Here is a 72,089-nt window from a genome sequence, read left to right as displayed (position 1 = left end):
GTGGATTCAATGATTCGTTTCCGTGACCCAGTTCGCGTGATTCAGTTCGCCACGAGGAGTCGTTCGCGAATCGTTCCTTCGTTCCTTCGTTCCTTCGTTCAGTCGAGTTTCCGGTAGCACTAACTCCCCTGAGTATGACTGACTCAGCTGAGAACCGTGCAATGGGGTCCATTCCATGATGCGATTTACCGCTACCGGAAACCATTCTGAACAAACATACGATTCGTGAACGACTCCTCCACGTTCAGTCGAGTTTCCGGTGAATCGATTCACCGGAAACTCGACTGAACGTGGAGGAGTCGTTCGTGATTCAGCCTAGTTTCCGGTAACGGTGAATCGCATCATGGAATGCACGCCATTGCACGGTTCTCAGCTGAGTCAGTCAGACTCAGGGGAGTTAGTGCTACCGGAAACTCGTTTGTTCGTTCAGTCGAGTTTCCAGTGAATCGAATGGTGAACAAGACGACCGAACGAACGAGGGAGACGAACCGGTTCAGTTCGTTCGTCCTAAAGACTCGGTCATTCGAACCGGTTCGCGAACGAACGAGCCAACACTACTGTGCACGAACTCCCTTGCACTACAGGATTACGAGCGTCAGTGTCGTACGCGATGGAGGGTGGGTGACATTCCTACAGTCTGTGATGATAGGCTATATTTCTACAAATGACATGACGAAACAACACGAACTAAGCTAACATTAGACTATAGCCATACCAGATAACGCCATACCAGCTAACCCTAACTATTTATATTAAACTCTGAACCACTTTGCAACAGGCAACTCTGTGTTGGTGTGTCTTATTGCTTCCCAAGTCTGCGTCTGCATCTTTCCCACTCCTGGCTAATAGTTTCAGCTTATGTACTGTATATCAGAAATGATCACCCTGTACCACACTGCTGACATGTTGATGTTTTATGAGCACTCAAGCATTTCTCTAGGTATCTTAAGTTTCCTACTGGAGTCATCAAAACTTTGAACTTTGTTATTGTAAGAAATATTGTGTTGCAAAAACACTTTGTGTCTTACCCTTACCGTTACCCTAACCTTAACCCCAGTAACAATTCTTCATCATAAACTACAAGTTACGCAAAATGGCATACAAACATCCAGTCCAATATGAAAGAAAAAAGCTAGCTTCATTAAGGAATCGAACCCCTTATCCCCGCGTTAATTAGTTGTTCTCTGGCCACTAACCCATCAGGTCTTAGTACATGCGATTCAAGAGTTAACCACTTGACAATCTTTAAACTTCGGTTGCCTAGAAATTGTAAAGACAGTGATGTGTGTACATTGTGCGAGTATCCGTCACTCGCGTTGTGTGTGCAGTCCAAAATGAAAGAAAAAACCTTGCATCACTAGGGAATCAAACCCCCAATCATCAGTCTTTAAACGTTGGTCGTTGGTAACTGTAAACAAAGAGATCGCATTTTGTTTAACTGCTAACTAACAAACGGGTTTATGCGTTCACTGAACAAAGATTATGGAAATAAAAAAACACTTTTCCATCAGAAAAATCATCAGAACCGTTATTACCAACCCATAGACACTAAAAGCCAAAACCTTTCTCACATGCACACCCATCGCGAGTGACGGCTACGCGCACACATGCACACCCATAGCGAGTGACATAGGACGTAAAGTCCCGCCCAGGTTGAAGTGGCGTCGATTTAGAGAGTCCCGTTCGACTCCATTGGCCAGCAGTGCGGACGAGGCATCTAGTTAATATATATGGTCTGGTAAGTGCAAAACAATATTACAAAACCGGATGCACTTTTACAAATTCTCAAACAAATGTACATTTTTGAAAACAAATTCACAAAATTTACAAAGACAAAATCCTAACTGAAAGGGAAAGCACCAAAAGCCGGATCTGACCCATAAGTGATTGAGTGAGTATTTGTTTTTTCAAGTACTGCACGGACGAGTAGTGTTGTGTGGTTTGTATAGAGGTTAATGATGTTTTGCCCATTTTGTGGAAACAATAGGCTACTTGCACAAGCACTTCCTGATTCGCCTTAATACAGCTTCACAGCTTCCGGTTCCAAGATGGCAACGTTCTATTACAAGAGCTGCCGACAATAAATATCACTGATGTACATTATTTATGTAGGGAAACAAAAGCTCCGACAAGCAAATTGGAGAAGGGGTTTAGGCTGTATGCTGCGACCTACAGTCACAGCTACGAAGGTAAGAAAACGACGTCTAACAGACGCTAGCTACTGTCAAAGTCTAATCTGTCAGTTAACTGTCACTGTCGAACGTGTATTACGATGCAGAAACAGCAAACGCCAACAAGATTTCTTAACCAGTGTTTTATATAAGCCTTGATGTTTGCCTGTTGTGTTGACTAATAATAGTTTAAGTATAGCCACGGTTTTGCGTATATAAAAGTAACATTACTTAGCTACCTAATGTTTCTTTCCATGTAGTAACATGTTATAAATGTGATGATGCGAGTAACCCAGTACAATTGAAGCTTAATTAATTTGTATGTGTTATTTCATTCAGTGTCCAATAAAGACAAGCTGACAGTGCAGGTCAGTGTGAGACCCTTGTGCTACAGGTCGATGGGGAAGAGCGAGGCACCACAGTTTGAGTCTAGGCAGGAAGCTGTGTTCATCCCTGTTCAGTGGTGTTTGTTCGGTTAAGCAGTAGCTAAGTGTAGTCCTCAAGGGCCACCAACTTGAATGTTTTTCATGTCTCCCTGTTTTTCACACACAATTTAATATAGTCAAGGTAATGAGTACAAGGCTACAACTTTTCAATATTCAAGATATTTATTGTCGTTTGCACAGCAGATGTACAGGTACATTGGAATAATAGTGATTCTTGGAGTCCGCTTTAAAAAAAAACACATCTTTATTTTAAGAGGGAGAGAATATAACAGTAAGCATTCAGGATGGTAGGCTTTTTCTAGCACAGTTGAAGTACTTACACCCATGATGCTGAGGTTATATTTCTAATGATTTACCTTTTTCTCTTAGATCAAGCTTTGTGATCATCACCCTAGTGATGAAAAACAAAAGAGTTAATCTATGGGCTGGAGCAGCTGTCTCTGAGAGGAAAGGAAAAAAGTATAGCTCAAAAACAACAAATACAAATGCAATGGCATCACGTATAATTACATCTGTAACTACTTATAAAGTACTGTTGATGCACGTGCAGGTGCGACCACTTCTTTTTTCTGGGCAGCTGATTTGGCTCTGGAAACACGGACCATCTTGTAGAGACAAGGCTCAATCAAAGACCAAAAAGCTATCAGATGGTTGTAGCTGGCAAATCTATTCACAAAAGACATTGCATAAAAATGTTCAATTAGAAGTGTACATCAAAAGTATACCTTGTTACCAAAATAACGTCAACAGTAACTACTAAGATTAAGATTTTATCGCATATATATATATATATATATATATAGCAGGTCACCCTGCTATATATATATATATATATATAGCAGGGTGACCTGTATTTCTCCCATTAATCTGTTTCAGCCTCAGTCACCTCCCTTTTACCTGTATTGTGACTTGTGCCACTACGCAACGGTTGCTCTACCGGATGGCGTCGTAACTAATCCCTGGCACTCAGCGGACAGGTTTGTTTAGTTTCCTCTTTGGGTGCAGTTCAATAACTGCCCCAACTTCCTGTAAGACAACCTGATGTGTCTCGATATCCAATGCCCTAATATGGTCTCTGTGCTCTTTCGTTTTAAAGTGGTGTTCCTGTCCGGGCCGTACCTTTGGGAGGCGCGGTTTGGTGGTTTGCCGTGTACTTGCATGTAGATAAGTAGGGTGTTACCTGCTCAATTCATACATTTTTAAAATTGTTTATTAATAGTATTTTGTTCTAGGACCAGCATTGGTGGAGTTGGAGACGGTCACATTTTGGCGCTGTCGCTTCAGTGCTCCTATTTTCATCTCATAGAATAATAACATGACTTTTTTCAACCATTTGAAAATAAACTTTTGTAGACTTGAACTGGAAACACGTCTTTGTAAGTCTTTAAACAAATCTGTATTATAAATGTTGTTAGTTTTTGTACTATTGGTGCGCTCACATTCATATATATATATGTATAAATTCTGATAAGACATGGACATCCCCAACTCCAAATACTCCATCTCTCAACATGCCACTACTTGTGTGCTATTAATCATTCACAGACCTATTAAGAAATAATTTGGTACAGTACTATAAATTAATCTGTAACGTAAAGCTATTTTCTAACCAACAATGTCCCTGACTGACACATATCCCCGTCACGTAGGGACTAGGCTAATAACAGACTAATACAAAAAAATGGGACTGTGAACAAGTGACTTCCCTCGTGTAAATTCGGATGTCTGCGTCGGAGCCAGCAAACCGCTGCAGTCCAAACTCTCGCTGGAGACGTAACTCCTGTAGCTCCTTTCTCAGCTCCTGTACTTCAGTTGAGAGGCTTTCAGCAGCGGATTCGGACATATCCATGGCAGCCGGTTCAGAGAGAGCAGTAGTCTTGATCGTTGAATAGGAGATCAACTTCATCTTCCGGAGGGGCAGTTTCGACGAACCGATCCTCTCTCCCACACGCCGCGCCTTGGGGTTTCGACTGTATACTGGTTCCACTCAAAAAGGGTCGGTACGGCACCTTTTGTAAGTCTCCTTCGACCCTGAAGAGTAGTTGGCTCAATCATCTTGTCAGAACTAAAGTGTCTGCTACAGACCTTAGAGTGAGTGGTGATGACATATTTATCCCGGCGTATGTTTACAATTCATTGACTCCTCACGTCAGTTTGGCTCGGAATGCCATGGAAACGTAATAACCCTTTGGATTTGGCTGACGCTGTACAGTGAGGGACACAGCAGTGCTCGGCGTAGGTTTCTCCTGCCTATAAAAAGGAACCGTTTTTAAATGTTTGCGGCCTGGATTCATGTCTAAAGTGTATCAACGAAAAATAATAATTATCTATCTAAGATCTAAGATGGCCGCCGATGTTGACGCAGCCGCGTGGCGTCTTATCAAACAAAGGATTAAACCTGAGATCTACACCACTATTGATGGCAAAACTATCGTGGAAGATGAACTGTTAAGTTTCCTTGCTGTCAAACTGAAGATTGTGCCTCAGGATGACATTATCCTGATGGCTGTAAATCACTTTGGATCAGAGTGGATTGAAAGCTCCAAGAAGGCCCTGTTTGAACTGTGTCCTGGCACGGGGCAGCACTGTGTAGCTTACAAAGGACTACAGAAAGATGCCAACAATGTTAAGAGTTGTCTGAAACTACTGAATGAGGTTGGCGAGGATGTTCCTCGCTTTGTGTCCTATCACTTGGATGATTTACCACCAGTGACTTTTAATAGCCTTGATGTCTCTTGCCTGGTTAGTGAGATTGAACGCCTAAGTGTAGAGATAGATAGATAGATAGATACTGCTGCAGTACAGAGCAAGACTAGTATGAACCCTCCCAGAGAGAAGAAGACCTACGGCATAGTTGATGTGGGGAACATGCATGCAGTGACATCTAAGCTGGTGAGTGTGTTCGCGACAAAGCTTGCTCCTGTTGGGGGTAACGCGTTAGAACTAACGCGTTAGAGTACTCTTATTCGTTTTTTTCAGTCACGAGTAACCTAACGCGTTAGTTTTGCGAATTCAGTAATCAGTAACTCGTTAATTTCCAAAATAACCACTTGTTACTCCGTTACTTTAAGATTTTCCCTCGATAAGGAAAGTAAAGTCCCGGATTTTCTGCATTTAGTCAGATGCTGCTGCCCTGCTCCTTGCATCTCTCTCTCTCGCTCTCTGTGTGTGTGTGCGCGCGCACCTGTGTGTGTGAGCTACGTGTGTTACCGCGGCAAGATGGACGAGAAGATAGCCTTAGATTCCTGGAGGTACGCTCATTATTTTGAGTTGCAGAGCGAAAAGGACAAGAAGAACATAGTGGTCGTTTTGAGCACCTTCTTCTCCTACGTTTCAACCATTACTTTGGTGATAAATAGGCTTAAGGTAGCCTACGTGATTGTTATGAATGTAGGGCTATAGGGTCACACGAACATTTTCAGTTCTTCAATGTTTTTTTAGTGCCATGCACTGTTCTTTTGTGCAACGCATACGGTTAAATTTAGTTAAATTTCCAATTGTAAAAGGTTGCGTGCCTACCTGTTAAGCACTTTGTTAGGCGCCTGCACTTGTAAAGTGGATAAGCTATGTGTGACGCACTGTTCTTTTGTGCGCAGCCAATACGGTAAGCTACATTCTGTTAAAATAACTGCCTGTTACCGGAGTATGTTATTCATGGAAGCTGTTCAAATGATCAAAGGATGAATGCCTGTTAAATAAAACGTGCAATATGATGACTGTCTTTCCTGTCATTATGCTATAGGTTCATGATTGATTCATAAACAGTCAGCACTGTTGGTGCATCTAAAGGAGGATGTGTTTTGTTGTTGCGCTAGGCGGACACGCACGCACCCCAAACGCATTTTAATTGTTGGTAACGCACGAGTACTCTAACGCGTTTCTTTTATTTATAGGTAACGTAGTAACGTAACGGATTACTTTTAATTGATAGTAACAAAGTAACCTAACGGATTACTTTCAAAAGTAACGATACCCAACACTGCTCCTGACCTAGAGTCAGAGACTCTGGCTAGTTATCTAAAAGAACAACTCTCCAGAGATGTTGTCACTCGCACACTTGTCAGAAGATTGACACTCAGTATACTCGGTATAGCTCTTTCAAAGTTACAGCTGAGTGCAAGGAAGTAGGTGTGATGTATGCACCGCAGCTGTGGCCAGAAGGGACCTATGTAAGGCGCTTCTATGAGAATCGCAAGCTTAGGGCTGCGGTAGGGGCAGGTGTTATAGCAGCACATAGCACAGGGATGAGTGCGCCTGAGCCTAGGGCTTCCTGTGCATGATAAACAATGATGAACTGCTATGAGAGTTGTGTCTTATAACTCCCGTGGTCTGCGACTTGGACAGGGCGCTGGAGCGAGAGCCCAACGCATTGTTATTGACAAACTCTTTGAGCATGCGGATGTGGTTTGTTTGCAAGAGACTTTTTTATCTATTCAAGATCTGGATCAACTGAACACTGTGCATAATGATTTCCATGGAGCAGGGGAATCTACGACAGACCTTAACACCAGAATTATGCGTGGCAGGATCCCAGGTGGTGAGGCTATATTCTGGCATAAGAAACTTGACTCATTGGTCACTGTTATCAGGTTAGATGTGGATTGGTGCATAGGAATCAAGGTGGTGCAGGATAAGAATGTTTTTATAATCTTAAATGTATACACTCCATATGAATGTCACAAAAATGAAGATGAGTACTTGAATAAGCTTGCTTTTATTGGGTCTTATATAAGGGAAAGTGAGTGTACATCCATATTTGTCTTGGGGGATCTGAATGCTGATATATCGGATACTAACTCATTGTTTGGTCAACACCTGACACAATTCTGCAAAGATAACAAGGTGATTCTGTCCAGTAAGTAACTATTGCCAGCTGATAGTTATACACATGTGAGTGAAGCTTGGCATACTACATCCTGGTTGGACCACTGTATGTCTACATTTGATGCACATGCTTGTATAGAGGAGGCTGAGATCTTATATGGTATGGCCACTGGAGATCATATTCCGGTCTCTATGTTCATTAACATCAAGGGCCTACCTGAGCTTGTCTGTAATGACAGCCATAAACCAAGTGAGACGCTGGACTGGGCTAGGCTCACAGATGTTGACCTGCAATATTACAAGTTACTGACTGATGTGAACTTAAGAAATATTGAGTTACCTGCTGATGCAATTATGTGTGGGAATATCAACTGTAAGAATGTAAGTCATAATAATGACCTGTGTGCAATGTATGATACAATTGTGAACTGTCTAGTTGTTGGAAAGTGAACCACTGAGAAGAAAAGTGGTGAAACAACATATTGTGAGACCAGGGTGGAATGACTATGTTCATGAAGTTCATATGGAGGCAAAAGATGCTTCTAGAAGATGGGTTTTAGCAGGAAAACCGAGGCATGGCCCAGTCTGTGAGCAAAAGGTACGGACTAATGCTAGATTTAAATATGCTGTGCGTTTTATAAAAATAAATGAGCAGACTATGAGGGCAAACTCTATGGCGAAAAAGTTACGAATTAATAATGTATACGAGTTCTGGAAGGAGGTGAAGGTGGTAAACAACAGCAAGATGCCACTGCCTTCTAGCATTGATGGCATTACTGAACCTGAAAACATAGCAGAGCTATGGAGGAGACACTATGAGAACATTTTTAACTGTGTGAAGAGAGATGTGTTTAACATAGGTGAAATACCTCACAGTGATGGTGTAGTCATCTGGCCAGATGAAGTATCTTATGCAATTGAGAAACTTAAAATAAACAAAGCCTGTGGGCAGGATAAAATAACAGCAGAACATCTGAAATACTCTAGCCAAAGTATTTCAGTGTAACTTGCTCTATGCTTTTCTGGGTTAATGAAGCATGGCATACTCCCAGGATCCATGTTATCTGTCTTGTTGATACCTGTAGTTAAGAATAAGACTGGTCAATTAACTAGTATTGATAACTATAGGCCTATTGCACTTGCAAGTATACTGTCCAAGGTACTAGAAGGGATCCTTATGGATAGGCTTGCAGATTATATAGCATCAACAGATAACCAGTTTGGCTTTAAAGCCCATGGTGCAGGTTAACCGGAAGTTTCGATTAATGGGTACATTAAGCACTCAAAATATGTATTTAAAGTTAGAAACGTCTCCAAAATTGTGTTAAAGTCCAGTTTTTGTCGTTTTTGGTTAGTAACGGTTATTTTTTACGCAATTCGGTGATGACGTCACGTGAGGTAGACGCATACTAGAACTAGCACTATGGCGTCTGACGGGGATGAGACAGTAATTATGTCGTTGGCTCAGATAAGTACCCTAAACTTAGTCAGAAGATCTAGAAATAGAAGGCATATTATGCCTTCTATTTCTTCTAAATATGGGCTAGCTTGACAGTCCCACCTGTGAACCCCTAGTGTTTATTTCTAAGCTTTTACCTCTTTCTCCGGTGAAAATGTTGTTTGCAAACGTAGCCGACGCCGAGTAGGCTGGTCATGTCTTCAGTGTGATTATTTTTGATAGTGCTAACTAGTTTTCCTCGTGATTGATAGTAGTAAGCGTATCTGTGTCGCTGTGTTTGGCAGGTGTCTGTGCGGGCGGTGTCGTCCCATGGAAACTGGTGGAGAGCTTGTGTTGTAGGGAGGTGAGCGCGTTGTGGTCGCTGGTCGAGGAGCTCACCCCGCGGCCAGCAGATGTAACGTGCCTAATAACGCAGCATCCTGGATTTGAGGCATGCTGCCTGAATCCGTTTGTGCTAAAAAATAGCATACTCACACTTCAGGCAGGATCATGGTCCCCTTCAAGCCAGCACGCACGAGTATGTTCATGGTTTACGTTTACTTTACAAATCTTTTTACACCGAGTCCTTTGAACCAACAGTTAAAGGTGATAGGAGATGTGTTGCATACACAATAAACATGCATAAGAAACAGGCTTAAAATGACGTTTCCAACCTACCGTACTTACAGAGTTTTAAACTTAAGAATCTTTCCTACTTATCCCTAGGCCATACCGGTGCACTGCTTACAGGCAGGCTATACGCTGGGCTTATGGCGTTTTAGGGAGGAGTATAAGGAAGCCTCTACCCTCTTGTGTGGTTTCAACCATCAGGCAGCAATTCCAGAATGGTGACCAGACCTATCAGGGCTTTCAATGGCCTTGTTTGGATGAAAATGAATAAAAATAATTGTTATGCCTATTCTGTTGTGATCATTCAATTGCCCTTAAAATGTTATAAAGTACACAGAACACATGAATTTTGGATAAAAAAAACAGTTTATTGGCATTGCTTGTAATGGTTACTGAACAAAGAAATAGGTTGGAATTAAATCTATATAAAAAAATGGTTAGGCACAAAACATACAAGGAACACTGATGAAGGGCTAGACCCGCAATGTTTAATTCTAATTCTAATTAATTCTGCAATAGTGTGGTCATACCCGAGGGTCAGTTGATGGTTCTCTTTCTCTCACACTCACACACATACTATTTCATTCATTCATACATGCAGTGATACATGCAAAAGCACATCAAGCAGACACAGTGAGCCCAGACAACACCGCACACAGAGGTTGACAAGGCACAGGTAAAATGATTGCCAAATTATTTTGAATTACATACAAAGAAATTTCATGCAAATAATAACAACTAAATCATTGGACTTGTCCGCGGAAAATAATAATGTGAAATTAGGTTTTCTTGAAGCGTGACTGCCGGGCTAGGTAGAGGCTGACGGCCTCCTCCTCAGGAATCTGTTCGAAGGATTTGGCGATGGGGGCGGGTGCATCGGAGGACGAATTGGTGCTAACCTCTCAAAGAACCGCGGGTGAACTGGCGTTTCTCTCCCGAAGGGCCTTCATTAATGATGTTGCATAACCTACAGACATAATAATAATAATATTAATTATAATAATAATAATAATAATATTACTTTACAAAGATCATTGTCACCGATGTCTCGTGCGCCATCTCAAAATATGATAGAACTGCCTGACACTGCTTACCGTATGAGGCTGCCTCTTTGATGCGACGCACCACATGGGCACCTTTTCTGAAGCGCGGATACCGCACGCAGTACTTCTCCGTCCCGTCACTTCTCCGTGCTGTCTCGCGATTGGCATTGTGATTATAATGCAGCGCCGCTAAGAGAAGCCTACAAAATAACACATTTGAGAAAACCTTTGAAACTTGGTGTATGACAAAATACTACAATAGGCATGTTAATCGGTACTATTATTACTATAAAAGGCATAATAATTGGCAGTGTTATTCCATTGGATTGCACTGACCTCATATACATCCCAAGGTATGAAAACCCTGTATGCTTGGGCGCGAAGTGCAAGATGAGGGAGTGGTAAGCCTCAAGGGAGAAGGTCTGGTGCTGTGGAGACAGCTGTCGAACATCTTTCAGTAAGGCAGCCCTCATCATTATGTTCTCCAACTTGACTGCTGCCAATGAGCCTGCAAAGACCAAGACAGGTAGGCAGGGAGGCAGACAGACACACAGACGGAAAATGTACAAATAGACGATAGATAGACAGACAGAATTCCTTTTTTAAATGGAAACACACATGGAATTGTCCTGCATATGAATTATAGCAAACAGTAAACAGAATGTTATGAGATTGCAAGGGAATGAAAAAATAATTTCATCACAAAGGTCACATGTCAAAGCATTCAGACAATTACTCAAAGACAGCAAATAAAACAAAACTATGTAGAGCGTGCATAATACCAGTACTGTACCTGGGTCCAGCCACTCTTTGTTGCGCTGATCTCCGTCTAGAGGGCCATGGGCACAACTGGAGAAGGCAGGGGTGTCATGGTCATGGATGTCCTGGATGTGGTTCACTAAACTTCTCCATTTGGCCTCCATGACCGCTGGGTTGCCATCTGGGGTTGAGGCTGCAGTCCAAAAGAGGTGATTCACTATAGCCGGCCTCCACAACTGTAGTTGGTCACACTCTTTGGATGCTGCATCCAATGCCTTCCCCAGACCTGTTTTAGAACAAATGGTATTAATTGATATGCACTAAACAAAAACTGCTTCAAGGTTCCAACAATGGATACATACTTTTGGCAATGTGCCACACGTCAAAATAATGCTGTGTCCCTTCAGGGATCAGCTCCTCTCTCACCCATTTGGCAACCTAGGAGAAAAAAAACACAAACATCCAGCTTCAGGGCAATTCAGATATTTACATTCTATCCTGCATTTTTATTGTAAATACCTGGCGATGTCGGTCCGTGATCAGCGTTGCCAAATGCAGGTCGTTTCCCCTCAGCAGGCCAACACTGCGCTTGAGCCCTTCAAGCTCACACCATGAGCTGTTGGGGACCTCTGAGCTCTGCAACATGACATAACAGTGTAAGTGTAGAATGCTGGTGGTGTTGAAGGAGGCGTTAATGAACCGAAGCGTTGCTGGTCCAGGCATTATGATACACTACTCTAGTTAGGCAATACACAATAAAGCTCTATGCATGGTTGTACTAGTGGAAAGATGTTATATTAAGTGCAATCCTTTTAACAAATTGCAGAGTTCATTTCTTTGCCTAATAACATCAGGTTTACCTGAACAAGCTGAACATCCACCACCTTGTTCACTCTGTCCTCTATCAGAGAGTATGACCCATACTTTGCGCAGTGCCCAGGAGAATCTGACCTGGAATTAATTACAATTTGTGTTTCAAGTTTTTAAAACGATGGTCTGTAAAGACAATCCACCATGTCCTCTGCAAATGCCAACTAAAGCCACCCTACATGATAGAAAATAACAAAATCAAAACGTGGAACTGGTCTAGCTCTCACACTGGTTTACCTGCAGTCACCAGCAAGAACTAGCCCTCCAACCATTGCCCGTAGGTCACTAAAATCCTTGGCTTGATCATTCTTCCAGGCCTGAACGATTACAGGGATGGTGTAGCGGCGCTGATGGCGAAAGAAACTGCTGACACTGATGCACTGCAGGCCAAACAGGGCCAACATTCTTAGTGTCCGTGTGGCCAAACATCCAGTAAAATGAATGGCCGGTTGCAGGTTGGCATGTTCCTGTGGAGCATTGGCTGGTTTTGCCAGAAACGGTGGTAGCCACATGATGCACAGACCTAGATATGTAAGAAAAGAAAAGAAAACAGAGTAATCAACAGTATATCAGGATTCAATATAGAGTAAGTACTGTACATTACTGGTCAAAGGTTTCATATTTTCAATCAAACACACATGACCAATACAGTATAACACTCAAATATGATGGCATCACAAACCAGCAGACTAAAGCCAGCCTGGTACATACATTGTAAATTAACTGGCGAGACAGTCAGAGCTATCAGATTGTAATTAGATATTCTGATTTTCTAATCAGATGGCCGCGTAAACAAAACTGCATAAACAAAACTGTACCTGCTTGATCTTAACAAAAGTTCCTTCCTGCTGCACAATGCTACTATCCGACCTCTCACAACAGGCCGGACAGATGGCAAAAAGGCCCATCAGCTCCTCTTGGCAAACAATGAATTTGTCAATGCAACCACAACAACAGAAAATGAGGGGGAGGGGGGCGGTGTCATTCAAACTAACAAAGCATTGAGCATTCAATATGGTCTATGTTGGTTTTAGATTATCTCACTTGTGGTGGGGGTCACACGTGTAAGGTGGCTCCTCATCAAACAACTCCTCCTCATCCATCGGCTCTTCGGGCACCCACGAAAAGTCACTGATGACAGTGGCATTATCATCATCATCGTCAACTGTCTGTTCAGGACTAGCGAGGGGAGTGGAGGTTTGTGGGCTGAATGAAGTCTGTGTGCCCACGCTAACCATCTTGGGCTTCAGGTTAACCTGCACAGCTGTGGCAGAGGCAGTAAACATACCCAAACATATGACAATCATGGCAAATCTAAGCGGCTATGTTTTGGTGTAGGCTATGTATTCATTTCATCAATGTGTATGGAAATGTCCTGCTTGCAATGTTTTAGACGTAATATCTACCCCTTAAAATACCAAAGATTTACCGTGAGACCATCGGGGGGGCTTCAAATAACATTGTGTCCCAGCGTCAGAAGTGGAGGAGGGCAAGGGCCGATCCCCAGTATCGACACTCTCCACAGTGTCTACACTGGCCACGGTCTCCTGCTGTGAGGCGTCTGTCAACATCTTGTGAAAACAAATATAAAAAAGTATATTAGTATAAAGTATAGTATATACAAGTATATAAAAAAGAAATGCAAGGGTGTAGTGGTGACATAAGAGGTGGGTAAACTATGAATACTTAGATCAGTGATTCGCAACCAAGGGTAGTGCATTTACTGTATTGGGAGGTAGCTAAACTCTGAAGTGAGAAGTGGATAAACTCTGTTTCTGAAATTTCAGAGGTGGGTAACTGCGTTTACTTGCGTTTAGCCTCCACTACAGCCCTGGCGACACGGTCACGGTCAAATATATGTGAAAGAGAACCGTAGCAGTCTAGCACTAACACAAAACGCAAACACACTGTTGTGAAAGCCGCTTGATGATGACGATCACTGATCCAAACACTAGCCATGAAGCTTTCATGACGATATGGACATTTACTTCAGGGCAATTTTGTTTTGGCTCATATTCGTGAATCACGAAACATGCTCTTCTAATGTCAGACTGATCATGCTTGTAGTGGAGGCTGTGTCAAAGGGAACACGGTATGCATAATACACACAGAGCTAGCTAACGCGCAGCTTGTAATTAGGCCTAAAAAAAAAGAAAAGTGGTTCCTGTTGGTTGTCAGTTGAGGTCATGGGTAGGTTGAGAGCGCTCAAACTCTAGTTTTAATTAAACCCATAGCTATAATGTGGAAACCCCAGTCGATAATGTAACAGCCAAAGTGTTGCATTGCAAATCCTCATGAAGGCGCTCGCCAGTACAGGGCGCTACAAATCAAATCTTGTAGCAGGATTTTTCTAGCAAAAAATCTGCCCGATTCGCGTCTCTACGTTGAATTTGTACGGAGTCATGTCGCCCCTTCGCGTTTGGTGTGGACGCACCTTCACTTGTGCGACAGGCCTGCTATTCTATAGCAGTAAGATGTTTAAAAACATAACGTCTAACCGTGTGTGTTCTTACCTGGGCGCGTGTGTTGATGACGGAGCCGTTATGTTTGAAAACATAACGTGTTACCTGGGCGAGTATCGCTGCGGTGTGTGCGCGTGCGTGTTAGTGGTGGATTTAATGATTCGTTTACGTGACCCAGTTCGCGTGATTCAGTTCGCCAAGAGGAGTCGTTCGCTAATCATTCGTCAGTTTGTTCGTTCAGTCGAGTTTCCGGTAGCACTAACTCCACTGAGTCTGACTGACTCAGCTGAGAACCGTGCAATGGTGTGCATTCCATGATGCGATTCACCGCTACCGGAAACTAAACAACGAACTGAGCTGAACGAACAAACGGTTCGCAAACGACTCCTCCCAGCTCAGTGGAGGAGGTGGAGGAGTCGTTCGCGATTCAGCCTAGTTTCCGGTAACGGTGAATCGCATCATGGAATGCACGCCATTGCACGGTTCTCAGCTGAGTCAGTCAGACTCAGTGGAGTTAGTGCTACCGGAAACTCGTTCGTTCATTCAGTCGAGTTTCCGGTGAATCGAATGGTGAACGAGGCGACCGAACAAACGAGAGAAACGAACCGGTTCGGTTCATTCGTCCTAAAGACTCGTTCATTTGAACCGGTTTGCGAACGAACAAGCCAACACTAGTGCGTGTGTGTTCTTACCTGCACGTGTGTCGATGGCGGAGCCATTGCGGTTAAAAACATAACCTCTTACCTGGGCGAGTGTGTCGCTGCCTTTGTATTGGCTAGCGGTGTGTGTGCGTGCGTGTGCGTGTGTGTGTGTGCGGTGTGTATCTGTGTACTTGCGCTGTATGTATGCGTTTGCGTGTGCTGTGTGTGTGTGAGAGCTGCAGGCTGCTTGGCACGTGCGCACTGACCAACTTGAGTGACTGGTGCGACAGGCCTGCTATTATATAGAAGTCAGACTAGAGTGTCCGTGTGTGCGTTGCCTGCGCTCAACCTCTAGTTGTTTTTAAACCCATAGCTATAATATGGAAACCCCGGTCGATATTGTATTTAATTTCTGAGCGCATAATGTAATAACATTTTGTCTATAATGTTACATCGTATAATATATTGGTTCACCTATAAAGTAATGAAGCAAGCATAATAATTTTCTCCTTACTTCATGAAGCAAGCATAATAATTTTAAGTTCGCAGCATTTGTGTATCAGAAGATTAGACCCTGAGGGTGATTCACACTTCATGCTTTATATGCGTTCAGACATCAGTAGAATCAAGGGGGGTGGGCCTGCAAGGGGCGGGATATGACGTACGGTCTAAGTTTGCAAGAGGCGGGATAAGTGCGGCCGCTGACACTGTAGTTTGTTTTGGTTTGACCGCAGACAGCACGGAGGCAGAACGGGCAGAACTCATCGGCATCAGCTAACAGCTAAGGCAGCAACCTACCTAACTATAGTGAACTAAAGCACGGGCTTGTGTGGGGGAGGGGGAGGGTGAGGGGGGGGGGGGTGTGAGGGCAAGATTACAGATTGTACATTAGCTACCTGACGTGAGAGATGTTTTTTTATTGTTAACAGAAGAATGCGTCATTGAGATTAAACATCTCTTCAAGTTATCTGGCCAAGAGAGGCAGCAGTAGCCTACAGTCACACATAGCCTACATAAAACATAAAACATAAGAAAAATAAAACAACTGATACAGTCGGCAGGGGGCAGGGGGGATTTCAATATCACAAGACATTTCGGGAGGCTCAATGTGGTGGATAATAGGGCTGTCACTTTTTCCAAAAATGAAATTCGAACGAATTTCGAATGTCCATAATTTATTAGAATACATTCTAATACATTCGACCCCCCCCCCCCATAGAACACGACAAAGTCTTGATTTTTTATGTTGCTCTCGTATACCTCACGTATACCTACTGAATTCATAACAGCTGTCAACGCGGCTACTGACACTTGACGAGGGGGTTTACTCGTTGTGCCTTATAATTATGAGCCGGAGCCCGATTTCAACCCGACATTTGTTACTTAGGAATATATTTGGAATACTTCCTTTTACAGTACAGTTTCAGCTTAATTACTGGGTAAATTGTCGTGTTTTACTTGGTAACGTCGCAGAACGTACATGGTACAAGTTTGTGTTGACTGCATGGAAAAGGGAATAATGTATTACAAATTATATGGTAAGAACCTGGTAATACCATGGAAACAAACGAGGCTTCCTTTTACAGTACAGTTTCAGCTTAATTACTGGGTAAATTGTCGTGTTTTACTTGGTAACGTCGCAGAACGTACATGGTACAAGTTTGTGTTGACTGCATGGAAAAGGGAATAATGTATTACAAATTATATGGTAAGAACCTGGTAATACCATGGAAACAAACGAGGCTTCCTTTTACAGTACAGTTTCAGCTTAATTACTGGGTAAATTGGTGTGTTTTACTTGGTAACGTCGCAGAACGTACATGGTACATGTTTGTGTTGACTGCATGGATAATGGAATCTATTATAAATTATATGGTAAGAACCTGGTAATACCATGGAAACAAACGGCTTCGTACCCAGTATTTAAGAAGATGTACCATGACACTAGAGGAAAACTGTTCCTGCAGAGGTTGTTACCAGGTAAGTAATTCCATAGTGGTAAATCGAATAAACCCTTTTTAAATGGGTGTAGCTATGAATAATAACTAAGAAAAAGTATTTTATTGGAAAGCACTATGCTAATTTCTAGATAGTACATCATTAAATTTGGGCTGTTACCAACATAAACCTTGGATAATAGGTGTTTATAAGAATTGGTTGCCTAATTTCCTAGGAAGTACACAATATCAGAGTTATTAACAACCTAAAACAGTTACAACTACACGCTACTTAGTTGAGTTGATGGGTAATAGTGGAGGTTTTACTTAGTACTTCAGCATTAATTCCTCTGTATTTACCTTCTTATTACCAGTGGTAATTACACAGTAATTTACCGGATAATTCCTCTGTATTTACCTTCTTATTACCAGTGGTAATTACCCAGTAATACACTATGATTTACCATGTATTTACCGGGTAACTACCTCTGTATTTACCTTCTTATTACCAGTGGCAATTACCCAGTAATACACTATGATTTACCATGTATGTACCTGGTAAATACCTAGTAATTAGGGGACTGTAAAAGGAAGGGTTACCAAAAAGTTTTATAAACATAAATCTTAAATGTATTTGGAGGAAAACATACTTTTTTGGATCATTGTTTTGGACTGGATTATTTCTTTTAAATTCTGTATAAAGGGGCACCTACCAAATCTTCTCTTCCTGGTCTCCTCCCGGTCCAAAGACGTGTCCTTAGGTTCCTCAGAGAGTCCAGGGTCCGGTTCAGAGATGGTGACCATTGTTACTCTGACGGCTTCCCCGTTGTCTGGACTTAGCCTTCTTCTTTGCTCTACCAGCTGGAAAAACAACGTCAACTGTGATCATTCTGACCAATTATCAGCGTGCACTCCGATACCATCAGTGTAAGGAAATGTTTTTCTTCTACTGCACACAGACTCACGAACGCACTCAAGCACACGCACACGGAGTAATGTACACACTGATATATTCATACTGCGTGGCTGTCATTCACAGTCCAGACTCCCTACGGTCTGCAGAATCCCTCCCCATCTTGAAGAAACACCTGAAGACATCTACTGAGAACACCTCAGTAAGTGATGACTGGTACTGTGGCTCTCGTGTTTAGAGCACACTTAAGCAGAGCAAGAACTGGTCTCTAGCATAAATGTTATCATTCCCTCATTATTGACATATACGCGCTCATAGTTATACAGTAATACACACAGAATCACATACGTACACACACAGTAATGGATGTGGCCTGCGTGTCACCAGGGTCTTTCACATCGGCCCACGCAGAAAATATGAGGACATGTATTGTGGAATATGTATTGAGATATGGTCATATTAATGACAAACTTTATAGAATTATGTTAAATTCATAAGTTCACCTGATATCGCTTCAGTTAAATGAGCAGCCATTATTAAAACACAAAATTTTTGATTAAATAAACCATTGTCAATCTAATGTTACGTTGCACTACCATTAATAATAAGTCATGAAAAAACTAAACTTGTGTTCTGCTCCCTAAAGTTACTCTGCACTCTGTTCCATGTATATAACGGACAATCGGACATATAACAGGAAACACACAACTACTTGAGATGCCTATCAATAGTCCGTAACTCATGGGCGTAATCTCACGTCAAGTAAGGTAAATACGAGCTTTTTGTCTCAAACACACACATGTCTTTATTTAGGAGAATAAATCTGTCTATACGGTCACTGGTTCATCAGGTCGGCCTATTTGAATTAAAACTTTTTCTAAAAGTACATTTTAAACGTATGCAGATGAAAATACATTTTTTTTAGTGGATCATTTATTTTAGATCCTCTCTAAAGGGCACCTACCAGATCTTCTCTTCCTGCGCTCCCTCCGGTCCAAAGACGTGTCCTCAGGTTCCTCAGAGAGTCCAGGGTCCGGTTCAGAGATGGTAGCCATGGTTCCTCCCTGACAGTTTCAGATAGGTCTGCTCTCAGGAGTCGGCTCTGATATATCAGCTGGAAAAAACACGTCGCATGTTTTAATTCCGAGCAGTCGTCAGCCTGCAATCTGATATCATCAGTGTCAGGAAGTGACAGTTGACACTCTTATCAGAGTGAAGACACTCTTATCAGATGTCTTCAGTTGACACACAGACTCACGGACGCATGCAAACACAAACAAGATTATTTTTCATTGAATATAAAGACACAACATACATAGGTATCAGAGACGTGTAGTGAGGCCCGTGGCTGGTGAGGCACTGACCTTTTCAGAGTCAGATTTGGAAAATATATGAACCCAACCCTGTCAGAAATGTTTTTTTAAATAAACAAACTGATGTAGTGCACTTGACTGCTTAAAAGAAGACAACTATGGAAGCATATATGTAGCAAATGGCAATGCAATTGACAATTCGTTATGCTATTTTATAATGTAATTTTTAAATACGTTATTCAAAGTGTATTTTAATATGCAAAGGGACAATGCAATCCTCAATTAAATTTGCAAAAGTTATTACAATAAAAATAGAATAACATTTTGTCAAATTCTTGAGTTCCTTTATTCAAATTGAAAAGCTATAGCGTCCCCGTGATTGCAATCCACTTCGCCACACTCCGTGTGTTCAAATCAGATCGCTGGATTCAGGCCCCCCGTTGTATAATAACATTTATACAACGGGGGGCCTAAATCCAGCGATCTGATTGGTTCCTAACTGTTGTATAATGAGCGTACACATAACTGCTATGATGCCCGATCATTTTGTGAAAGTATCACTCCGCGCCTTGAAGTGGAAACCGTTACAACCGTTCTCTCGGAGGGACGCTAAAGTGTGTTGCATAGCGAGCGTCGTGCATTTTGAAGGCAGCCAGGAGGGACTACTTTTTTGTATTCTTTAATAAAACGGCTACTTTGACTTTCTTGGTTTCTTTTTAAATGTAGTGTTTCTATGACTTTCGTTTCGCCATAACAGTAACCGTTGTATAAAAGCAATAGATCACTTCAGTCAGTTGCATGTGCTCATTATACCACTGTGAAGGGGTCGCGGGCCCTCCGCTGCGCGTCGGGGCCGGACAACGCCCCTTAACAGTGGTATAATGAGCACATACCACAGCCTGGCGTGATCTATTGCTTAAATATATCTATGGTCGGGAGACCCACCGGCGTGGAGATACCCTTGGAGGCAATAGGAAGTGACGTACTTCCCGCCCAGACGCCGATGGCTGATACGTTTGCCACTTTGCATATTTACTTTTTGGAAAACGTTTTGGATTACGTTTTGCCAAATCTTTTGCAAAGCGTTTTGTGGATTGAAATGTCAGTTGAATATCGCTCCCCACGGAGTGTGGCGAAGTGGATTGCAATCACGGGGACGCTATAGCTTTTCAATTTGAATAAAGGAACTCAAAGAATTTGACGAAATGTTATACTATTTTCATTGTTATAACTTTTGCAAATTTAATTGAGGATTGCATTGTCCCTTTGCATATTAAAATACACTTTGAATAACGTATTTACAAATTACATTATCAAAATGCATAATGAATAGTCAATTGCATAATGTAATTGCAAATTGCATTGCCATTTGAATTTTGCTACATATATGCTTCAATAAATCACAACGACCGCCTCCTTATTATAATACTGCAGCACAACGCCACCTGGTGGACAAAAGTCGCAAATCCCGGAGATGCCGTTGCCTGTGCAGGTCTTCAACTTTCAGGTAGTTGTCAAAATGTATTATTATTTTCATGTCTATCGTGAGACACAGATATTAAATCAATAGGTAATGGTGCACTGTGCATTCACACCAAATAACCCGTGCCTCATAGCCTGACTCATACATAGCAGTTTAGCTGTCGTTGAATTGCCTAGAACGCTAACGTTAGGCTACCACAGGCGTCCTAAGTTATCTAGCATTTGCAGTCCAGCTAGCAGATGTGTGTATTCATAAACGTGACAAAAAGCAATATCCTCAGGATTAAACGTGTTTAAAATCGTCTTTGTGTCTTAGTCTGACCACATGAAAGCAAGAACAACACATTTTGGTTCCTCTGAAGCTAACGTTGGCTAGCTTACTTTGTGTGTACACACTTGACACGCTAGCTAATGGAGCTTTCTAATGTTGATAGCTGTAACTTGCTTTGTTAATCGATACCTCCCCCCATTTGATTAGATCGTCTATACCACATCATTAACAAGAATCTCAAAACTCAAGATAGGAAATAGGAATGCTAATTGGCGTATAACAACACTAGGCAGAGCTTAAACTACATGACAATATGTATGTGATATATTATGTTATATCTATTACAATACAAGTGGTCTTCTAAACGTTTTTAGAAGCTAACATATAGTACATAATCATAGGCGTCGATTAAGGGGGGGACGGGGGGGACATGTCCCCCCCACTATTTGAAAAACGAATTTTGTCCCCACCACTTTTAAAAAAGGGGAAAAAAATAAAATAAATTAAAATCCCCACATACTCAACCGAAATCGTCGAGTCTAAAATCATGTGATAGGCGCGCTCGAAGACATCATTTATTAGATAGGCCTACCTAATAAACCGTTGGAACACACAAGACCGGAACCCATGGCAACGCCGGTAAACAAACCCCGACTCCCGAGAAGCCCAATCCCTATGAGCTCCCTGCACTACGGCCATCCGGAGGCACACAGAGCTTTTGGCCGTGATATTATATATACAATTATATGATATTATATACTATTATATATAGAGCTCCGAGAGTCGCAAACGGCAACAATCACTTTCTCCTCCATGCTGCAGTACACCCCGGACTGCACTGCGCTGAGTTTGACGGTTGAACGCTGATTGGCTGTTACGTTACACATGTCACTCAGTGGCCACGCTGTTGAACGCTGATTGGCTGTCATCACGCGAAATTCGTGTCAAAGTTGAAATTTTTCGCGGCACAAATCCTCGTGAACGCGCTTGCCTGTGCACGCCGAAAGTGTGGCGCGACAAATCAAAAATACTCGCCCGATACGCGTCTATACGTTCACTTTGTATGGGATCTTGTCGTCCCGTTGCATTTTGGGGTGAACGCACTGGAGAAGTTTCAAGACAGACAGCCAAAATTGATATTTTTATTCAGAAAATAGCCGGTCCTTTTGCTTCCTATAAAAAGCATGTTTGTGACACTGGATATCGATATGGATACGTCATCTAGCCTGCATGTGGAGGGCCACATAAGGTAAGAAATTGGTTTACGTAAACTTTGCTGCTGGTTCTGTTTGCTCGTGAATCGTGATGACCTGGCCAAAGGTTACCAACGGTCCCAAGCGATTTTGATCTGATTCTGGTTGGTGCTCCAGTTAGTATGCGTTGTATATGTAGATTGCAGCTAGTAGCAGCTACACACGGTGCGATTGCTATGCCAATGTGGTTATAGTTGGTTTTGTCTGATTGAGATATGTGACGACTTGGAGCCTGGTAGGCCTATCCTGACATAAATATGTTCTCGCATAACCTGTGTGATTATCCTAAACTGAAGGGGATTTTATTTGCGGACAATTTTCTTATGATGTTGTAACGAGTGAAGTCTACATTGGTCCTTCGCAAGTGTTTACTGGTGGTCAGGATTTGGCAGATGCAATTCTCCTCTGGGTGCTTGTATTTTTCTTTTTTTAATGCAGCATAACATATGCTACCAGCAGCCCTTGTGCGTCTTCAAAAGGCTGATGCTCAGTACCTCGTTTCAATTCGTACCCCCTTTACAGTCTGGCATTGTTTGTCTGGTAAACTCTGTCGATGTCAAGATAAGTGTTAAATTGCCAACACTGTTCTTTGTCCTGTGTGTATTAGTATTAGGCCTACATATCCCGAGCCAATACCCTGGTGTTTCCAACGCTGTTTTGCAAAACAAGCCAAAACACAAACTGTGGTTTTCAACTTTTATTGTTCGAATAGGATCTTCATAGGGCTGGCCCGAATGCCATTTTTCAGGCTTCGAATACTCGTTGGTTTTTCCGAGCGAATATTCGAATACTCGTTCCAGAAAAAAACACCATCAAAAACAACATTAATAATCCTTATATACTCCCTGGAACCGATTTTGACAGTATCTGCATATTTTGTTGAAGATTTAATAGCTTTTTGAACGTTAATTAGTAGGCCTAAGTAGGTTGAAGTTCCTTAGTTTTTCCCCGTGAAAGCGAACAGCTGTTGCTCCGTTCCAAATCAGCTGTTCTCTGTCATCTCAGCCCTTACGGGAGCTTTTCAATTCATCCTGGAACGTGCATCTTTTCAGGGAATTTGTACAATAAATCCATAACAAATACCGAATATTGATTGTCCTATGTGTCCATATTATATCCATTATATTGACCGGGTATTCCCAGACGCTCACGCTCTGCAACAAGCCAGTCACAGTTGATTGGCGCGGCGCTGTACAGCGAACGTAAACAAACAACTAATCTAAGGTTTTAAGTATTACTTTTCCTCCAGAGATCCCGCTAATGTTGTGTTATAAAGTAAAGGGAAACAAGATATCTATTCTTCCTCCACCTCTCTCGCTTCTCTGCTTGGTGTCGCTGACGCTTATAGTTTGCCTCCCTCCCTCGCTCTGGTAAAGTCACCTACGTAGAAAAAAAAAATAACGAAGCTCCGAATACTGATTTAAGCTTCAAATACTAATTTTCCGAACCAGTATTCGAATATTCGAATAATTTCAACACCTGACAATACACTGTAGACCATATTGTAATGCAGCGTTGAATGGATGAATAGCTTACATAAGGGTACCCAGCACTTTTCAGACCACACTCAAGCTTATGGTTATTGTCCCCACCACTTCTAAAAACAAACTGACGCCCTTGTACATAATGAATGTCTCCGTAGCAGATAACTATCTGGGTGGGATGTGATTAGTATGGTAATATGTCCGACCAGGATGGCTTTGAATATAAGGTAAGAATATGTAGTGTATGCATTAAGCCAGAGGGCAGCAACAGGACAGGCACACATCTGCTTCCATCTGGGGTCAAAACACGGTTGATATGGGCTCGGTTGTAGGAAGACTCAAACGTTTAAAGACCTACATTGAGTTTCCAACACAAAGATGGCCGTACGCGTTGTGCTTCCCTCTTACCTTTGAGCTTGAGCAGGAGCCGCCTCTGGAACACCGTGTAGCGCAGGGCCTGGAGCCAGGGCTGCACGTCATGCTGCTTACAGGAGCTCAGGGCCTCGCTCTCCAGAGGGATCACACAGTCCTGCGGAGCAACAGGAGGACAGACACAGACACAGACCGTCATCCTCCACTGGGGAGAGAGAGAGAGAGAGAGAGAGAGGGATCACACAGTCCTACGGAGCAACAGGAGGACAGACACAGACAGTCATCCTCCACTGGGGAGAGAGAGGGATCACACAGTCCTACGGAGCAACTGGAGGACAGACACAGACAGTCATCCTCCACTGGGGAGAGAGAGAGGGATCACACAGTCCTACGGAGCAACAGGAGGACAGACACAGACCGTCATCCTCCAGACACAGACACACAGTCATCCTCCACTGGGGAGAGAGAGAGAGAGAGAGAGAGAGAGAGAGAGGGATCACACAGTCCTACGGAGCAACAGGACAGGAGAGGGGCGCTCACCTCGTGTCCGGTGAGGGTGCTGTCCAGGGCGGTGATGCAGTGCAGCTGCAGGGTGGACACGCTGGGGAGGCCGCTGGCCAGCGTCAGGGTGGAGAGGCGCAGCGGGCCCAGGGTGATGCGCCCAGTCTGCTTCAGGTAGCGGACCAGCGTCCTGCGGGGCAGCGAGGGAACCCGTCAGGGACACGGTGGAGGACGCTTCGGTCCAAGGCGACACGGTCACGCTGAGAACCAAAGCGGACGCGCATCTAGACTCGGGGCGCTTCGGTACGGCGCAGAGCGGTACCGTAGCGGGAACGTAGGCTACTTAAACTCCTGGTTCCCACACGTTTGTCTTAACGATAATGCCTTTCAAGGTAACCTCTGGTTAGGATACTTCTCTACACTCGTGGGGGATAGACTGACGGAGCGGCGGGTCACGTGACGCGGCCGGGGGGGCTGTGTGACGCCGGTCCTTACTCGGTGCTCTGCGTGGCCTTGTGCTCCGGCGGGCTGCTGGCGACGCTCATGGCGCTGACGGCACTGCGGAGGAGCTGCACCTCGATGGCCTTCTGGAGCTCCGAGGGGTCCAGGCTCAGCACCGAGGGCAGCAGGCACTTCAGATCTGACCCCAGCACGGACAGACACCCCCCAGTCAGAAGGGATAGACACAGAGCAGGGGAACGCATACTAGTGAACTATGGCGACTAAAGGAAGAAGAAGAAGAAAGATGATTAGGAGGAAGGGGTGGGGGGGGGGGGCACTGAGATCACCCACATTGATGCCTCCTAGGGTTGGGGTTTGGGTCGCTAACTACATAATACACACACACGACTCAAACTGACCTATGTGTTCAAACTCGTCCTAATATCTGAAAAGAGTATACAATACAGAACAGTGACCAAGCGGAACGGCTTCTTTCAGACTAAAATGTGCCACCCCCAAAACGAAAGTGGACCCCTGCCAGCCGTGTGCAGGGCGGTGTCCAGCGGCGGATAGACGGGGGGTAGTTACCCAGCTTGTCCTTGGCGCCGGTGGCGCTCAGCAGGCTGCAGTCCTCCCCGGGCAGAAGCTCCAGCTGGGCACCGCACTGCTCAAAGTCCCCGTCCTCGAAGTGGCTGAGGGCCTGGATGTAGTTGAAGTCCATCTTGAGGTGCACCCCGGTCGGCGAGGAGTTCTTCTTGAGGGCCTGGACGCTGGCCTGCCACTCCTGCACCGAGGGCCAGTCGCACAGGGCCACGTAGCACTGGCACGCCTTGTTGGCAGTTGAGCCCCTCCGAGGAGCACTCCGTGGCCTTCAGCAGCACCGTCTTCCTGCCCTCGCCTGCACGGACGGATGAAATTAATAGGTTCAAAACACAGACCGACACGACGCAAAGAAAAGATAGCCATGTTCTTCTAGACCACACAGCATCGATAGCGTTCTGCTTTCCCGTCACCAAACAGGTAATCAGTCCATGTTTGTCCCAGGGCTTTGTTACATACTAGATTCAGAATCACCACTCACAGCGTTAGCGGTCGGTTATTTCTGTACAACATACTGCTGCTACCCATTAACCGGCCACTGCCAAGGACGCCGTTCTGATCATAGATCATCAGCACTTCTATAAATTGTCTGCACTTGATAATCGCTAACGGCTTATTGTAGTTCAGTGAATATGGTTTTGTGTAGCGACCGTTGCCCGTGTGCTTGGGGCTGGACACCGCTCCGCTGCTGCCACTGGAGGAGGACAGCTTCAGCAGGCGCTCAGAGCCCAGGATGGAGCAGTCCGTCCCCGTGACGGCCGTCAGATGCTCCTGGTACTCCACCGCCGCCCTCTCAAAGCTACGGCACAGAGAACACACAGCACAAAGAACGCTGAAGGAGGGTGGAAGGTGAGGGGCTCAACCGCCTCAGTACCCTGGGGACAACCCGTCCTCCACGACTGGGTTCTGTGCCACGCTGCCCTGTGTGGATTATGTTAAATTAAATATGAAGTCACTACAAAGCTACGTAATAACTAGTGATGCGTCAACCCTGCTGAAGTAAACCCTTGCGTTATAACCAGACTACGTTTGAACTACGCTGAGCTACTGCAACAGGCCCTTGGTACAGAAAGACGCAGATCCATAATCCATAACCCCCGTGTCTGTCCTCCAATGACGCCCGTTAAGCAGCAGGCACCCTGCAGCCCTTACCGTCCCTCGGCCTGCAGGGCCACCGACGACAGCCAGGCCAGGCTCTTGCCCGTGTTGCAGAGGTTCCAGGCGGCCAGGCCTTGGATGGCCTCGGGGCAGCGCAGCTCGCACAGAGCCTCGACCAGCATCATCAAGGGCACCTCTAGCTCTGGGCCCTGAGCGAGAGAGGGGGGGCGGGGGTCAGCCTCACTTCAACCAGGAACACTTAATGTCCATGAAAGCAACAGTTAGAAAGGGGAGGTTGGATTTAAGAGAATTGTTTGAGTGTCATTTGTTAGGAATGCCACAGCGATCCAAATGTTTTCAAGTTGACGGCCCTAGCCTCAAAATGAGACAAATTTGACAAATGTGTTTTGAAGCATATTTTCCCAAATTGATTTGGGGGAATACATTTGTCTGTCAATCACAGATTGTGTAAAATGCAACCCTTCTCATTGGCCGAGAAACAGAGAGGGAGGGAGCAGACCTGTTTGGGTTCAACTCTTACCCACCCTTAATCCTCCCTCTCTCTTTACAACTCTCATAATGGAACCTACAGGCACCTTTGAATGCGTTGGTCCCTGCTCCGTGCCCCACGTACCTGGGTGTTGCTCTTCATGATCTCCGTCATCAGGTCGAAGCCGTGGCGCACGGTGACGGCGGGCTGGCCCGAGAGCAGCCCCACCCTCATCAGCGCCAGCCGGATCCGGGTCAGCCAGTCCTGGCACGTCTGGCGGTTAGTGTAGAAGAACGTCCGTATACCCTGAGGAGGGAGGGACACAGTGAGATGATATACCACCGTTACTCAGCTCACTCCGATGTGAACGAACTAGGGCTGGGCGATATGGGCCAAAATGAATATTTCGATATTTTTTTATATATATATATATATATCTCGATCAGTGGTGGGCAGAGTAGCTAAAAAATGTACTCAAGTAAAAGTACTGTTACTTTAAGATTATAATTACTCAAGTAGAAGTAAAAGTACTCGTAAAAATAATTACTCAAGTAAGAGTAAAAAAGTATGCAGTGAAAAGACTACTCAAGTACTCAAGAGTAAAAGTACTGAGTTTCTCAGATTTATTTTTTAAATAAACAGAGCAACACAAACGGTACAAAATAGACACCAACAAAATATAAAACAGCAATGTTCAAATAAAGATAATGTAAATAACATCCTTTTAAATAAAATAAATAAGGTCTTTAAAAATAAAATGTATAACCCTTGAACTAAAACAATAACAAATTAAATCTTTGCAAAATAGTAGCCGCATAGTAGCCTGGGTGCTTTAAGCATGGAATTCCCTGTGGCCCGTTAACGTTTCGGGGGGCGCCGGGTCAACGTCGCAACCAATTCGGTTTTGTCTAGAGGGGAGTAACTGCGCCCCCTCCCGAAGTGGTACAGCCCAGGTCGGCCTTGAACTGCGATTGGTCGGAAAGACGTTACAGCTAATGACAACATTGAACTCTCATGCAGGCTCGAACAGAGTGACACACACACACACACACACACACACACACACACACACACACACACACACACACACACACACACACACACACACACACACACACACACACACACACACACACACACACACACACACACACACACTTTCACCCACTCCGTATCCAGCTTATTTTCCCAACTCTCCCGATTACCACTCTGCGTTGTGCGTGCATCCGTGCCTGTGCAGGCGTTATTCAATTGCCTCTCGGCCGCTTGTACCCGCGATCTCGTCCATTCGGCCATCAGCCAACCCTCATGACCATAGGTGAGGATAGGAACGAAGATCGACCGGTAGATCGAGAGCTTTGCCTTGCGACTCAGCTCTCTTTTCGTAACAACGGTGCGGTAAAGCGAACGCAATACCGCCCCCGCTGCTCCGATTCTCCGGCCAATCTCACGCTCCATAGTACCCTCACTCGCGAACAAGACCCCGAGGTACTTGAACTCCTTCACTTGGGCTAAGGAATATTCACGTGATAGAAATAGATCTTGCATGTAATAAAAGAAAAGATCTAAAAAAACAAAGTAACGACCGTCACGTAGCCAAATGGAACGGCGTAAAAGTACCGTTCTTTTTTCAAATATTTACTCAAGTAAAAGTAAAAGTATGTTGCAATAAAACTACTCCTAAAATTACAATTTATCCAAAAAGTTACTCAAGTATTTGTAACGGAGTAAATGTAGCGCGTTCCTATCCACCTCTGATCTCGATACACGATATATATCTCGATATATTTTGAATCTCCTCTAGAGCACATCATAAATGCTCGATTCAACCATGTCTGGCATAATGTTACGTCAGTAATAATTCTAGTATTACTGAAACATAACTCGCAATGGGCGGGGGGAGTGAGTGTGTTTAGAGAGCCACAGGAAAGAGCGAGAGAAGGGAATGGTGTGCGTCAAACAAACCCCGAGAAGCCCAATCCCTATGAGCTCCCCACGTTACGGCCATCAGGAGGCGCACAGAGCTTTTGGCCGTGATATTATATAAACAATTGTATTATATTATATATTATTATATATAGAGCCCCGGGAGTCGCAAACGGCAACAATCACTTTCTCCTCCGTGCCGCAGTTCACCCCGGACTGCACTGCACCGAGTTTGACGGTTGAACGCTGGTTGGCTGTTACGTTACACATGTTCAACACGTGGCCACGCTGTTGAACGCTGATTGGCAGATACGCGTCTCTACGTTCACTTTGTATGAGATCTTGTCGCCCCGTCGCGTGAAAGCACAACGAGTATGCCGGCGGCGGCAAAAAGAAACATTGCATGCCAATTTATATTCGATGTTCGCGATAGGGGCATTTTATACATCCCCTGGAGAACATCTCGCGATACATCGCATATATTCGATATATCGCCCAGCCCTAGAACGAACCATCTGAAGAAGAACTGTAACGTGGTATTAACCCTAACCCCATACCCTGAGGAGGGAGTGACACAGTGAGATGATATACCACCGTCACTCAGCTCACTCCAATGTTATGAACCATCTGAAGAAGGACTGTAACGTGGTGTTCTGATTGACTACGACTAACCGGCACATCTTTGTGATTTGTTTTGTGTTGGTCTAGCGCACACACACACACACACACACACACACACACACACACACACACACACACACACACACACACACACACACACACACACACACACACACACACACACACACACACACACACACACACACACACACACACACCATACACGAGGAGGAAATGGCCGTTTGTTTTTCGGACTTCATAAGCCAAACCACAGTGTGTGTGGGCGGCACTAGGCGGACGCACCTTGGCGGGGCGGTGAGTGCGTTGGCGCAGCCCTCGTAGGCGTTGTACATGAGCTTCTCCAGGTTCTCCAGGAAATGCAGCAGCAGCGTGAGCGGCAGCTGGTTGGAGTGGTGGCCCTCGCTGTCCCCGCCGGCGCCGCTCCACGCGCCCAGCTCCTGCTGCTCCGGGTTCAGGCTGTGGGCCGCCAGGCTCCGGATGATGGCTGAGACGCAGGGAACAGGACCCAGCCAGTCAGGAAGACGGTTTGGTTACTGCAAAACAGCTCTTAGGGAGACGCCTCTGTGGGTGTTTAAACGCTCTCTGTGCGTGGGCGGTGATATGTGAAACAGATCATTTTGATACCGACATCATGACCCCAGTTTGTACTTTTTTGAACAATTTTAGCATTGGGAATGAATTTTATTCTGCGGCAAATTATGGATAGACTCTATCCAACTGCTGTTGTTTTCTTAGCCAACCCTTCATACTAGTATAGAGCTTTTAGTTTTATTAGACCTGTTTATTCTTCTTAGTAGTACAAATTATCCAATATCTGAAGAGTAGCAAACTTGAAGATTTCCGTTTTGCTCTTTGGTGACAATTTTGCCGATTAACTGCAACTTTTCCCCAGAGTACAAACAGTTTGGACACCCTGTTCAGAACAATCACAAAGCTGCATGTGGGCTCAATCACCATTGCGTTACAGTAGCGAGATAATGACTTAACAGACATTTATTGGCGTGAAACGCTTCAGTTTCCCCGCTCTAACTCTTCACCACGGGGTGTAAGTCAGGGGACGTTCTGCCCCTCAGTATCTGCTCCTCCCCCCCTGCCCTCCCTCACCTTCGATGGTCTGGAAGGTGTCCTGCGCTCGGCCCAGTGGCGTGCGCAGCTTGGAGAGGACGGTGAACTGCGCCGCCTCCCACACGGCCCACTGCCACAGCACCACCTCCGTCTTCAGCAGGCCGCGGGGCACGCCCCCAGCCCCGCCCCCGCCGGCCGCCGGGCCCCCGCCCCCGCCGGCCGCCGGGCCCCCGGCCCCGCCGGCCGCCGGGCCCCCGGCCTCCCCCGCACGCTTCTCCAGCCGCTGGCAGCTGTGGTACAGACGCTCCAGCCACGGGTCCTTCCTGCGGAGACCGACACGCACACAATTATTATGCAACCACTTCATTTCGGATGCTTTTGTGTACAGTCTCATTGTACCTCGAGACAGCTTCCTCCCTCCGCCCAACTGAAAGGTGGTTCAAATCTAACCTTCTCATACCGTGGTAAACATTGGAGACCCTCTTCCCAAGTCCCCGGGGGGTACCAAGCTAACCAAGCTAGTATGCCGTCAAGAGCGCACCGCCATCCTCAACAACCTCCAAACACGTCACACTCGAGGAGGACCTCGGCCTGCAGCTCTGTGCTCACCCCCCGCGGTGCACGGCTCCGTACAGGATGAAGCTAATGATGTCGCTGAAGTCCTGCGGGTGCAGCGTGCCACTCGGGGAGCGCCCCATGTGGCGACGGATGGTCATGGAGATCTCCCCCATTTCTGGGTGGCTGTGGTTACTAAGTGAAAAAAAGAAGAAAGACACAAAACATCAGGAACATTGAACAAAGCTCCAAAATCAACCCTCTGCACCCATTGGCCAGCAACTCTACCCTTCGATGGACACTACGTATTGATTGGACTAAAACGGTTTGGTGCTTTGCTACCTCGTGGCACCCTTAAGGAGTCCTTATGTTTATTATGGGAGGTCTCACTTGTTCTTTGCGCTTTAAAGTGGAAATTAAGCAATGAGAACTGCGACCATTTTTTGGTTGCTTTTTCATTTTTGAGAATACATGGATTTTCATTAAACCTGAAATTCAAGTAGTTTCACTGGAAAATGAAATGTTGATAACGACTTTCGCAACTAGGGCGCGGCCATGTTTTAAAAATGCAGGCGCTACGTCATCAGAATGGTTAGCGCTTTCAAATAAACATGTCAAATCTTGGAAGAAGAACAGGGGGGTCATTTTGTATTGCCCCTGGATGTTCAAACAAATATTATCGGGTAAAGAGAGTGGTAAAATAGTTCATTTCCATGTCATTCCTGTCAAGAAGCCTAAACTGCTCCAAAGATGGTTAGCTGCATTAAAACGCCTCAGCCCCCGAATGGGATGAGGGCAGAGAGTATGTAGCGACCACTTTATAGAGGCTGATTACATTGAAGAGGGAGCTTTTGCTGTCCCACCAATCAGCTGTGCACACCCAAATGGCACGACAATTACATGTATCATGAAATGAACGAACTTTAAGACAGCGTGGTAGCCCAGCTGCTGCACCCGTGTACTACTTTTCATAGCTGTAAACAACATCCTGTGGACGGGCAGAGCCGGGAGATGTCAGTTATTATCACCTCCAGTAGCCGCGTTTACATGGACACATCTGTTCCGCATAGAGTTCTATGCGGAACAGAAAATTATCATGTATACGCCTCATTCGGAATACAATTATCTGTTCGGCATAGATTCTATGCCGAATAGAAGAGGTGGTGTAGTCCGTTTTAATCGCCATGTTCACTTTTAAGCACACCGAACTTCACCGCTGTCAAGGAAAGTGGATTTATTGCCTGATTCACGTCTTTGTTATTACTCCGTAAAAGTAGTCCGGTAAGCGTGTCCGGTTGCTAAGCGACGGGACATGGGTGTTTATTAATGACGTGTTTGCGTATCGTAGTGTCCGCGCGAGTCCGAGGTAACTGTAAATGAGTAGGCTACTACTTGTACTTTTGCAGGCTGAACGTTAAAATACTTCTTAACTTAGAGAGATGGCAGCTGCAGTAGTTCGCAATTGGACCTTCGAGGATTCCTGGTCACTAAATACCCGTAAGACCACTCTCTCCCACCAGTCTTGGCTGCGGACTCGCATCCAAATTCCTCTTGTTTGCGGCGGAGCTTGGGGTTAATATATAATAATAAGTTGCTGCGCTGTCCTCCTCCTTCTTAATTGAAGCAGCAGGCAGAGAAAAGCTCTCTCCTGCTGTGCTTTCATTAAAATCAAATTTAAAATCCCCGATAGTGATAAGACATCCATTATGTCGCCGCCGGTCCTGAGATGTGTCAGGTGTGCGCGAGAGACACAACGGACACTTTTGTTACTGCCATGTATACAGTACATTCGGAACACATTTTAGGAACAGATCTGATCCGCATAGAAATCTATGCGGATCAGATGTGCCATGTAAACGCGGCTAGTGAGGCTATGAGCCGCTATGTAAACAACATAGAATGTTACCAACCATTCCCGTGACGTCATCGTATTCTGAAAACAGAGATGGCAGGGCACAGGCTGAAAACATTATAATTTATGCAACTTGTTTGTGCTTTATTCTGAATAATGGTTCATATTTCCGACTTTATTTGTATTTATGGTATATTGAAATATTTAACTAGTGCTATAGACATCTGTTTATTTGATTGCTTCCTTTCCACTTTAAGACCCTGATCGAGGGCTACACACTTAAATAACACCACACTGTATACACCCATCTGATATATGCGCTGTCTTATGAAATTGGCATTGCAAAAAAAGTTAATGCGGCAGAAAAATAAAACCGACAGAAGTAAATGAGAAACGTAATTGCATCTGTGATTCTGTAGCATATAGAACACCCGTACAGAGAAATACAATAGTATGTGTTCTATGGACTCAACCAAAGCCCTAGCACACACACACAAGTTATAATAATAATAAATAATACATTTAATTTAGAGGCGCCTTTCAAGACACCCAAGGTCACGACCTTATAATTGAGGTGGGATATCAGTCTGGCAAACATATCAAATTAATGGGTGGAACGACAGGAAATGGCCACAGGTCATGGAAACGCTCCTGACTGTGTGTGTAACATATTACCCGAGGGCCACACTCAGGGGGATGGTCCTGAGCAGCTTGCCGTAGGCCTGCCTCACCCGGACCATAGGAGTGAACCAGCTGGACTCTGCACACGTCCACACACCTGGGGAACGAAGCACAGTCACACCACCTCGGCTAGGAAAACTTCCCCAATAAAGAGCTTTGTGCAACGGCCATTACAGCAGCCACACACATAGCAGGTCAATCAGACCTGAAATTAAATGAAATGATATCTTCTTTGTCAATCAGGAAGTCAGTATGTGGGTGACGGAGTGTGTGTGTGTGTGTGCGACAGTATGTGCTCGTGCGACTGAGTTTGTGTACGACAGTGAGTGCGTGTGCAACAGTGAGTGACTGAGTGTGTGAGTGTGTGACAGTGTGTGTGACAGTGAGTGACAGTGTGAGTGACAGTGTGAGTGACAGTGTGTGTGTGACAGTGTGTGTGTGTGTGTGTGTGACAGTGTGTGTGTGTGACAGTGTGTGTGACAGTGTCTGTGTGTGTGTGACAGTGTGTGTGTGTGTGTGACAGTGTGTGTGTGACAGTGCGAGTGTGACAGTGCGAGTGTGACAGTGTGTGTGACAGTGTGAGTGACAGTGTGAGTGACAGTGTGAGTGACAGCGTGTGTGTGACAGCGTGTGTGTGACAGCGTGTGTGTGACAGTGTGTGTGTGACAGTGTGAGTGACAGTGTGAGTGACAGTGGCCCTCATTTATCAAACGAGCGTACGACAGAAAACGTGCGTAAAATGGACGTACGCTCATTTCAACGTTGAGCTTGGCATTTATCAATTTGAACGTGAGCGCAGGCTGCGATGAAATCTCACGTCAGGTCTGAGCTCGTGTACGCAAGTTTTTTTGGCGCAACATACGGGTATTTCAATGATGAATAGTGCAGCACAAGTAGCCCATGTTCAACATCTGTATTAATTACTAAATAAATTGGAATTAGCCCAGCCGTTCAAACAATTACAATCAAGTCAGGCCTAATTAAAAACAGTATTGCTATGAAAATAATTAGAATGTGACAGGTGAAATGTTTATTCAGCTGTCTATATTTGCCAAATAGGTGGTCGTGTCTCAGCGATGGCAGATCTGGCTCTGTTAAGGACCTCAACGCACAGACGAGAGAGTTTTTCGAGACCGCGCCGATTTTTTTAAGGAGGGCGATGAATGGCTCTTGAGTCGTTTTCGTCTCCCAAGGCATCTCCTGATGGAGCTATGCAATGCTTTGGAGCCACAGTTAAGGCGAGAAACTAGGCGATCAAACGCAATACCTGTGCAGGTTTGCTCTACCTTGGGGTTTTTGGCCACCGGGATCTTGCAGCGGGAGATCGGGGACAGGTCTGCTATTTCCCAGCCAAGTATTAGCCGAACCATGCCAGCAGTTTTGGCAGCTATAATGTCCCTCTCCGAACGTTATATTAAATTCCCATATAATAACGATCAGCAAACTGGAATCAAACAGGGATTTTTATGCTATTGCTAGGTTTCCAAATGTGATTGGTGCGGTTGATTGTACCCATGTGCGTATGAAGGAACCATCTATTAATTATTACGCGTACATCAACCGCAAAAGCTACCATTCAGTTAATGTTCAGATTATTTGCGATGCCAGAATGTCAATCCTGAACATGGTAGCCCGATGGCCTGGGGGCACGCACGATTCTTTTATTTTCCAAAATAGCAACGTTGGGCATCGTCTACATCAGGGCGCACTACATGGTCAGAGTCATCTCGGTGAGTTACGCTGCAGTCGCACTGCACCGGCCTCCTCCCGTTTCTTGCTTGGCCGGCTTCACAGCCGCAACACGTTTTTTGGTGCTGAGCTTCATGTCGGACCATTTTTTCTTCACCTTATTCGGAATTAGATAACTTTAACGGAATGCAAACAATAGCATATATGTGAAATGTTTTAAGCTGGATAACAGAAGTTGTACATTTAATTTATTATTTAATTAATTTAATTAACAAACCTCTTCCGTAGCCCGACGAACATTGGAAACACTATTCACTGCAACAGTTATTTCCTTCCATATAGCATTCTTTTGCTGGCCTTTAATGCCAGCATTTAGGCTACCAAATAAAACCAGACGGTTCGCATCCACCAGTGACCCGAGCGTCTCCATTTGGGTCTCGGAAAAATTCCTCTATTTTACCCTACCGTTGGACGTTTCTCCATGTCGTAAAAGTTAGGGGCGAGACTTCTGAAGACGTGCTTTTATATGGGCGTGTTACGTTAATTACGATCGATCTCAGCCGCCGTATTTATCAACACCAAGATCCTTCGTACGCTGGGATTGGTGCGATACGAAGGTTTCGTAAATCTCACGTGGGTCCTATCGTAAGATGAATCATGCGTTCAGATTCGCGCTCATTTCTACGTTCGTTTGATAAATGAGGGCCAGTGTGAGTGACAGTGTGTGTGTGTGACAGTGTGTGTGACAGTGTGTGTGTGACAGTGCGAGTGTGACAGTGTGAGTGACAGTGTGTGTGTGACAGTGTGTGTGTGACAGTGTGAGTGACAGTGTGTGTGTGACAGTGCGAGTGTGACAGTGTGAGTGACAGTGAGTCTTTGTGTACCGCTGTAGTAATTCAGTGGACAGGGATGCAGAGAGAACCTGCAGACTGTTGCAGCTCTGGAGGCAGACAGTGGGTTCCTCGTTCAGAGCTGTCCAGCATGGAGAGGAGAGGAAACATTCGTAAAAAAGACCAACACTCCTAATTTCTAATACATTGAAAATACTTTGTCAAGCGCGACAACTGGCAGAGCGATGCCACTGCATCAAGACAACACAGGTCTTTGAAAGTGTAACTTCATTGTCATTTTTAAGATCTGTACGACTGCACATTTTGAGCGTCAGGGTTTATTCATCAACTCGGTATTAAGCAATGCCATCAATATCTTTATCAATTCACAAAAGCCCTCCTTTCATGTTGTGCATTGAGCTTACCGTTGGCCAGCACGCCTTTGCAGAACTTGTGGAAGGAGTTCAATGAGAACAGGGGCGCATAGGTGTCAGTTTTCTTCATCAGCAAAGAAATCTCCTGGGCCCTAGTTTGCAAGAGCTTCCTAAACACGGCAAGTGTTTAGGAAAAAAAAAAAATAAGCTTCTATGCCCGATAGCAAGGTATTGCCCAACTGATTTAGTGTGAATGTTTGTCGTAATTTCCAAATTCTTAAAGATGAGACAAACTTCTACCAGTAATCGATCATGCGCACTACATTCAAAACATTCAGAACATCACTTGACTTTTAGTGAACAGGGCAGTCAACACAGCACCGGTTGAACATGACTTGTACAATATGGACTTTAATAAGGTACAGTCAAAACGTGTTCTCAAAAGACCTCTTGCATGACTATTCTATTCTGTTAGCTGAATGAATATGACCATGCATGCACTGAACACTGCGAGTTGTGCGTATATACCTGGCCTCTGGGTAGAGATGCTCCTTGGACAACAGGGAACCCAGAAGGCTCAGGAGGGTGCTGAAGTGTTTCTTTGTCGCCGTGGTGACGGTGCTGATGACGGCCCCGTCGAACAGGGACGGTGATGAGGTGGACAGGCTGGCTGAGATGAAGTGGTCGTGCCTGCAGACAATCAGCAAGACGCACAGAGTGTTTGCAGAGCTCCACATATCGCCAGGAACCTTTGAATACCGATACTTGGCTCGTCATTAGTTTCTAAACTATTACCGTGTTGTTAATAGTTGTTCAAATATTTACCATTGCCACAAAAAATGTATGCTTTGTGACTCAAGCTATGGAAGTTTGAGACTACAATTACTCGAAATAAATAGTAGACGTGCACGTTTCCCTCTCGAGACATTTTCTAGCACAGATAAAGGAATTTTGTGTCTATTGAACGGCTGCAGTCGAAGAGGTACACAGTGCAGGTATAATGTCTCATTTGTTTTAACGAGTGTGTGTGTAATAGAGGGTTACCTTGTGCAGTGGGAATAGAGCATGTACAACACAGAGTACTGGACCGCTGGGTAGTGGACGGCCAGCTCACAGTGAACCAGGGGCAGGTTCTGACTGAGCAAAGCAAACACTGTGGGAGACAGAGCCCACATCTAAAAACCACAGAAGGTAGTAAGGTTAGGGATGACACGTTTGAACAAGTGCAATAAAAGAATAAGAACTGATCACGGATAAAATAGATAAAGGACAGCTTGAAGAGTAAAAAAAGACAGAAGGTGAAGAGTGAAAAGATATCAGTCCTATCTAGGGATGCACCGAAATGAAAATTCTTGGCCGAAACCAAATATATTAAAACATTTGGCCGAAAGCGAATACCGAATGTGGCTTTTGCTGTTTTTCATTCATTTTGTTTTTATTATTCACCATTGCATAAATCAAACAACTAAATGTCCTTTTTAAACTTTTTTATCTTGCTTTTCAATAATTAAAAAATTACACATATATATATATATATATACATACATACATACATACATACATACATACATACATACATACATACATAACATTTTTTTTTATCAAATATAAAATGTTCGGTGTATTTCTTTCGGCTTTTTTCCTTCTTCAGCCGAAACCGAAAATTATGTTTTGGGCCATTTTCAGCCGAACATTTTCGGTGGCCGAATATTCGGTGCATCCCTAGTCCTATCTGTTGAACATCGAGGCTAAGAAAGACTCAAGGCAGAGGTCCTCTCATGGGACAGTCAGAGCAGTGTGCATGAGCCAATAAAAGCTGTGTGTTCACATTCTGAAGAAAACCTTCAAATCACCGTCAACATTTTCTACTCTTTTCGAGTTCAATGTTGTAGACCGCATTCATTTAAACATAATTTACAACACGGGTAAGAAGCAGCAGTCTCTTGTATTGGAAAATAGCTGAGAGCGATGATTTAATGGTTGGTTTTAATGCAATGCATCGATAGTCTTCCATTACTTCCCATTTCCCCGAGACACTATTCGACTAACCAACATACAAAGCTGCACTCTATATGTAGCCATTTAAAAATGGGTGGAGTTCTCTTTGAAATTCCGTAGCCCTCCATGAGCTAATAGAGATACACTAAGACAATGTCAGGCAGTGGATCGCTAACGTGGTAGAGAAGTGATGACACTGTATGTTTGCCTGGGATTGACAAACCATGTGTTCGACAAACAATCTCGCTTGACACACACACACACACACACACACACACACACACACACACACACACACACACACACACACACACACACACACACACACACACACACACACACACACACACACACACACACACACACACACACGTTTCATTTCAAAATCGAGCCCTTTTCTACCCTCTCTCTTTACAGCTCTCCAATCTTCCCTACAGCAGCCTCAAGTGAAAAGCAAGCGCGTCTTACCCCGATGAGGGAGTTCTTGGTGTTGCCGATGGTAGTGAGGGCGCCGAGGTCGAAGATGAGGGTGAACTCGGCCCTCTCTGGGGGCAGGAGCACCGAGGCGAAGGCAGGGTGCTGGATGTCAGTGGAGGGGGACGGGGCGGGGCCGTCCTCCAGCGGGGCAAGGAGGCTGTCCACGCCGCAGGACATCTCTCCCAGCACCAGCTTGTAGGCTGCCTCGAGGGTAGGGATGTTCTTCAGGCTCAGCAGCGCCTGGTACATGCCGTGCGTGGCAGCCATCACCTGCAAAGACAAAAAGAAAACGCGCAAAATTAAACCTCGAGTGATCTAGTCATACGCTTGACAGGAGAGGAGGGAAGCGTTGATCTGCAAGGAATCAACTTCTTTATTTACATGATTGAAACGGCGTTATAAGAGAAGCTTAGAGAGGGCCGGACTCACCTCTTTCTCCCTGTGGAAGCGAAGCTCCAACAGTTTAGAGTTTGGTGCCAACAGTTTCTCCACAAATGACACGGGTAACCTGGTGTTGATCTGGTCCACAATCTGCAAAACAGGCAAGTTCAGAACTCGATTCGGTAATGTCTGGATCCCCAGCGCCAAGGGCCTTGAGGGTACGTTCCCGTCCTCACCAGGGTGAGGAGGCCCAGGACGGCGAGGCTGTAGTCCAGCCCACAGCCGTGGCAGGCGGCGAGCTGGTCCAGGCCGTAGGCCAGCACCACCTCCGTCAGCTGGGCCGAGGGCTCCAGGCTGACCAGGAGCACGCTCACGCACTCGTTCCCCGCCGTGAGCACCGCCTCGGAGAACAGCACCTGCCGGGCGGTGCTGACGCAGGACAACACCCTGTTGAGGATCTGAACGGGGGGGGGGAACGGAGGAGAGGTCAGTGGGAAGGCAGTCGCTACCGGCTGGGTCAGCATCCAGCAATAAGCATCAACGTTAAAAATGATCATTTGTCTGTTTCCCCCTCTCTGACTGAGATATGTTCCCATTCAGGGCTCGGGTTGAGCTTTTCTTTTATTGATGTTTCCTCCTCCTTGCTCCACCGTCAGTTAACCGTTAACGCCACATCGACACATGTAGGGCTACTCAAACACAGGCCTGCTTGTTACAGAATGGATCTGGCCTCAGGTAACAGTTTGGCCCTCTAACTCTGTAACTTTGTCGTTCGTTTAGAGTCTAGCGTCTGGTGTGCGGTCCTCCCCGCCCATCAGAGGGGTGGGCGTCCTTACGTCGGACACGTATTCCTGGGTGATGGGCGGGCCCCGCGTGGGGCTGAAGCGGCCCCCGATGGTCCTGGGGGGAGAGGAGATAGACCTCACACTGACTGGGACGGATCACAGTGCTGAGGTATTTTAATAATGTTGTCGTTTTCTGAAGGATTATTTTGTTCATTTGAATATTTCGGCCAGCCGTACAAAAACATATGCATCAAAAAGCTTTTATACTAAACGGTGATATAGGAAAATATATTTAGAAAGCTTTTATTCTAAGTGGATTTAAATACAACCCCTACAGAAAAACTGAAACCTTATGGATCAGAATTAATAGTGGCCTATAAAACAGCTGGTGCTTGCAGGAGATAACGCTGTTTCACCTCGGCATAGGCTTCCATGTCCTCCAGGAACTGCCCCAACAAGGTGGTGGAGAAGGCGAGGTCTGCAACCCAGAACTGCTCCAAACTCTGCAGCCAGCCTACGGCACAGACACAAGTAAAAGGGTTATCTTCTACTACATCAAGTAAAAAGTACTAAGTTAATGGTTACCATTAATGGTTCCAAGATCGGGGTGCCATAAAAACATATTGGACAATGCCAACTGACCTGAGACGTTTGTGGTGAGCGACTGCTTCTGTGTGTGGTCGATGTGCCAGCCTACCAGGATATCAACCGTGTCCTGAAGAGGATGGAGTCACCGTTAGTCCATACATTGTGTTACACTCGACAGCATCTAAATGAAACATCTAACCATTCTGAATGCTTTGGGGGTATAGCAGGTTGGCAGTTGGCACCCGGTTCATTCGTTTGTGGGGGAGTTTAAACACGGCGCAAAACATAAGACTACGCTAGATTAAAAAGCAAGTAGAATCATTACATTTAGAGAGAGTGGAGCCTTGGGATGACAAGGAAACACCCCTCCTGTTAGCAGCTGTAACATCAGTCATAATGTTACACACCCAAGGAACCTCAAACTCTAGAGGAACAATTGTGCTTCGGCTGTAACTGATGAATGTCAGGTTTCGGTCTTAAGGCTCCTCACTCTGGACATTGTTATCCTACTCGTTGAGGCTGCTCATATACGTTGCATTTCCAAGGGAGTCTAGCTGCAATGTCATCAATAACTTCGCAATTTTCCCCACAGTTAATAAACCAGGGATGCCAACGTGCATGTTGGCGCTCAGATCCCCAGAGGACAGAGCTCACTGCAGGCTACTCACCCTGAAGTTGGTACTGAAGACATGTGGGTAGGCGCGGGCCACCTGCAGAATGCACTTGACACTCTGACACAGCAGCTCTGGCGTGTCCAGGTTCTCCAGGATGGACTGCAGACTGCTCATCACAAGCTGAAACAGGCACCCAGATAATCAGCCAGTGAGTGTGAACGACAGACCTGAAAGAGCAGGTTCTAACAAATGACACTAATGGAACCCACAGCGGCTTTAAAGACGATAGGCCAACGTCGTCCTACCTGCATGACCTGGGTGAAGGCCTTCCTCTCTCCGGCCGCCTCCAGGCCCCGCTGCATGGCGATCAGGTACAGCAGCTTCACCTCGTCCCGGCTGGAGCCGCTGAACTTCAGGAAGAGCCACTTGAAGATGCGCTCGGCCTCGTAGCTGATGGCTCCACACAGGAGGCCCAGGCAGGCCGTGGCCTCCTGCCTCATCTCCCACAGCAGCTTACTGCTGCAGAGGCGGGATGGGGAACAATATGGGCTACCACTTCAAGGAGGGTCGCTGTCCCCTGAACGGGAGACGCAACATTGGATCATGACAGAGCTGTTCAGACGATAGGAACCCGCCCACAACACACCAGAATTGATTTGTTAACATTTGTTTCTTTCAATATGCAACTGAAGAATTATCAATTTAATGAACGTCAAGTCTAGATGACGGAAAGTACCAACGGAAAGAAGTAAGAACTTGGTCCAGTGAAATCCAGTGATAAGGTAAGCCTAGCATTCAATTAATCCAGCTGCACGCATCTGAGGATCTTTCACCAAACATTAAACATTACGTCATAGGGCCTTTTGTTTCAGTATCCACTTCCATTTCACACGGCTAGCGGTGTGCGATATCGATACGGTGAAAAATACAATCACAACTCATCTGGAATCACAGTACCACGATACTGCTAATCCTCTACACATTCGTAGAGTTCAAGATGTGAAACAGTCATATTGAACTCCCCTAGCCTAGAGCTTTGACCTAAAACACAAATGTATGCAAGCGTTTTTTCTTGGGTTCCATGGATGTTAATAGTACCATCTCTTACCTTTCATTCAAAACTTCATTCAGGGTACTCAAGGTGGTTTCCATTTGTTTCACCAGGGCCTGTCATGATTAGTTATTAAAAGAGAACTGCGTAATCAACAAACATTGTATTCCAATCCAGTAAGTACACCCATCAATAAACCCACTTATAAAAAAGCAAGAAATCCATCTCATCAGGAGACATCATGGTATTCCAATTATTGTACGTCGTTTTTTCATTTAATGTCTGCGTCCGAGTGAGGGTTAAGCTTCCCGGACACCTATAGCATAACGCTAAGGTGTGTGGCGAATTTTGTACGCAACATTCATCATTATAAAAAAGTATTTAAAAAAAACTGTATCAAAGTTCTGAATTGCAACCATGTGGATAACACGCCCTCTTTCCTAAGACTCTCAATCCAAAACAGATTTTTTTAACTGGCTCTTTAAAAAAGGCACTGAGTCATGTAAAATGGATAAGGGGAGATTTAGCCATCAAGTTGATTTACCACAGTCGAGGGAGGCGGCTGAACTCACCCCTTTGTTCTCACTGTGGCTGATGAACTCCTTCAGTTGTTTGAGGGTTAGCAGCCTGCGCTCCCGGTCATCCTCACGGGAAACGCGGCGCAGCAGGTTGGCCAGGCGCGACTCCTCTGTGTGAGGCATGCCTCGGTCTGCGGGGACACAGACACAGGAAGACATTTAGTGGCACTAGTTGAGACTGTTACCACGGTTTGATAACAGAGACCGCCGTTGCCTTTAAGCTAAAAAGCCTGGACTGAATCTTAAAGGAAAGGGCTGAAAACAAAGACCATAGAGGTTTAAAAAACAGACCTGGCCAGACAATGAAAAGACCAACATGCCAGTGTTTTGATATTCCAGTGAGCAGTGTTGAGTCAATTAGTGACTAGAAGAAAAAAGCACTCTGAAGGAGCCACAGCTTTCAGCGGCTGGGAGTGGAGTGCAGGGGCACCAGGCCACCATACACGGAGCAGTAAGTGGTAGTAAGCAGTAGTTAATAAGTGGCAATAAATAAAAAAACATAACAATGCTCGTGGGGACATGGTTTTGTGGTTGGATAAGAATAACATGTAACATTTGGACAAGTGTGCTATGTGTGGTGTAATCCTAACACTGCCCACGCCTTAATAACACCCTCCCTTTGGGGATACTCTTACTCACCAAGGATGGGCGTCTGTTCAGAATGGATACATCTACATAGGGCTGGGTGATACATCGATAATTGAAACATATCGATATTCTTTTAAACGAGATATGAAACGAGATGCTATCGTTAACATCGATATAGGTTGAAAGTACAGCATATTTTATCCAACAACAGCAGTTTCGAACCGCGACTGCTGCCTGCTATTTCGTAACTCTAGTTACGAGTTGGAGTGCGGCAACGGCAACTTGTTATTGCGTCAACAAATATCTATAATTATCTTATATCGATATTCTGCTTGAAGATATCGAGATATGACTTTTGGTTGATAACGCCCAGCCCTACATCTTTATACACAGGCTCTAGCGTGCTTTAGTCCCCAGAAAGAAATTAGGCTGGCTAGACACTTGGTCCTTTTAATTGCTTCGTAGTTTCTGATTTAATAATCATGGTTTGATAGATTAGAGTCAAGAGAACGTCAAAACTCCTCGTTTTATTTGGTTGACTACAGCCCTAGCCCCATCCTATATTGGCTAGGGATGCACCAACACCGACACCAGTACCCTGACCCGATACTGTGCCACCCAAAATCACTTAAGCAACGTGGTTGAAGTCAAATTAAATTTTTTCATTTTTACACGGTTAATTTGTCCTATGGGATCATCAACATAGTAATCAATGCCGTTTACTTTACTGTTACTGAAATAAGTCCCCAGTTTAGAGAGGACAGGGGCACCGACGGCGCGGAACAGATAAAAGCATCATGCTACGGTGTGTGGATGGTAAAGCCTGGTCTGAGCATCGATTTATTTAATACCAGTGCCGGAGGGGGGGGGGCTCCACGGACCCCTATAGCATATCGCTACGGTACATGGCACTTTGACTCACTCACTAAAACGCTCATACACAACGACAGTACTGTGGAAATAACACAAAGCTGCTGTTGGCCGTAACCATGACAATAATGGGGCGGGATTTTTTAACTAACGTTATTATTAAGTACTCATATCGGTACTTGTATTTGTACTTAAGTGGGATCGGTGCATCCCTAATAATTGCAAAGTCCAATGGCCAGTTTGAAGGCTGTCCACAAAAGCCTGAGCCATTAAAAATATATACATACACATGAAAAAACATATAACTAAACAGTTATAATAAAATAAGAAATCAGTTATTAAACCCCTCAATATATTCATACATGTCAGTTAAAAGCGCCTTACCCTGTGATTTCCTCATGTCCTTGGAAGTTAAAGCACGGTTTCCATGCTGAAAAGGAGTCAAATCCGCGTTCACGTCATTGAGCCTCAACTCTTGCCCCATCGGCTTCCAACCAAATGTAGTATCACAGCCACCTCCACCAGCTTCATGTTCACCTGGAAGAGGACAAGGGACGCATTAAGATAACGCTGGCTCAGATTATTGGGTTCATTCCTCACTGTTCAAAACAGAGAGGTAATAAGGATGATCATATTGGTTCAATATTGAAATAAAGATCAGTTTGAATCACTTAAATAACATCTTCTGTCCGTCCAACCAATTGTGTTTGCTAGACATGCATCTCACCACATTCTACCAGGGTAAATACATTTAAAGCACCAAAATAAGAAAGTAATAAACTAATTTATGCAAAATGATGCCCCAACTCTAAAATGCTCTAAAGGGCTTGTACCTCCCATCACTTTGACCGACGGCCATTAGGGGACAAAGGATCATAGGTTTTGTTAGGTATATAGGTAATGGTGTTGTTATGGTCGTTTTTTAGTAGTTCATCTTGAAAGGATTGGTCATTATGGGGATATTTGGGTTTTTGTGAGACATGGCAAAACAAAGCATAGGTTGCAGTCTATTCACATCGTTGATATGGGATTTTACAGTAATACAAATCTATTGACTTCATCGATGCCAATAGAGGGGAGAAACACACATTTAACACGCATGAATGACATTTCCTATCATTGTAAGGACTGTTTTGCTCACCCTCCCGATCAAGTGAATCGGTGGCTGCGTAGGCATTGCTGTGTAGCAACTGCAAAGAGTCGGGGCTGTTAGAGGGCACCACGTTGTACAAGGCTGCAGCAGCTATAGCATGATGCTTACCGTGGCAATCTCTCGCTTGCGGCAGACGGTGTCTCTCGACCTCTGGACAGGCCAGGCAGAGTGGTTTGCATGCACAGACGGCACGACGGTAGGAATTAACTTCGCCGTCCTATTATTCTTCAAACCAAGTGAGACCATCTTGGCATCCCCCGAGTGGTAATCCTCCTCCTGGAAATGCGCGCTGCATATTCTTGAGTACGCGGTAACAGAGCTAGCTGAAAAATTTGCCCGCCTAACCTTGACAAATTGCACCCAGCTTCGGAGGATCCCTTTGTCCTTCGGGAAGCAATGGACCCCATGTCCACTTTTGCTGGAGTTGTTGCACCCGCCACAAATACAGTAGTAAACCATTTTATCTACTTATATATCTACTCTCTCTCTATCTATCAGCTATCTATGTTATGCTATGCTATGCTATGCTATCCCTCACTATCTATCTATGTTATGTTATGCTATGCTATCCCTCACTATCTATCGATGTTATTCTATCTATCTATCTATCTATCTATCTATCTATCTATCTATCTATCTATCTATCTATCTATCTATCTATCTATCTATCTATCTATCTATCTATCTATCTATATCTATATCTATATCTATCTATCTATATCTATATCTATATATATATATCTATGTATATATATATATAGATATATATATTCTATCTATGTATGTATTTACTTATATAATCTGACACTGTCACTCTCACTAGCGGCTTCGGCTGTCGTCCAACAGCGGAGTACCTTACGTGACGTCATGCAATGCATTGTGGGAGAAATAAGAATCATCGCTAACCTGTGTCTAATAACCACTAATATATGACCTACTTTTCCTTATATTTATTTTTTGTGATACCCTACAACATCAAATACAATGGATAATTGTTTAAATGTTTATTACCAACTAGAAAATTGCCAGAAAATAAAAAAATAAAGACCTGCACCATGGGCTTTAAGAGTAAGCATGGAACTGATTTGTGTATTTATGCACTTAAAGAGATTGTCCATTGTCCAGGTACCGTTCACGAAATAGCACAGTCTTCATGTGTTTCCTGGATGCGTCAAAAGCCTTTGACCGTATCAATCATGGGAAACTGTTTGCTAAACTACTTGAGCGAGGGGTCCCCTCTTATATAATTAGGATACTGCAGTTCTGGTACTCTCACCAAACTATGCAAGTTAGGTGGGGGATGAGTATATCCACACCCTTCTATGTCTCCAATGGAGTGCAGCAGGGCGGAATTCTGTCCCCGCTACTATCAATCTGTACATGGATCATCTATCTGTAGAGCTAAATGAGTGTAGAACTGGCTGTTTGGTGGGGGATAACCTCATTAATCATATGCTATACGCTGATGATTTGGTGGTACTGTCTCCCTCCAGTGCTGGCCTGCAGCAGCTTCTTAGAATATGCTCTCAATATGGCTTAATGTATGATATCAAATTTAACTCAACGAAGAGTGTGGTACTGATTGCTAGAACCAAGGAGGATAGGAAGCTTGTCTTTCCTTCTTTCTCACTGGCAGGTGAACCGCTAGTGGTTGTAAAGAAGGTTAAATATCTGGGACACGTGATAAGAGATGACCTCTGTGATGATGATGATGTGCAGCGTCAGTGTGGTATACTGTATGGGCAGGCAAACATGCTGGCGCGCAAATTCTACATGTGTACTACTGATGTTAAAATATCACTCTTCAAAGCATATTGCACTCCAATGTGTACTGCCCACCTGTGGTGTAATTACAGTAAAGCGAAAATGAAAAAACTTCATGTGGCATATAATGATGCTCTGAGAATTTTGCTTAAAACTCCCAGGGGGGGTAGTGCCAGTGAAATGTTTGTGACAAACAATGTGCCCACTTTCAATGCTGTTCTGAGAAATGTAATGTATAGATTCATGGGCAGATTGACTGGGTCTATGAACACGATTATTGTGTCTCTAATTGATATCTCTCAGAGTGACACAAGGTACTCATCTTGCTTCTGGAAACATTGGACCCGAAGCTTGTATGTGTTTTAATTATGTTTGTATTATAATTGATAATGCCTCATTTGCATTCCTTCTTAAATGTTTTATATATGCGTGTGTGTGTGTGTATTGATATGCGTATATATATATGTGTATGTATATGTATATGTGTATATATATGTAGTGTGCTGTCTATGTGGACCTTCCTGTGTCTTGAATAAAGTTATAATAATAATAATAACGTCAGCTGGCTAGCACGATAAACACACAGACCGGAACCGGCCGAGCTGTATTATTTGAAACAGGAAGTACGTCACACAGCTTAGTGCATACACCCTATGGAGTGGCGAAGTCACGCCCATTCCGGTAGAGCTCATGAGACCTATGTGATCGAAAAATATGAATGGGTGTCAATGGAGAGAAAATAATTATTTTCTGGTCCCAGTCTTTATATGCCCTGGATTACACATATGTTGTTTGTGGATTTAAATGATAATTTTTCATGCAAAGAAAATTAAAAATGTTCATGAAGAAGTTTGATAATTTTAGGTTTTATGTGAGGCCGCTTTGTGAACTACAGCTCTTCGCTGCTCTCGACGCATATGATATACGTCACCACACCCGCCCTTGGAACTCGGCACAGAGATGGCGATCTCTCTGCCCCACTTCACCGCTTTTTCCAAGGGGAGGATAAAAGCATCGAAAGAGGTGAAAACCATTATAAGTCGGGGCACGTGCAGAGTTTCAGTTATGCCGATGGGAAGATTGTCGGTCTTCTCCACGCCAGTCGCAGGGAGCGTGACGTCACATACGAGCCGTGTAGTCTTTCTCGTTGTGTTTTCTCTACAGCCTTTATCTGAACAAATGCACAATAAACGGTCGAACTCTTTGCATGAAAAGTATCATTTAAATCCACAAACAACATATGTGTTATCCAGGGCATATAAAGACTGGGACCAGAAAATAATTATTTTCTCTCCATTGACACCCATTCATATTTTTCGATCTCATAGGTCCCATGAGCCCTACCGGAAAGGGCGTGACTTCGCCACTCCATTTGAGACTGTTACCGCGGTTTTGCATTTCGTGTGGACGGTCTGTGGAGTTTTTAAAGGACACGGATCAGACGGAAGGACCAAGCGCACAGGGGACAGCGAAGCAGCCGGAAAATGCTAAACAAAGTAAGAGCAGCATAGCGCTAGCTAGTGATGGGCAAATGAAGCTTTTATGAAGCATCGAACCAGTTGAGCCAAATGTTTCGAAAATGGGTTCATTACTCGAAGCTTCAGTGACAGTGACCTCTGCTGGCGAAGTTCGAGGCTGCAGTGGATTCAACGTATCCCTGCTTTGAAAACGATTTGACGCACAAACACACAAACACAAACCCAAATACTTAATAGCATGATCTTTTCACGAATAAAGATTGATCTAAATACAGATGTCTAAATTGTTCTTAAAGGGATATGCCTAGCCTTCTGTCCACATAGGCTAACTGATGTAGGCTAGGATATATTTGAAACAGCATATAATAACTTTCCACCCAGGAATGGGATTCGAACCCGGGTCTTCCACTCCACAGTCAGTGTGTTATCCCCTAGTCTACTCTAATCGATACCCTGCGTTGATCTATTACATACATATCGTACTATGCACAACTCCCGTAAACGATTGTAGCATCGATTGTGCTTTATTTTTTCATTAAATAATTAGGCGGTGACCAGCTGGCTTCGGACAAGGTTGGTTGGGTGTGCTTGAGTAACTCTAGGGGGTGATTATGTGGGATGGGGTTAGACACTCAAAGATTTCTATTGAGGTAGGCTGCCTTATGGATTGAGTCGGTTTCTTTTTTTTTGCTCAAAGCTTCTCCACCGAGCCGCGGACCAGTCAAGTGATTCATTCAGGCAACGAACCAGTTGCTGCTTCGGACGTCACTTGTCACGTGTTTTTTTTTGCTCTGAAGCAAGCTTCGAAGCAGTGCTTCTTGGGAGTTGGTTTGAAGCACGTATCGAAGCTTCAGTGTCACACTGCCATCACTAGCGCTAGCTATCTGAAGCCATTGTCAGACATGCAGTGAATACAAGTGCAGCTACCGTTTCAGTTTAGCAGACGACTGCCAAAACAATTAATGTTGCGGCGACCTACCGGGAAGTCTGCCTGCGAGTGGGTGCACGTCATGGCCTTACTGCGCATGCGCGCATCAGCGAGCGAACAGGTGGATGCAATTAGTCTAAAGGAGCAGCACGTGCCAGAGACAAGAGAAGAGACGTGAGCTTGTTCATTTGTTTGCAACGCGGCAGCAGAAGGAAGAGTTCTCGGACAAGCACAGAGTTAAAACCCATGGGAAAGGGGAAAAAGATCAAAGAGGCTACCGGTAAGCTCAGGTCTCTTTACTGGATTGAGTTGTAGGCTACTAATTTAAATGCTTGACAGGTTGGGTATGGGATTTGCGAAACGCCTGTAGATTTTGCAAATGCACAACTCAAATGGTCCTACCTAGGGTTGGGTATCGTTTGGGTTTTATCCGATACCGGTGCCTACTCGGTACTTTTCATACGGTTCCGGTGCTAAAACTGTACTTAAAAAAACGAATGCATGTATGCATGCATACACTTGCATGCATGCATGCACGACTTGTTATGAGTTTCACATTAAGCAGAAAGTCATCGGACACTGAGTTGAATGGCAACGGTGTTTGCTAGGCTACTTGATATGCAAGATTTACGGTTGGCATTAAATCACTTATGTTAATTATTTATAATAATTAATATAAGTAATTTAATTTATAATAACTATTATATTACTGATAAATATCTTTTAAAAAAATAATTACAAATAATATTAATTACTCGCTGAAAGCAGGCAAGCACGCATCATGGCGCAACATTACTGCCAAAGTCATTAAGTAATGTAACTCAGGTGCGCAAGGCAGCCACAGGAGGAGACGCCAACATTGTTTTCAACCGTTCGGTACCGCGCTGCATTAATTCCCAAGTTTTGAAAAGAAAAAGTATTTGAAGCGAATAACGACTCTGTTTCTGATTTGTTTATTTGGTTTTGAACAGAAAGTTTTGGATGCATGCATCGGCTTTGAGTTTGTTTGTTACTTTAAAATTACATTTGCTCGCAACACACACACACACGCGCGCGCGCACGCACACACGCACACGCGCACACACACGGCCTGAAATACCACGCCTCGCAGTCATGGACCTATAAAGAAAGTCGTAGCAGAGAATGTCTAATATGAGGAGAACTGGCACTCGCGGGTTATTTCCGGGTTTCTGGACTGGTTGCAGTAATAATCTTTGACCACGCGGGGCGCTCGTAGGCGAGTCCAGAATGAATGGGAGCCAACGGGGTTTTATCCTCAGAATCCACTTTTCTCACGATGTAATTTTTTGTCAAGTAATTTTAAAGTTGCTATCAAAGGGTGGGGCTAAGATAATAAACTCAGCTGAATATTGCATTTTTTAAGGTCACGTATCTGTTCTAAAAAGGCGTTAAAAACATGCGATGACGTCACACACTGTAATACTGTCAGAGGTACTGCTTTACGGCAGTTTCTAAAGCACTTCCCTTGTCCCGCAACGATAACACCAGCTGTTGGAGGTAAGGCTTTTTTTTTGCCCTAGTTACAGAGTTTTAGTGAGCTAATGTAAAAAAAAAGAAATGCGCGAATGTTTTACATATGTATGTTACTTACAGAGTGTTTTTTCTAATCCTCACTAGTGCCGATGATAAAGCTTTTTTTTTTAGTAACGATTATGAGCCATTTCTTTCTCCTAAAATAGAAACCTGGATTAGAATCATAATTTTAAGACTGCATCAATTTAGTTTACATCAGTAAACAATCTGCTAGAGAGCAGTGTTCTGTTGTTCTCCTCATGCCTCTTACTTTCTTGATCTCTACAGTCGGACCTTGATGCTGTGACAACGGACAAGTCTTCTTCCTCTGTCCTTTTCCCCTGCCTCTGTTCAGTATGTTCAGTGTTGTTAAATCATCTTTTTTTTTATTAGTTACTGTTCTTATTGTGTTCTTGTTAGTGTGATTTTTTAATAAACTTGCCTGTTGCAATGTTGGTATAATGTTTGTATAATTACTGTTATACAACTGTTACTGTTTCAATGTGACCCAGACCATATTTCTCATTTAACAAACATGTGTAGCTTATAATGTGTTGCATGGCAGAGCAATTACGGTATATTCAATGGCTTAAAACAAACCCATCTGTAAGGATCAGTGAATGCATAGAAATCAATGACAAGTGGTGTAGATGGTTTTCCCTCTGTGCAAGGTCATTAGCCTAAGTCCTACAAAAAATAACGACTGTAATAGCAGATGTTGAAGTTGTTAAATCGTTAACTAACCATTTGTATGGAACAATCGGTTAAGGTAAGTTAAGTGCTTGAGTCTCGACACTTTAGAGAATGTCTAGCGCGCAACTTGAATAAGCCATGTGCGATATTACCCGGGCTCCAGCGCAACTTTCCTTACTAGGTGAAGCCTCAGGTAGCCTAGGACCATTCATACAGGAGCAAGCAAGAACGTTACCTTTTTCTGTCCTTGGTAAACGAAAAGACGGACAATCCGTTTCCACTGTAAGTGCAGTTTATCATTGCACATTTACGAGGCATTTCTTTTTTAAACTATCTTTATTTTCGAAAAATAGACTGACAGATTAAATTATATTGAGCGGGATATTGACTATTATTTAAGGTGGTCATAACGTACCTACCATGTATATAACACATTGAACATTGAACACAAGAAATGGAAGAAATTCCATTTATGCCCATGTACTTTCACCATACATACTATCTAAAAAATAAAAGGACCTGCAGGAAAATATAAATACAGTACTTAAAAATTGAGTTAACACGTTTCTGATTGCTCTTCAGCTTCAGATGCCGTAAGAGGGGTCTCTGGTCGTAATCAGTCGCAAGTCCGTCCCTGACCAATCAGCATTCATTAGCAGAATGCTAGCGTTTATGGCCAACAACGGCCCAAACTGTAAGAAATCGAAAGGACATAAGTACTCACTCATTTGACTTTTGAACCATAATCTATATTGAACTTGCGGAATCTACAATAAAATTTGCGATATTTCAACGACAAGCAGGTGAAAGAGGCATAATTAGCCGTTTAGCCCCATAGACTCCCATTCAATCTGGACTCGCCCGCGATCACCCCCAGTGGATGTCTCATGGAACTACAACCAAAATCGGTACAATAGGGCGTATAGGGAGTGCCCAGGCTCTTCGTAGACGGGCTCTGGTCGTAGTCGTACCATGCGTGTTTAGCGCAACATTGAAAAGGGTCCCGTCTGAAACAGTGTCGTGCAGCGCTGCGTTCCGAACGTTGTGTAATCAAATACACCGGTATGGCGCTGTATACAAAAAATCATATCCTAACGAAAATACACACCGTTATTCAGTGTGAACCGGTTTAGCGCCCAGCACTAACGCAAGTTGACGCCGCGAAACCATGGGGGCGGGGCAGGGGGCGTTAAAAAACGCCAGGCATCGTTATGAGGAACCGAAATGTGCGTTCTTATTCGATCTCGTTACAACCGTTTACGTCGGAACCGGTTCCCGACTGGAACCGAGTTTCGGTGCTCTCCTTCAACGTTGACTCTGACTCCACCCATTCCAAGTACCTGGACGCGCAATCATGCACGAGCGCAAACACAGATGCGCAAGAGCGAGCCAGGCTAGCGTAGGGTTTTCCTTCTCTTTGCTGGTGGTGGTGGGGATGGTGGCGTCTTGTCTGCCATGGAAATGGTCTTCTACTGCTAGGTCCAAATGTGGATTAACTAGTTCCAGTAGCTACCTACCGCAGGATAACAACAAACAGGAGCTTGCTCTGGGTCACGAGTACTGCACGAAGGGGTCGCGCGGGCGGGGGAGGGGGAGTGCAGTACGACCGTTTGATTGACGTACTTGCTGTCCAATGCAACTCGGTTGCTCTGGAAATCATTGGAGTTTTTCGAGACCTGCCCGTTCCACAGATGATTGACTTGTTTAATTTTCATGTCAGTATTCTAACTCAGTGGCTGTAAGTGGGTTATGATAAGGATTTCGAGTAATTTTGCAAAAATGGCCAAAAAAGCGAATTCCATACCCAACCTTTTATTTAAAAGTAGAAATGGCTTTCTGGCGTTCAATGGCATATTTTCTGTTTAAATACTTTTTGCCTAATTTAATATACTTACCTTTTTGCCTGATTTAATGTACTTTTGTGTTTGATGGGAAACATTGATTTAATTTGCATTGTCCTATCTTTGTATGTTTAAAGGTTTTTCACCTCATCATATTCATCATGCTGGTCAATACTGGTCAAATAAAATGAAGATTGAGTGAAATCCTGTGTCTGGTAAAGTCCTTCCCGTTTCAAGTGTGGGAAGCCATGGTGTTAGAAATGCACTTGCCAATTAATGCTGGGCACATCCTTTGCTAAATCCCTTGAAGATGAAAGAATTGGGCTTTGCATCTCTATGCGAATAATACTGTAAGATAACACGTCCCATGCTGTATGGGTCTAAACGGCAACAATGCTAAACCTCTCCTATTCCCAGGCCTAGCAAGACGTGTGGCTAAACAGATCAAAGCCTGCCTATGCCTTGATTATTAGGTAGGGGGAAAATGCAGTTTTGAAATATTTACTCTATCTTAACACTTTTCTTTGTCTTCATGTTGACAGCAGGCGTTGTCTGGCACCAACTGTTGACACCTAGGGGAAGATATTGTTGATATGCAACTTGAAATTATTCGTTGGAAAGGATTGTCATTTTTGGGTGACGATGACATTGCAGGTCTTAGGCTTATTGATATATTTTTCTCTTTTTCTTTCTTTTTTCGCATTGCGCTGTTTGCATGACATTAAATCCATTCATTTTTATTTTTTAAAAGCATTGGATAAGAGCACCAGAGCTCATTCATTGAACGGTCACGCTCTGTGTGGTTCTTGTTGTCTTCTCTGTGGTTCTGCAGGAGGCACCTGACCAAACCGTCCCTGATCTTCAGCCACACGCTGGCGGAGATCAAAGCCATCTTCCCCGGGGGACTCTTCCAGGGAGACACCTTCCGCATCGTTCTGCTCGGAATATGATTCCCGGAGGAAAGGAAGGTAACGAGGGTGTGGGTGGGGGTGGGGGTGTTTTGCAAAGAGGGCAGTGACGCATGCTGTGCACCGACACATGCACACTAGGGCTGGGATAAACGATTAATCTATTCAATTTGATTATCGTTATCTCCCAATTAATTGACTAATAGCAATTTATACATGTTGATTTAAATATCTGAATGAAAAAACATGATTTCCTTAACATTGCAATGCATGTTTATTGCCTTAAAATTCCAAAAAAAAAGTGCAAAGTAATGCATTCTTAGAAGTCAGAGGTAGCATTCAATAAAACCTTGAAGCCTTGAAAACACAAAGGCCTTCCGTCCATCTCCATTTTGCAAAGACGACCTATCACGGAATCGTTTCCTTTAACATTAAAGAATGCCCATACTTTAGAGGAACGAGTGCGAGGCGCCTTGACATGAAGGGTTTAAATGATTAAAGGTCTAAATGATTTGATATGAAAGGTTTAAATGATTAAAGGAGTAAATGATTTGATATGAAAAGTTGAAATGATTAAAGGTCTAAATGATTTGATGTGAAAGGTTGAAATGATTAAAGGTCAAAATGATTTGACATGAAAGGTTGAAATGATTAAAGGTCTAAATGATTTGATATGAAAGGTTTAAATGATTACATTTACATTTTACATTTAGGGCATTTAGCAGATGCTTTTATCCAAAGCGACTTACAATAAGTACATTTGTCATAAGAAGTGCATCAATATATCGCTGTCGGTACAGAAAGGGGGGGGGGGGGGCGGCGGCATCAGCGTACGAGTTTAGTTTTTACCTGAACTTTTGATTCTGTGACATTCAAGGAATGAATTGCAACAGACGACTAAAGCTGGAGGTCTTTATTTCAAGTACAAATAAACTCAAGACCTATCTGAACCAATATTTAAGTTTTTTAGGAAATATAAAATAAATGGTAACAATATACTACTAGGTACAACAAGGCAACTAACTAAAATAATGAATGCAATGCACATATTGTCAGGGAGGGCAGCTGACTGAGGTCTAAGGACATGGAAGGCTCCTAGGATGTCCAGCTCCTGGAACCTCCTTTTCAGTTCTGTCTCCAGGCCAGTAATGTAGGGTTGGATGACATACAATGAACAGATCAGCACATTTTCTCCACCAGGAACAGAAGGATCAAAATTACTTTCCCTACTCTTATTTTTTTAAAGTTAAAATATACACTAATCTGTTTCCACCTCACCTGTTGTTTCAGCAACATTTTGTCTGCCGTCCTCCTGGCCTATATTAATCAGTATCTCTCCTGAACAGCCCGGCCCCTGAGAAGCACTGGGTTGTTCAGCACTGTTTGATGCCTAGGAACATTCGAAATAAATTGATTATATATTTAATAAACATTTACTAGCCACAGCCATTTGACTGTTCAACATAATTTCAGACTAAGCTAACTACCTCCTGAAGCTGCTCCGTCTCGTCTGGACGAGGCCTTTTTTGGTACAGAAAAAACTTTTCAATACTCTGGTTTAAAGCAACAAACATTCAGTCAGAATAAAATAATATTAAGAATAGAATGTAATACATTTTTTCTTTTCTTTTTTTATATGGGTACCGTATATGCCTATCTAAACTATAACCGCATTTCATCTTAATCGCAGTGTTCGCTGCGTTACCAACGACGTTGTCTATGATGACGGGGGCGGGATGTTCAATAACGTTGAGTTCATAAAGCTAATATTACTTTTTCTGAGTTAGCAAAAAATGTGAGCAGGTGTGTTAGACCACAGTATATCATACTATCCTTTGGTAAACTGCAAATGTCGCAGATCGTCTTCTCTGTGCCAAATATATTTTTCCATTGACCTCAAGCATTGCGCGTGGACAGGAGGAGCGGGCGAATCAGCCATCATTGAGTGTGCAGGTAAAGGCCGATTTAGGATCGTTTTAGACGCAGAGACGTAAGCACGTAATTTACACAAGGGACTTGTTTTAGACAAGTTTTGATTTACGGTTCCTTAAGGATTGCGCGTGTTGCAAGGGGATTCTCCACCAGAACAGTAGGGGGAGCAACGAACGAATCTGTGGGCGTGGAAGTGGAAATCGCTGGCTTGTTTATATTTATGCACTTCCAGTATTTTCGACGATAGTAGCAGTACTTAAGTTTAGGTTAGCAGTCTTTTTCCACACTCTGAACGATGTTAAGGTTGAGTCGAAGACAGTTGAGGGAGCTGGAGCTGATAAGACTCCTGAAAGGATGTGGTTAGCTGGCCAATCACAGTCTTTGCGAGCTGCGTAGGGCCGTAGTGTTTTAGTGGCATAGTCAGGAATTTTGGGCGACGCACTTAAGCACGTAAGGGGGGATATTTTACCGCGCAAGGGGGGTTATGTATCTTACGTGCTAACGCGTTACGTCTAAAACAGAGCATATATCGGCCTTTACTCGGCGTTTACATGCGGACACATCTGATCCGCATAGATGTGGAAGAACAGCTCAATCGGAATAGAAAAGGTAAAGATCTAAATGATTTGATATGAAAGGGTTAAATTATTAAAGGTCTAAATGATTTGATATGAAAGGGTTAAATGATTAAAGGTCTAAATGATTTGACATGAAAGGTTGAAATGATTAAAGGTCTAAATGAATTGAAATGAAAGGTTTAAATTATTACATTTTACATTTAGGGCCTTTAGCAGACGCTTTTATCCAAAGCGACTTACAATAAGTACATTTGTCATAAGAAGTGCATCACTATATCGCTGTCGGTACAGAAAGGATGTTCATAGAACCAAGTGCAAGTACCACAATCGCTAGGTCAATTCCCCGTGTTACAGCCATGATAGCAGCTACTGCAGTTGCTACACAGTTAAGTACTATAATACAATACAATACAATACAGTATACAATGGTGGCCAGAAGGGGGAGAGTAGCTATGCAGAGGTGGACTAAAGGTCTAAATGATTTGATATGAAAGGTTGAAATGATTAAAGGTCTAAATGATTTGATATGAAAGGTTCAAATGATTAAAGGTCTAAATGATTTGACATGAAAGGTTGAAATGATTAAAGGTCTAAATGATTTGACATGAAAGGTTGAAATAATTAAAGATCTAAATGATTTGATATGAAAGGGTTAAATTATTAAAGGTCTAAATGATTTGATATGAAAGGGTTAAATGATTAAAGGTCTAAATGATTTGACATGAAAGGTTGAAATGATTAAAGGTCTAAATGATTTGGCATGAAATTATTACATTTACATTTTACATTTAGGGCATTTAGCAGACGCTTTTATCGGTATCCGATACCGATATCCGATATTAAAATTGCTGTTACGGGCGATAACCGATATTTACCGATATCGATATTGGTATAAAAACAAGTCTCTGATGATTTTGCATACTGAAGAACATGAATATGAAAAAGTTATCTTTCTTTATTTACCAAAACTTCGAAATACATTGTTTCTTCAACAAGTTACAGGGCATCCATAACAAACACAAGTTACTAACAGTGTTAGTTTTAGGCTACTTATACAACTTTACAACTTGTCAATATCTTGACAAGGTTTTATAACTTAAATCAAATTTGTCAGTATTCATGGAAACCAGATACTTGTCTAATAAATTAGAAAAAGTGTTTCAAGTTTAAGTAAATTTCAACTCAAATCTGTGAAATAGGCTAAGATATATCAAGGGACAGGGTGGCCGCGGGGTATTAAAAAGTCTTAAAAAGTCGTAAATCAATTTTCATCAAAATAAGGCCTTAAAAAGTATTAAATTGTCTTAAATTCAGATTGCATTGGTCTTAAATATTTGTGTGCCATGTCAGTGCGAAAATGCGGGCAATCTGTTCTGCCAGGTCAAATATTTTTTTTCCGGTAGCCTGTGCGCTGCGTTGTCTTTGGTTAGGTCAGAGCGTAGACTACTGCGCAGCTGTAGCCCCACCCCCCCGATTACGCCACTGCCAGGGCTCCTGTTTATTGGTTTATCATCTAGCCAGGGCTCCAGCCTGTTCGTTTATAGATTTTGGCGCGATTCAGACCCCTCACTACGATATAGACACTCGACTCTGAAACATGGGTAAGTGTAAATTTAATGATAAATGGCTCGAGAAGGACGAGTATGACTGGTTAAGGTCGGTGCCTGGTAGCGCCTATGAAGCTCGGTGCACTGTGTGTAAAAAAACCTTCAAACTTGGGACAATGGGGATCGGAGCGGTGGAATCCCATGTCCAGAGCCAGAAACACAAAGCTTACTCAAAAGCACGCCTGCAGCCTACAATTACTAGCTTCTGCTCCACCGCTAGCAATGATGTAATTGACAACGCTAGTGTTGCAACAGGAAATCCACAGCCTGTTACAAGCATGCCATCTGACCGCGCAATTTGTGGCTCTACGCCAACACTGCGAGCAGAGGTGATTTGGGTGATGAGGACCGTGACAAGCCACCATTCCTGCAGGTCCAATGACGGAATTGATGACTTGTTTAAAGCAATGTTCCCAGATTCTGCCCTTGTACAGTCTTTTACATGCGGGAAAGACAAGACCAGATACGTTGCCAAATTTGGATTGGCGCCGTATATAAAAAAAGAGCTCGTCAATGAAGTTCAAAAATGCGGTGCGTTTGTTGTCATGTTCGATGAGACACTGAACCAGACAACCAAAACCAAACAAATGGACTTGCATGTGCGTTATTGGTTAAATGACCATGTCCAGTCTAGGTTCTACGGATCACAGTTCATGGGCCACGCAACTGCCAAGGACCTACTTCAGCATTTCAAAGTAAGTATGCCCAACATTTATTTCTTAACTAACCTTTTGTATGTTATTATATAGTTAGTCTAAGCTTTACTGATTGTCAAGTTATTAACAACTATGGATATGATAATATACATCAATTAGACAAATTAAAATAAAATGAATTAAAAGAAATAAAAAACAGCCAGCTTTAGTTTTAGAAAGATAGTCTGGTGTTAACATGCCAATAAGTTTAAATAATATATACAATATGGCTATAGGGATGGCTGACTGCTTATTTTGTGAAATAGTATTCTTTTTTTTTTTTTTTTTTTTTTATCTTATCCAGTCTGACATTAATCTGAAGTAGTGGTGTGTCAGAAATGAATGTGTTAACTGTTGTATGGCTAATGTCTGTAATGTCTTTTTTCAATTTCCAGGAGTGTGTGCAGCAGCTTGACCTGAGACATTTGGTTTCTATCTCAATGGATGGACCAAATGTCAATTGGAAGTTTTTCTCAATGCTCCAACAGGAGCATGCAGATACATTTGGAGGTGCCCAGCTGATTGTGGTGGGGAGCTGTGGCATTCACACACTCCACAATGCCTTTAAAAGTGGCTTCAGTGTCTGGCAGATGGAGAAAGTGCTCAGGGCATTGCATACACTCTTGCACAATACCCCTGCTAGAAGAGAAGATTTCTGCTCTTTGACCAAGTCATCTGTGTTTCCCCTACCATTCTGTGGGCATCGCTGGATCGAAAACCTACCCGTTGTCGACAGGGCTATCACCATATGGCCAATGATGGTGAAGTATGTGGATGCAGTGACACAGAAAAAGCTTCCAAACCCTAGAACATCCTCCTATGACACCCTTGCAGAGGCACGGAATGACCCTCTCATAATGGCCAAGCTGCACTTCTTTATGGCTGTCTCTAGGACCTTCACCACATTTCTGACTAAGTATCAGACAGATGAGCCGGTGATTCCATTCATCGGTAAAGATCTGGCTGTTCTCATGAAGGTAATGTATAACATGCATGGAGAAAGTGTATGAAATGAAAATTTTAACTCAACCCTCCAACACTTTTTTATTTGTATTGTTATTTGTACTGTATTTGTTCTCAGAGCCTACTGAAGAGGTTCATCAAGGCAGAGATCCTTAATGACATCACAGCACTGCAAATGGTCAAACTGGACACAACTGCCAAGGAAGCAAGGGCTGGCCTAAAGGCTGTGGACATTGGATTAGGAGCAGAAGTAGTCCTAAAGGTAAAGGCAAAGGTGTCAAATATCAAACAATGGTTAAGGTACAGGAAATCAAAACTTTATTTTTGCATAAAACTTTTAGTCAGTCTCACAGGCCCTCCTCCCCTCTTCCTGTTAGGAACTCCAGAGTAGCCCCAAGAGCAGCGTAGGGGAGCTCAGTGTGTTGGCCTTTAGAAAGGACTGCATGGACTGTTTGACCAATATTGTCAAGAAAATGCAAGACAAGAGCCCACTGAAGTACACCATTGTGAGGCAGATGGCATGTTTGGACCCAACGAGCATGTTCTCAGACCCCGACTTGTGCTATGAAAGAATGAAAGGAGTTGTTCAGAGGTTTCTGCATGATAACCAGCTGTCAGGAGGCGCCTCTGCTGGTACTTACGATTTAGAAGTCAGAATGTAAATTTTTTTGTGGTTTGTCTGTCTAAACTTTTTCATTGCATTGATTTAAAATATTTATATATTATTTTTTGTTAATCTGTTTTGCAACAGGTGATGTGATTGTCCAACAATTTGGAAATTTCTTGTCTCTGGAGGCAAAACATGAGTCATTCTCCTCTTTCCAACCCATGCGTACAAGACTGGACGTTTTCCTGCATGGACTCCTCCATCAATCCTACCCTGAACTCTGGGCATTCTGCAGGAAACTTCTGCTTCTCTCCCATGGCCAAGCAACGGTTGAGAGGGGCTTTTCTGTAAACAAGGAGGTAGAGGCCGATAACATGAAGGAGGACACAGTGGTTGCTCAGAGGATGATCTGTGACTATGTCTCTGTCTGTGGGGGGGTTCTCAAAGTACCTCTGACTAAGGAGCTTTTGGCAGCTGCAGCTTCAGCTAGGTCTCAGTATCGGCTACACCTGGACCAGGAAAAGAGAAAGCATGCGAGCAATGCTCAAAGAGAAAAGAGAAAAGGTGCAGAAGACCACCTAGAGCAGCTCAAAACGAAGAAGAAGATACTGATTGAGGTAGCAAACAGCCTGGAAAAAGATGCAGACAAGCTAGCAGAACAAGCTGAGGGTAAATCAGGCACACTCATGGCCCAGCTAATCACCAAGTCAAACATCCTCAGAAGAAGACACAAAGAAAAACTCACAGAACTCAAAGAGGTTGAGAAAGAGCTGGAAGATAAATCGGCAGAACTCAGGCATATGCCATAATGTCAAATTAGGCATTACCTCTTCCTTACCTTCTTTTTTCACTGTTTCAAGTGTTTATGTTCATTTGTGCACATGTACATTGTTATAAATGGGTTAGTACACTCTTTTGGGAAGGCTTTCTCAAGTGCCAGGTCAGTGTTTTGTTTATTATTATTATCTTTTGATTTTGGTTGATTCAAAGGATGTCTGTCACACACACATACACACACTCACACAAGTTATGTTAAGTTATATTTTGCACTTCAAAAGCACTTGAAATTGCCATTTATTTATGTAGTTATTGTATTTATTATTTTGTTCGAAAGGAACAGTATTTTTTATTTATTTACTTGATTTTATAAGCATTTGTTTATGGGACCTAAATGCTCTGAAAATAATAAATATAATTGAGGACTAATGACATTTTTGTGTTCTCTTTTCGCATTACACACATTTAGCCGATGTTCTTAAACTCAACCGGTTATTATCAGACATCAGTGTGTTTACTTGGAAAGATTACTGTATATTTCCCCTTTTGATTTGTTTTTCCATCGTAAGTTTGGTCTTAAATTTCATTAAGAAGTGGTATTAAAATGTCTTAAAAAGTCTTAAATTTAATTTGTTTATACCTGTAGACACCATGAAGGGAGGTTGGTTGTAGTCTTTTCACTCGGTTCTATCCCTACTGTTGATCCGGAGAACCGAGCGAAAAGACTACAACCAAATATAAACATATCCGGTTCCGGTTTCCGGTTCAATGGGATTACGGAACGCCAAATAAAATGCAACAGAAGCTGTATTTCGCTACGATGATGTATATAATGATTTGACACGGCATCCTCTGCGCATTACTTCAGCTTTGAAAGTACTGCATATTGCAATTCGAGTACCTTAATTTGAGACCGTAAAAAACATCCAAACCGCCGACATTGAATCTTTTCAGTTAAGGCGACAAACACTCCTGTACTGCCTCTCCGTGCGTCTCTGGCTGCGTCACTGACAATGTCACATGACCAAACAAGCTGTGCATGGGCAAAAACACACAACGGCAACTAGACTAGGAAATAAATATTGGCTGTTAATATCGGACCAGTTTTACTTATCGGGCCGATGCCGAAATGTTAAATAATGACTAACATCGGCCGATAACTATATCACTGCCGATATATCATGTATCCCTAACAATAGGTACATTTGTCATAAGAAGTGCATCAATATATCGCTGTTGGTACAGAAAGGATGTTCATAGAACCAAGTGCAAGTACCACAATCGCTAGGTCAATCAATTCCCCGTGTTACAGCTAGTGGTGCCGAGATGATGCCTCATGAAACGTCAAAGCCTCTCAGCCAGATGAACCACCAAAGTGGTTCGTGCTCGAAGCTTCAAATGAGTACGCTAGGGACATCTAGTGGTGAATGAAATTATGACAACCCAACCCAAAATGTGATTTTTGCTTCGTGTGTCGATACAACATTAAATCATTTGAGAATTGAAGTCATTTCAGTGATACATGTGTGTGAGTGTGCCATTCATAAATGTCTCCAGAGCTCACGTTAGAAAATAAATCATTTGGCAAAAGAGTGTCTTATCAGCTACAGTACTACATTTAGCAGACGCTTTTATCCAAAGCGTATTACATTGGCTAATGCACACGGCAGAGTCGGTGGACATGGGTTATTGAATTTTTTTTGGCAGCATGATATAACTGATTTTGTAAAGGGGGAAATGTGGTTGAGATGTGGGGGACAGTGTTTTGTGTAACTTTGGGGGGGGGGGGGGGGGGGGGGTGTAATTATTTTATTCAGAAACAGGATTTGGCTAATGATATTTATTCAGAAAGAGGATTTGCTCAAACCTTTGGGCTTAGCCGGTTTCTCTTTTTTGAGACAACCTCTCCTGCCTTAGAAAAAAAACACTCGCAGCGACCGAGGATGCAGGGGTACACAAAAATTCCAATGGCAACATGTAGAGGTGTGGAAATAATAGTTTGTGCGTTTCCCAGTATTGGAGTGGATCATCATTTCTTTTGATGTGCGGTTCTCTTAAATAGCGTTGGACCTCTACAATGGCATCAGCTGTGGCACTATGACTTTGTTTGCTCATCTGCTGCACAGTTGCGTCCAAATGGCGCCACAGTTGACCTAGGGAAAATAGACAGAAAATGTATTAAATATCATAACAAAATAAACACAACAAAATCAAATTTTCTCTATGAATTTACCAGAGGAGGTGGAAGGGACTTCATCAATCGCTGCTGATGGAAGTGGAGATGATTTTACCGGTATTTCACTTATTATTTGACAACACTCAGTGGTGAGCCTTTTCACAGCTTCGTCAGCCTTGGATGGAGTGAGGAAGCCGAGAGTTTTGAATGGTGGGTCCAGGAGAGTAGGGAGGGTCAGGATACTGGTCATTTGGAAGCGGCTAAGGGGTTCCATTAACTTCAGTTGTATTGATTTGGTGAGATGTTGGGCCATGTCAGTGTGGATGGATCCACGCTGTTCACTTTAGTGGTATTGATTTGGTGAGATGTTGGGCCATGTCAGTGTGGATGGATCCACACTGTTCACCGAGGGTCAGTGAGACAATTTTCAATAGTGGAAGAATCTTAGAGGCTGACACCCTCTTTTCCTCAGACAATTCAATTGTAACCTCATTAAATGGGCCAAACACAGCGAGGCACTCCTTAATTACGGTAAACTCCATTGGAGTAAACATGGTGACTTCACAAGGGAGAGAAGCCATAGCTGCACTTACAGCTTCTCTCTCTGAGTGCAGCCTCTCCAACATTATATAGGTGCTGTTCCACCTTGTCTCCACCTCCTTCAGCAGCTTATGCTGTGGTCTTCCCATGCATTGCTGCATCTGGGCTAGACTTTTCTTTACACAGAAAAGAACATATAAAATATTAGTTGGACAGTGCTACAACAGTTACAACAGGATAATGATATAGTAAAGAGAAGTGATGGTAAAAACAAAGAATATGCAGCACAAGCCATAATACCTTAGCAGTGGTACTAGACCGAAAGTGTGTTACAATTCTTCTGGCACTTGTACGCAGCTGCTCAAGTCCAGGGGTGTCATCCAAGGATTTCTTTGCCATCAGGTTGATGGCATGAGCCCCAAGCAGTGTGGTATTCAGCACACCATCTGCAATAAAGTGGCAGGTGACTGCAAGGTAGGCCTCCATATTCATGGATGTCCACATATCTGAAGTTAGGCTGACTGCAGTAGCCTGCTGAACAAGGGCCTTGGCCTCCCTTTTGCCTTGGTGGTAGCGTTCCTCCACCATGGCCTTTAAAGCCTGAGAAAACAAGAACACTTTTTAGCATGACTTTTAAAGAGATATATAATGTAGGTTAATGAATGATAACATAATAATGTATACCTGTCTGGTGGGCAGAACATATGAAGGGTCAAGTAATTGTACCAGCCCCCTGAATCCCTGGTCGTTGACCACAGTAAAAGGCTGGCAATCCTTCACCACCATGTCCACCAAGGCCTCGTCCAGTTCCTTTTTCCTGGAAGCTGGGCAAAAGAGACAAAACAAGTGAACAAGCAGTAACCCAATGGTATAGCCCTCTTATAATGCATCATCCATTAAAAAAAAGCGACCACCCAAACGCACCTGTGCAAGTCCCAGCAGGTGCTGTGGGTGTCTCCTCTTTCTCATGAAGGGCACAGTAATGCCTCAACATGGAAGATGTATTATTATTGTAACCAAGAAGCTTGTTGCAGATTAGGCATTTCCACCTATAGCCTACAAACAAAAACAACCAATGCAAAAGACAACATTATGCTACTACTTGCCAAACCATGCTTTTAAATGAATAGCAGTATGAATAGGCAAACCTTATTGAGAGCAACTAGATCAAAATGCTCCCAAACAGGGGAAAACCTTCTCTTTTTGGCAAATTCCATGATGAATGATACACGTGATACTTTGATTGATACTACAGAAAATGCAATGCTCAAACTACTACGATCACAGACTAGTGGTATATTGAATATACCACAAGGTTGTGATCGTATACGGACATCTTTATAGTCGAAATCTCCCGCCAATACTGAACCCCTATTTCGAAGCAGTAGCCCGAGGCGAAGCCTCAAACGTCACACGAAACGTCATTTCGCCAACGTGAATCCTACTCAAAGCGGAACTTTGCTGGGGGAGGAGCCGACATACTCGACACACGCCCCGATGCCTCTACGCAAACCGTAACATCACTAGTTACAGCCATGATAGCAGCTACTGCAGTTGCTACACAGTTAAAGGTTGGGTATGGGATTTGCGAAACGCCAGCAGATTTTGAAAATACACAACTCAAATGGTCCTACCCCCTCTCCTTCAACGCTGACACTGACTCCACCCATTCCAAGTACCTGGACGCGCAATCATGCACGAGCGCGAACAGAGATGCGCGAGAGCGAGCCAGGCTAGCGTAGGTTTTCGTTAAACAACATGGTACTACATTCAGCTGTAAGTTGCACCAGATATTCTAAACATTAAACATAAATCATTACTATCATCATTACTATAAGCAGCGCCTAGGATTATTCTTGATTTCAGTTTCTCTTTCAGCGTTCTTATTATCAATTACTCTCTGAAAAAGAGTTTTCCTTCTCTTTGCTGGTGGTGGTGGTGGGGATGGTGGCGTCTTGTCTGCCATGGAAATTGTCTTCTACTGCTAGGTCCAAATGTGGATTAACTAGTTCCAGTAGCTACCTACCACAGGATAACAACAAACAGGAGCTTGCTCTGGGTCACGAGCTCTGGGTCACGAGCTCTGGGCCACGAGCTCTGGGCCACGAGCTCTGGGCGAAGACTGCACGAAGGGGTCGCGCGGGCGAGGGGGAGTGCAGTACGACAGTTTGATTGACGTACTTGCACTGTAAAATGTAATTAGTTGACCTTACTTAAAAAAAAGTGTGCAAACTTGTTGCCTCAAAAAAATTAAGCAAAGTCATCTTAAAATTAGTGAGTTAGAAAAGCTTGTTTATTTTAAGTGTGCAGTACTAAATCAAGTAGTACCATTAACACGTTTTTGTATGTTCATGTAACTTAATAGCTATGCTTTGTGTTAACTTAATTTTTTCATTTTGTGTGGACTGCTTGATATAAATTTAACCCCACTTAGAATTACTAAATACCTCCAACTTAACATTTTTAGTTTGGTTCTTGTTGCAGCTGCCCAGGTTTGGGTCCAACCTGTGGCCTCTTCTCTCCCCCATTTCTTATCTATTTTTGCTACTATCTAATAAAGGAAAAACCCACCACAAACATATACGTTGAAAGAACACTCACTGGGTTAATTCAGCTGCTTTGCAACATTTATTCAATGCACATTCAATTAAAAAACAGCAGCTAAACAAGAAAGTTGTTGTTTGATTTACCTGTAGAAAATGACATGGAAAAATTAAATAAAAAATATAACTACATTTCTGTGAGCTAATTCTATGCATGCAACAGTCTCCAAATATTAAACAGGTAAACACCTGATAACTACAGGAATTCAGTTCATGCAAAATCAGTGCATTTCAGATCGAAACTGAACAACAAATGCTTTTGTGTCCCAAAGTGAGCAGTCCAAGGATTAAACACAAAGATTAAACAGAAAGAAAAACATCACTCGGGTTTGTATTTGTACTACATTACAACTATTTACAATTTTCCCAAAACAGAAATGTGAAATGGACAACCTTGCTAGGTTCTTTTCTGACAATATCAGCTAATAACAAGTAACAACTATTTGAAAGGTGTCGCTATTTCCACCATTACCATACCTGCATAACATACACTTTAATGCTTTTTTTTTTATGAGATCGTAAATAAGAGAGAATAGTTGCATGAACACATCAAACTTTCTATGGATAACAGGAGAACATTAATAGCTGCAAAGCTTACAAAGTGCTATCTACAGCTAATGGCTCTTTAACCCAGAAGACTGTTCTTCAGAGTTAACAGTTTTGGTGGGAGGTTTTTCTTTCCCAGTCCAAGCATCACAGTCTGAACGAAGTTGAGTGTTTTAGCCATGCATTTTGGGTAATCCAAATGCAATGCATATGTAAGCCCAAACAACAGACAAACTGCCTGAGGCAAGTTTTTAATATGATCCATGACAATACCTCCCTCCAGAATGATGGCAGTGGAGATGGGCTGGAGGTCCACTGAGCTTTGACCCTCGTGAGGACTATCTTCACTGATAACTGTCAGCACACCAACAGTGATGCATTCTAGGGCCATTCTATCTCTCGCTGTATCCTAAAAAGACTCACACATTCTTCAGCATTGCAATTTATGCTATTCTAAAACATTCATTTTTAGTGTGTGCTAGAGAAGATGGCTTTAAATATGTGTTCACACTGGATTGTTACAAAATAGTAGGGCTGTAACGATACGCGTATCAAACCGAAAATCGCGATACTCAAAGCCACGAACCTGTTTCGCGGTGTGAGAAGGCAGAAGCGAGATATGCCCTTTCTAACTCTTCGGTCAAATTGTCAGATTGAAATTTGCTAATAATTTGTCGAAATAATAGTCTGCTGACAGCGCCCCCTCCTATCGATGCCGTAAATATGTGACATGATGCCCTCTGTGATCACAGCTCTCCGTGGCTACGGAGGATTGCATTTCTCCACAGCCGTCAAAGTCCTCATATGCGATATGAACGACATTTATCCAGAGTGGGCCAAGCGTGAAAAAAATTGCCTGTGTGATCCTGTCTCTATTGTTTTGTGTGATTTGACTGGCAGTTTGTCTGCTTATAGGTCGGAATGAAGCGGCCACCGATTATTGACAGGATGGGTACTTTATTCTACCGGACTTGTTCGCTTCTTCACTAGACGCACGCGCTACTGCTCGCTCTCCTCGCTCGTCCACTCACTCGCTGACGTCACTCACACACACACACACGCGCACTGCCATTCTCGCGCATACACATATGCTACTCGTAACACTATGCCTCGTTATTGCGACGTTCATGTTTTTCCTCATCTATTGAAAGTTAGGCTATTAAACATGTTGCATTCTATATGGCCTGATTATGTCATTATTTAAGCTACATAGCCTAATAAGAAGCGCTAATAAGGATATTTGAATAAACCAACCAAACAGTTAAAGGGGCCCTATTATGCCTACCAGCAAAAAGCATCCTCCAACTGCAATCTTTGGTTATTTCTTTATTAATTCAACTATACTTTAATATTCTTTCGGTTCAAATCTGTTCAGTGTTCCAAATTATTTGTTAAATGTTACATTAAGATAATTGGTATTTAAGTGTTGTTTAAATAAAATGCTTTTTAAATTTAAAAGAATCGTGGGATGTATCGAACCGTGGGTCAAAAATTGTGATACAAACCGAATCGTGAATTTGTGTATCGTTACAGCCCTACAAAATAGCAAACAAAATATATTTAGTATGGTTAAACTAAAGCTATGGAGATACAACAAGGTCTATACATTCTTGAACAGTGACACTGACTTTTCAACCTAGACTCCTACTCCTTAGATTTGAAATGAATGAATGAATGGCTGTTTACATAGCTCTCAGATTAGTTGTGTTGGTATAACTATACAAAATACATCAATCAATGTACAAAATGTATATTGAGCAGATATAATTAGATCTTCTATGTCAACACAGGTATAATTTATATTAATGCAGACCAAACTTTTTCTTATGGCAAGTACTTACAGAGCAGGTCTTGAAGAATTCACTGGAGTCTTCACCGAGTAAAATGGGAATGCGTTTAAGGACAACAGAGCGAAGTACTGTCACGTCTGGTGTCTAATGATACACAGAGAAAGAAAAGACCAGTTAACAGTGTAATTTGCAAGGCACAAGCAGACAGGAAATAAAATAGCTTGGTCTGGATCATCTCATTCAGAACTTGATTGATGAACTATCATACAGATCAAAAGCAAAATGAACCTACTTACCATCCAGCCCATGTGCTGCATCAGCTCACTGAGTTTGTGGCCAACAGCTCCCTTTTTTGTTTTGAAAAGTTCGATGAAACGTAGGGCGTACTGGTCTAGGGCCTTAAAGAAGTCTCCCTCAAGATTCCTACTGGCGATTCGATTAAACTCAGCAAACACCTGAAAAAGTAGAGAGGGGTGGGTAGGGACGGAGAGGTGGCAGAGGTATTAATATTCCAACAAGTGTTTGGATTTCTAGCCACACACCTTGAATTTCTTCTTGATTGGCATTATTTTATTGGTTGAGAACAAAAATAGCTTCCCTGTCTCTCTGTGAAGAGTGCTGGCCATCGTTCAACCATGTTCTGTACAGCAGGCTCCTTTTTTACAATTTCTTGTCTGCGTAGTGGGAATGATTGGTCCATCATTTGTGAAATGAGAATGCCATTTGGTTGTTTTGTCTTCTTTTCTTCCACGAGAACCATTCTGGCATTTTCAAGGCTTGTTTCATCATGTCCTTTAGGTAAGTTAGGCAGGTAGTTTGCTTCACCTCTTTTTGGCCGTTTGATATTCTTGCTTGAGGATTCTCCCTCTGGGTTGCCTTTACTTCTTTTGCCTCCATTGATTGCTACATCCTCACATCCAGCTTTTCGAAGCTTTGTTCAAGTTCAAGTTCAAGTGTACTTTATTGTCAAAAATCTATGTAACAGGGTTAGCACAGAAGTTTGAAATTGCGTTTGGCCAGTCTCCAATGTGTAGTTAAAAAACATTTGAATAAGACATTGACAATAATCTCACACGCACGCGCGCTCACACACACACCCGCACACACGCACATAGCAGCAGAAGTACAATCAGTGGTCACAAGGTGCAACAGTAAAGTAAAGTGCAACAGTAAAGTGCCAGTGGCATGGTGAAGTTCATGGGGTTTTCTTCAGTGTGTTGATGAGTCTGATGGCTTGTGGAAAGAAGCTGTTACTCAGTCTGCTTGTGCGGGACCGCAGGCTGCGGTACCGCTTCCCTGATGGTAGAAGGGAGAACAGACTGTGTGCTGGATGAGTTGTGTCTTTGATGATGGTCATTGCCCGCTTGGAACAGTGTGAAGTGTACAGTTCCTTAATGGCTGGTAGGGGTGACCTGATGATCTTTTCTGCTGTCCTCACCACCCTCTGCAGTGCCTTCTTGTCTGCAGCTAGACAGCTGCCGTGCCAGACAGAGACGTTGCTGGTCAGGATGCTCTCAATAGCACCTCTGAAGAAGGTGGTGAGGGCAGAAGTGGGGAGGTCAGCTCTTCTCATCCTTCTCAGGAAGTGGAGTTGTGTCTGCGCCTTCTTGACCAGTGCGGTGGTGTTGGTAGTCCATGAGAGGTCATTCGTGATGTGCACTCCCAGGAACTTTGTGCTTTTCACAGACTCTACTGCACTGCCGTTGATGATGAGTGGGATTGTGTGTTGGTTGTTTCTTCCTGAAGTCTACAGTAATTTCTTTTGTTTTGTTGACGTTGAGAAGCAGATTGTTCCTCTCACACCAGTTGATGAGTAGCTGTACCTCCTCTCTGTATGCTGAGTCATCATTGTCTTTGATGAGGCCCACCACTGTTGTCATCTGCAAATTTGATGATGTGATTCGTTTCCAATTTGGCACAGCAGTCGTGGGTCATCAGCGTGAACAGCAGGGGGGATAGCACACATCCTTGAGGCACCCCCGTGTTTATGATGG

At 43.5% G+C, this 72,089-nt stretch overlaps 2 protein-coding genes and 1 pseudogene across 12 annotated transcripts; 1 reads left to right on the top strand and 2 right to left on the bottom strand.

Annotated features, from left to right (window-relative positions):
- Positions 1–10,525: 10,525 nt before the first annotated feature.
- Positions 10,526–13,811, bottom strand: LOC130378068 (uncharacterized). The gene is made up of 9 exons (XM_056585013.1): positions 13,611–13,811; positions 13,226–13,445; positions 12,419–12,704; positions 12,172–12,262; positions 11,831–11,947; positions 11,674–11,749; positions 11,346–11,597; positions 10,889–11,060; positions 10,526–10,752 (listed from the first exon to the last, which is right to left on the bottom strand). The coding sequence occupies exons 2-9, from the start codon at positions 13,338–13,340 to the stop codon at positions 10,527–10,529; spliced, it is 1,335 nt and encodes a 444-aa protein (XP_056440988.1). The 5' UTR covers positions 13,341–13,445; positions 13,611–13,811; the 3' UTR covers position 10,526.
- A 3,239-nt stretch (positions 13,812–17,050) lies between these two features.
- Positions 17,051–46,595, bottom strand: LOC130378055 (serine/threonine-protein kinase SMG1-like; annotated as a pseudogene).
- On the top strand, positions 46,253–64,120 carry LOC130378065 (uncharacterized). 11 transcript variants are annotated; one of them, XM_056585008.1, is made up of 10 exons: positions 49,419–50,586; positions 54,511–54,588; positions 54,791–54,846; positions 55,206–55,341; positions 60,028–60,093; positions 60,582–60,859; positions 60,986–61,070; positions 61,175–61,318; positions 61,434–61,689; positions 61,808–64,120. In XM_056585008.1, exons 5-10 carry the CDS (start codon positions 60,052–60,054, stop codon positions 62,470–62,472), a joined length of 1,470 nt encoding a protein of 489 aa, XP_056440983.1. In that variant the 5' UTR covers positions 49,419–50,586; positions 54,511–54,588; positions 54,791–54,846; positions 55,206–55,341; positions 60,028–60,051; the 3' UTR covers positions 62,473–64,120. The 11 variants fall into 11 exon arrangements, 10 of the variants coding, with proteins under 10 accessions (XP_056440982.1, XP_056440983.1, XP_056440980.1 ...); XM_056585005.1 differs by lacking the exon at positions 54,791–54,846 and adding an exon at positions 54,919–55,009 and having other exon boundaries at positions 60,582–61,070; XM_056585003.1 differs by lacking the exon at positions 54,791–54,846 and adding an exon at positions 54,916–55,009 and having other exon boundaries at positions 60,582–61,070.
- Positions 64,121–72,089: the final 7,969 nt, after the last annotated feature.

Source organism: Gadus chalcogrammus, unplaced genomic scaffold, assembly GCF_026213295.1.
Source record: "Gadus chalcogrammus isolate NIFS_2021 unplaced genomic scaffold, NIFS_Gcha_1.0 GACHA065, whole genome shotgun sequence".
Classification (NCBI taxonomy): Eukaryota; Metazoa; Chordata; class Actinopteri; order Gadiformes; family Gadidae; genus Gadus; species Gadus chalcogrammus.
The sequence above is the reverse complement of the archived record's forward strand: the minus strand, read 5'-3'. Positions and strand labels throughout refer to the sequence as shown.

Bases quoted from the DNA above. Each gene is read 5' to 3' on its own strand.
- LOC130378065 (XM_056585007.1), top strand. From the start codon at position 60,052: ATGGGCCACGCAACTGCCAAGGACCTACTTCAGCATTTCAAA. The intron at 60,094-60,581 runs GTAAGTATGCCC...ATGCTCCAACAG, and splicing joins ACCTACTTCAGCATTTCAAA to GAGCATGCAGATACATTTGG. The intron at 61,071-61,174 runs GTAATGTATAAC...ATTTGTTCTCAG, and splicing joins ATCTGGCTGTTCTCATGAAG to AGCCTACTGAAGAGGTTCAT.
- LOC130378068 (XM_056585013.1), bottom strand. From the start codon at position 13,340: ATGATGATGATAATGCCACTGTCATCAGTGACTTTTCGTGGGTGCCCG. The intron at 12,705-13,225 runs GTGAGATAATCT...TTACATATCTAG, and splicing joins ACGTGTGACCCCCACCACAA to GTCTGTGCATCATGTGGCTA. The intron at 11,948-12,171 runs GTAAACCTGATG...GTCATGTTGCAG, and splicing joins TGGATGTTCAGCTTGTTCAG to AGCTCAGAGGTCCCCAACAG.